The sequence below is a fragment of the Vigna angularis genome, chromosome 1 (genome assembly GCF_016808095.1).
Source record: "Vigna angularis cultivar LongXiaoDou No.4 chromosome 1, ASM1680809v1, whole genome shotgun sequence".
Lineage (NCBI taxonomy): Eukaryota > Viridiplantae > Streptophyta > Magnoliopsida > Fabales > Fabaceae > Vigna > Vigna angularis.
The window spans coordinates 10,363,184-10,435,272 of record NC_068970.1 but is presented as its reverse complement, the minus strand read 5'-3'; the positions used below and the strand labels follow the sequence as shown (position 1 = coordinate 10,435,272).

At 29.8% G+C, this 72,089-nt stretch overlaps 4 protein-coding genes across 6 annotated transcripts; 2 read left to right on the top strand and 2 right to left on the bottom strand.

Annotated features, from left to right (window-relative positions):
* Window positions 1–9,368: 9,368 nt before the first annotated feature.
* LOC108336970 (equilibrative nucleotide transporter 8) lies at window positions 9,369–11,741 on the top strand. Its single transcript, XM_017573413.2, has 2 exons — window positions 9,369–10,236; window positions 10,794–11,741. Exons 1-2 carry the CDS (start codon window positions 9,738–9,740, stop codon window positions 11,489–11,491), a joined length of 1,197 nt encoding a protein of 398 aa, XP_017428902.1. The 5' UTR covers window positions 9,369–9,737; the 3' UTR covers window positions 11,492–11,741.
* A 6,094-nt stretch (window positions 11,742–17,835) lies between these two features.
* On the bottom strand, window positions 17,836–19,783 carry LOC108339052 (uncharacterized). Its single transcript, XM_017576233.2, has 3 exons — window positions 19,062–19,783; window positions 18,803–18,975; window positions 17,836–18,177 (listed from the first exon to the last, which is right to left on the bottom strand). The coding sequence occupies exons 1-3, from the start codon at window positions 19,554–19,556 to the stop codon at window positions 18,036–18,038; spliced, it is 810 nt and encodes a 269-aa protein (XP_017431722.1). The 5' UTR covers window positions 19,557–19,783; the 3' UTR covers window positions 17,836–18,035.
* An 11,175-nt stretch (window positions 19,784–30,958) lies between these two features.
* On the top strand, window positions 30,959–40,094 carry LOC108319256 (CBL-interacting serine/threonine-protein kinase 24). 2 transcript variants are annotated; one of them, XM_052867188.1, is made up of 14 exons: window positions 30,962–31,462; window positions 32,175–32,237; window positions 32,321–32,392; window positions 32,571–32,678; window positions 32,803–32,877; window positions 32,989–33,042; window positions 33,747–33,872; window positions 34,728–34,817; window positions 35,350–35,472; window positions 35,645–35,767; window positions 35,983–36,099; window positions 36,535–36,591; window positions 36,699–36,773; window positions 39,580–40,094. In XM_052867188.1, the coding sequence occupies exons 1-14, from the start codon at window positions 31,280–31,282 to the stop codon at window positions 39,673–39,675; spliced, it is 1,362 nt and encodes a 453-aa protein (XP_052723148.1). In that variant the 5' UTR covers window positions 30,962–31,279; the 3' UTR covers window positions 39,676–40,094. The 2 variants fall into 2 exon arrangements, 1 of the variants encoding a protein (XP_052723148.1); XR_008244842.1 differs by lacking the exons at window positions 36,535–36,591; window positions 36,699–36,773; window positions 39,580–40,094 and having other exon boundaries at window positions 30,959–31,462; window positions 35,645–35,888.
* Window positions 40,095–54,102: 14,008 nt separating this feature from the next.
* LOC108319784 (EIN3-binding F-box protein 1) lies at window positions 54,103–58,730 on the bottom strand. Of its 2 annotated transcripts, XM_052871937.1 has the most exons (3): window positions 58,649–58,730; window positions 56,836–56,893; window positions 54,103–56,355 (listed from the first exon to the last, which is right to left on the bottom strand). In XM_052871937.1, the coding sequence occupies exons 2-3, from the start codon at window positions 56,858–56,860 to the stop codon at window positions 54,461–54,463; spliced, it is 1,920 nt and encodes a 639-aa protein (XP_052727897.1). In that variant the 5' UTR covers window positions 56,861–56,893; window positions 58,649–58,730; the 3' UTR covers window positions 54,103–54,460. The 2 variants fall into 2 exon arrangements, with proteins under 2 accessions (XP_052727897.1, XP_017406526.1); XM_017551037.2 differs by lacking the exon at window positions 58,649–58,730 and having other exon boundaries at window positions 56,836–57,303.
* Window positions 58,731–72,089: the final 13,359 nt, after the last annotated feature.

Below are 72,089 nucleotides of genomic sequence, written 5' to 3'. Positions count from 1 at the left end.
ACTCATAATGAATTAGGTTGAAAGATTAATGGATTTCAACCCATTTTGACTCCAATAATAAAAAAAATAATAAAAAAATATAGTTACTAACGGAGAAAATTAGGTTAACGAAAATATGGCTGAGATGTAGTATAACATGAAAAAGAAGGAGGAAAGGATGGGTATGATAGACATATTGGTTTCCAGCACATGCATGATGCTTTAGGAGGAAAAGGATGGTGTTTGGTTTGATGAAGAGAAAAGGAATGGAAATTGAAGGATTTTGGGTGGGGTCGAAGGAATGGGGGAGTTGTGAAGAAGTAAACGAGTTGAGTTGTGATTTGTGTGGCAGTGACACGTGATTCCTTAGCTTTGGGGGTATGGCATCCCGTTCCTATCGCAGGATTGCTTCCTACCTTTAATCCAAATTCTCCATTTCCAACCTCTTTATCTGTTAGGACCACACTCATATGCTTCTCATCTGCATCACCCCAACATGGAAACCGGAATCTGCCTCCTCCACATCATTATTCTTTTCATTCTCATACTATTCTTCTATTTCCTCCCTATATCTCTCCAACACACTTCTAATAACACATTCTCTATATAATATTTCTATGCAACACACCAAATTAACAATATATTAGAATGACTGATTCTGACAATGACAATCAATCATGTCACTCCAAATAAGAGTTTTCTAATAGGAGTTCCTTGCAAGAGCCTCGTAAACCATTTATTTGTGATCCTTGCAGAACTTTTTCTGGTCTCCAATGTTATGTCACTTTTAAGAAATTCAGTCTCAACCTTCATGTAATGGTTAAAATTTTCAAGAAATCTTAAGAAATCCAATTTTGTTACTTTTACTAAATTGCATTTCAAATAAATTTTATTTAAGAATTTCTTTAATTTTTCGAGCTGGAAATTTGTGTTTTATTTTGGAGGAATTATTTTTTATTTAATTTTCTTATATTGAAAAAACTAGCTGTTTTAAATATGAGCTCTTTATTATATATATATATATATATATATATATATATATATATATATATATATATATATATATATATATATATATATATATATATATATATATATATACATATTTCAAAACTCATTAAAAAATACACCAATAGACATGTTATTAATAGTTCTGAATACTAGAGAATTCTAGAAGACTTTCTTTATCAAGTATATGAGATATTTATGGTCCTTGGAATCTTATTTAGCCAACCAATAAATTTTTTCAAATGTATGATATAAAATACTTACATGTCAATATTCGAAGAAAAGAAAAGAGATAGGTGATTAAAAAAGCTATGTAGTATTTAAAGAAATAAATAGGGATCGTGTTTTATCCCAGTTGAATGTTGGATTTCTAATAAACGAAATTGAAAAGATAACTCAGCAGTCCTCACAGAATGTACTAATTCTGTCTTCTCTGTTCGGCATTGGCCTCAAGCCAATAACGAAGCTTGAAAACCTGCGACTTCATCACGCCCACAACGCACTAACGTTAGTGCCAAATGTGATTGATTGATACCAATTGCACGTGAGTTCATGTTTCAATGGAGGGAAAAATTCATAACATTCCACTTCATGTGATAAATAAATCTAAACTTTAAACAAGTCTAAATCATCAATAAATCACCCATTAAAATTCACTTTACCATATTGCCAATGCAATAACTTTTTGCTCTCAAAATGCAAAATTTTGCTGTTTACTGTTGCAAATATTCATAAATCATAATAGATGAATAAAAGCCCAGTATGAAATTGGACCATCATAAAGTATAATGACACCTAGAGCAAAGTTTTATTGGAGCATTCGTTCACAAAGTAATTTACCATGTCTTTCTTCCTGCACCTTCCTGTTTTTCTTTCTGCAACCCCCATACAAGTTGAATTCCCCAAAGTTTCAATGCCCATCTTTGTTAGACCTCTAAAAGTGCTGAACTTCCCGTATGCTCCATTCTGTTTCAACGTTGGCTTTTTTTTTCTTCCTACATTCCAGTATCTTTGTTCATTGGATATTTTTGGAAGCCCATGTGCAACTCCATACCATTTGTGAATTATGATATTTCCCAACAGCATACCTTTAAACATTAGGAAAGTTTCCATTGAATTTAGTTTAATAACTCTGCTAATCGAATAAATTTTCGTACGTACGAAAGGGAATGCAAAGTTTAGGCATGATCACATCTGTTATCTACAAAGTAAATGCTTTTCTTCAAGACTAACATAATTAATAAAAGCATGTTGCACTTGAACCTATTTCTACACCCAAGTTAGGAGAAAACGAAAAAAGAAAGAATAACAATGAACTAGTCAATTCAACAGAAAAAGCATTCAGCACAATTCTTAAGAGAAAATTGGGACAAAAAAGGGGTTGGTCTAAAGTGAATTTTGGCTTAAAACTTACAGGCTCGCTTCCGTAAACTCCAGTCATTTCGTGATATAAAAAATTATGTTCCCTTAGTATAAAAAAATGTGTTTTTTCTCATATTGCTCTCCTTTTTCACCCTACTTGTGAGGAACATCAGAACTGCTTCAGGGTTATAGGATATCACTGATCTCCCAAACATTACACTAAAAAGGATGGAAGAAATAAAATATTACTTCTTAGCAAGACAATATGACCTTCGTAGTAGGAAAGAATTATATACAATATCCAACACCAAGCACTTGAGATAATTTTTACAAAAATCGAAAATCAAACAGAGCTCATATCAATAAATATGAGCCTCAAGACGAAGAAAAATAAAGAAAAGAAATGCAAAACAGAGTGCACCAACATAATGGGCTTTAAGATGAAGAATATTATACAAGAAATTACTGTAGAGAGAAATGGTATACATCCGTGAGATATGGTCTCATTACCCTTTTTTAGTGCAGCTGATAAACGTACATACATGATATCATACATTTCTGAGATAATCTTATTGTTTTTTTTTGTCATACAATATATATATTATCATACAAGTCAATACATAGGGATGAACACAAGCCTATGTACAAAATATTCTATAAAACAATTAAAACTCTTTAAAGCACATAAATCACATGCATCAACTTTGTTACATAGATAATAAATCTTTGGGCATTGTAACGATTTAATGAAGATATTCGTTAACTAATAATTGAAACTAACAGAACCAATGGTAATGTCTCCAAATAAAATTTATCTTTTGGGGCAAGAAGTAACAATCTATATCAATATAATTGGTTCTCTCGAGAAATATTGGATTTAAGATGATATGAAGAGTTTCCCAAATCACATTTCTTTAAACAACTGTTTGAGTTAGATAAGTTAACAAAATGCAGAAGTCCTCACTCTATACTCTCTTTTGCACTAGATTTGGCCACCACACTCTAGTTCTTACTTTTCCAAAAGATCAAGGTTTAACCAATGAAGACATAAGACACAATATTCGAAAATGGATCTCCTGTCAATAGGTGAGTCTGGAAAGCTATGGTCAGTGTTGGTGGTAGTGGTCATGTAAGTTTGTTGCTTACCTTTTATGATGAGAAATAGGTTGCATTGGTATTGAGATCTTGATATTCATTTGTTACTTTTGTTTTATGTTTTTTAAATTTACCAAAAGTAGATGCTCTAGTTTTGTAATAATCTAATGTAAGTTTATTTTGTAGTATTTTGCTATGAGAAATAGTTTGGATTTGTGCTTTGTTCTTTATGTGCATGTCTTAATTCTCTTTTTAGCTATGTTTTTAAGTGTCCAATTTCGTTGGTATGTGTTGTTTACTTATGTCCTTGCATGACCTTCTGAATTCTTCTACTGTTTTTTCCTTCGCAAGGATTTTATGGTTTGTGGATTTTTTTTTCTATTATCATGTGTTTGTTGATGTCTTTATGTGCATGTCTGAATTTTTTGTATGATTTTAACTGTTACCTAAAGTATATGTTTACCTTTGTAATTCTTAAAAGTTTTTTCATTATGTTGGTGTTAGTGGTCATATAAGTTTCCTGCTTAGCTTTTTGTATGAGAAATAGTATGCATTGGTGTTAAGGTCTTTATGTGCATGTGTTACTTCTATGTTTTTTAGATTTATCTTAAGTAGATGTTCTCATCTGTACTCTTCTAATATAAGTTCATTTTGTAGTGTTTTGCTATGGAAAATAGTTTGGATTGGTGCTTCGTTTTTTATGTGCATGTCTTAGTTCTGTTTTATTGTTGTTTAAGCCAACTAAATTAGTTGCTATCAATTTATCATATCTAAAGTTTTGCTATAACTTTTGGTAATTCTTACTTTTTTTTTAGTTGTTTGGTATGGAAATACTTTGTATTTGTGTTGAACTCTTTATCAGCATATTACTTGTGCTTTTTGGTTTTTAAAGCATGTTTTCATTTTGGGATTTTTAAAAGTTTTGGTAAGGCCTTTTTGTAGTTATTGGTGTTATGTTTTGGTCTTCTTAGTTATTGTCTGTTTAGTTTTTGTCTTTTTAGTTTGTGTGTACAATATTTTCAGATTTTGTTTGCACATTATGCTTTCTTTGAGTATTTATGTTTTACTATGGGCAGTTAATTTATTGTGCAAGCTATGCTATATATATTCAAGATTATGGTTTATGGTTGTTGTCAAATTCAGTCTATCTACTGTTTAGGTTAGCTTGGTATTAATATCCATTAATATGCATATCTTAATTGTTGTATTCATTTTCACATACAAATCATTAATTGTATATATTATTATGTATGTTAATTGAGTAATTATGTCCATGTGTACTATGGTTGCATTTCATTGAATTTTTTCCTATTACAGAAATCGAAAGTTAATCGAGATTTCAAAGATTATTACAATTTAATTTTGGTATTTATTTAGTTGTTATATATTGTATAGCATGACCAAAAACTTTGATATCATAAAAGACATTTGTATCGGAGGATCCACCGGCGGTATCTTTGTCTGGTACGCGCCAATAATGACGCCGGATGGCCATAAAATGGTAAGTGAGAGATTAAGGTAAAACGGTGATTATGAGTGATTGTGCTGCGATTGGGCATTAATTAAGGTCTTGCTAATCCATAGCCCATAACCGAAACTATAAATACAAGACAAAGGTAAAAGGTATGGAGATTCTTAATTACATATTTATTATAGCACTTAACTTGCCGGTCGGACTATCACTGACTTTGACATCTGAGAACCTTTAACAGGTACACCTCCCATCGGTGCATAGGAGATTGGACGAAGCTTGATTGAACGGAAAACGAAAAGAGCGTATACTAGATAACGTTTGGAGAAAATTGTGTAGAATTTATGACTCGATCGGAACAACGTTGATAGTAAGATATAGATGTTTTAACTTGGCATTAGAATCAACAATTTGTGGTTTGTTGAGAATACGAATTGCACTGAGGATATTGAATTGTTTGTGCTTAATTCAAATCTACTCATTATTATACATGTATTATATGACTGCTATTGTTAACCAGGAAATAGAAAATAAATGGGCTACTCTGAATTCTTATTCTTTATTTTTATGTAATTCATAATTTAATGTATAATTTATTAACTTGATCTGATAAAAGATTAAAATTCATGCAGTAACTTTCTTTAGTAACTTGATCTCTTAAAGAAAAATAGTTTCATATATGCAGTATAATTTAGTAGGTTGGGGCCAATTTGTATGAATAGTTTGTCATGAATCATGATTTATGCATAGAAAAGTATTAATTAAAATCATAAAATTTTGACTGAACTTTCATATTTCAAAAATTAATCATTAGCTCTCAATGGAAAATGCTTGAGCAGTGGTGAAAGATATTATGATAAGCCAAAGTTTTGGAGTGGGTTCTAAGGTTTGTTTTTTCTTAAGTAAGGAGAGCCGCGTTTAATTCTAAAAGAGCATAATGCTTATGCTGAGTCAGAGCCACGAGAAAAGGGAGGAATAACATGAAAGTGAAAGAAAGGGAGAAAGCAATTTTCAGAATTTTTTTAAGCCAAAACGCTATCTTAATCTATCAGATCATGACACGTATAATCTTTGAAATTTGATTGAATATATTTACAAAGAGGATAAACATGACGTATATAATATATTGTGTTTATCTTTTTTTAAAAGTTAAAATTTTAGAAAATAATATTATTTAAAAAAAATTAAGCATCAAAGCTGGTTCACATATGCTAATAAGAAGATTAATATATCAATTCACATATGGTAATAAGAATTACTTTTAAGACATGTAAAAATAATTTCATTGCACTGTTCATACTACATCACATGAAATGAACATATGAAATATTTTTTAATCAACTTAAATAATTGTAATAATTCCATTATTATTACTTTAAAGCAACATCAATTAATATTTACTGTACATTAACTAACATAACCTGAATATAGTTATCTAAAGAAATGAATTTTGCAAAAATTAAGATATGAACTGAGTGGTGATTACGGAGGTGGTGTTTGTTCCAACGGAACAAGAAGTAGAAAAGAATGCTCTTGTAGTACGTGTCGAATTTCATCCACCCAAAATGCACAGGGAACAAACCGGGTTTATATAAAAACCAGAATGAGTAACCAAGGAAACAAAGAAAGATTCTGTGTATTGCTGAAACATTCTGCGTTGACAGAGAACGTCAATTATTTGTTGGTGGAAGCTAGCTTTAGTAGCAATTAATTTGACTAAGGAAGAAGGTGCTGAATTTGGTACCCCAAAACTTTCCTATACACAAATAGAACTTGGCATTTTGGTAGATGTGCAAGCATTATACTGTAGAAATTATGCAGAAGTGAACATTTTAGCACTGAGACAAAATGACACCCTTTTTTCAGATGAAGTAGTGGGTATCCACAAAGTTAAACCACAAATTCAATTGATTCGTAAGAAGTGGTTGGTTACTCTCTTTCTCCAGTACACGCAGATTTCTTTTGAACTTAAAGGACTTCACTCAAAACATGGGACATCATTCTAAGTTTGGCTCAACCAATAATGTTTTTGTACAAAAGAATATTCTAATTCACCGGCCAATCAAGTGTTGGCAGATGCGTGAGAAACTATGAGATAAGAATAATTGGGATTTAAAAGGACAAGGAGAACTTCCTTTTCACAACATGGCTCAAAGTTACTTTCCCTTCTGCACTCATTCCTCCTTGCAAAATGGTTCTTAAAAATAATCACCAACATGTTTACCCTTTCATTATGTATCTCTACCTTCAAAATTTACTGATGACTTCATTTACTTTTGAGCAAATTTGCTGACATTTCTAATACTTCACCAAAAGGCTTAGAAGAAAACAACCATTATTGCTAAATGTTAACAACGTCAATCCAATCAAAGTCAGAGTCACAGACTCACATCGGACATCCTAAAATCACGCCACTAAAAATCTTCATGGTAAAGCTCATTTCAACTTGACTGTTTTAAATGGTTCATCGCATGAGACAAAGGGCTAAAAAGCTTTCCCCTCCAAAGATAATCCCATCCGGGAAAATTACTTTTATTATCTGTTTCTTAGGCCCCATTCTCCTTTTCAACCATATTTAGTACTAAACTGATACAAAATACATGAATGGTTACTTTTGTCATTTTCTCTCCCAAACCACCCACCTATAGTTCCAATCCAATAATACAATCTATTGTTGCAATCAACATAAATTTGGCAGTTAGCACTTCAAAAATGTTGGGTTTGGGTCTCTTCCAATCCAATAATGGTAAAGCTTCAAGACATTATTTATAAGCTCCGTCTTTGTGGACTCGTTAATGTTTTCTACTTTACCTTTTTGTTACTTTATTAATTAATCAGTTATATGTGAAAGACATTACCCATCAGAATTTGATACTAAGAGACAAGAGGTTGGTGTCTGGAAACGCCCTAGAATCACGTGATTCTCACGCATGGTTGTGTTCCCCAACATAAGGAGATGGTATATATCTTCCATTCTCTCTTGTCTTCACATCATTTTCTACAACTACTATAAACTTGTGCCTCGTTTGTTTATAATCCATTATTCTGTATTGATAAGTCACTTTCAGATGGATATCTAGTCACAGTTCTGACTTGGTAGGCTATAGTTCCCCTGCAGGTGTGTCTATATGTTTCCGGTAGTAGTACTAATGGTGGAGTCAGAGGGAAGTGTTGTTTTCTGTATTCAGTTTTCAGATGTAATTTAGACACTAAACACAAATACCTTTCATAATACTGAGAATTCGTTTTCTTACAAACACTTTAGTTGAAATCATATTTGAACCCAAAGAAAAGAGTCACAGTGAGTGGGGGATTGACTATCCAAACTTTTTGGTATAAGAAATGTTGTGGAAAGTTTTTATATTAGGCTAAGCACATAATTTGAAAGCAGAAAGAGTCATAAGATTTTTAGGTTGATGACGCAATTATGACAGAAATTTCAGCATCTAACATGAAATCAAGTTATGACCCAAATTGGGTGAATAATGGATCACTGGACCTGATGATTCTGGCTACAGGAGCAAGACACACATCATTGTCTAAGCCACATTATTTTTAAGGAATATGACCACGTAATGATTGCTCTTTCATTTTTAATTGATATATTGGAAAAAACTAAAGTCAAACAAGGAAACTGAAAAAAATGGTTAAACTTGACTCATGTTAGATAATGCAATATGGAGGGCACATTGCTACTGCTTTTATGGTTGATAAATTGTGTCCATCCAGTTTGTATTTGCACATCGTTAGGTTTAAGTCTCTTGGCAATCACTATCATCGCGTACTGGTTTGTCTCCTCCACTGACTAGATGAAATAAAGAAAAGCTCCACATACTATGACTCATACAATTAACCAAAAAATTTGATGGCTGTTACTGTTTGATGATTTAGGTAACATAGCACTTCATGTTAAACTCCCTTTTCTTTTGCAGTGTTATCTTGAGGAAGTGCTTTATTTGAGGGTGATTGTGAGCAGCATGGACCTCAACAAACCAGCACCATGTGAAAAAAGGATAAAAGCCTGGAATAACGGCTAAGTGACATACGTCAAGCTGGGGGTGATTAACCTGAACTGAACTGTATAAATTCTCTGAAACAGTATCAAATTCTGCTGAGGTAAACTAGCAATTAACCGAGTGACACGATTCAAGGGACCCTTTTCTTTTGTGAAATGTCACCCTTGACAAGCCCCTTGTCAGTTTTATCTCCATGACTTCATTGACTACTCTCAGTATGAGTGAACACAACCGTTGGTTGGTGGCATATTATCATCGACTTATTACACTGCTTTTAACTGAACATCTTTTGCAACTTGTGGATGGATAACTCGGGTGCATGAAAGACAAGGCTTTTACTAAAAGGATCATTATCATGAATATCAAGCATCCAATTTATGTTAATTGAGGGTCAAGTACCAGAGATTGCAACGACAGCTTACCCATGTGTGACCGTATGACCAAAAGGTATATCTAATATCACCCATTCGTTGCTGTCCCCACAGAGCACAAATTTTCTTATTCATACATTAAGCATATCGATTCCATGTCCAACTCCATCAATCAAATGCGTGCGTCTCTTTGTGCCTGTGCCTGCCTCTCTGCGTATATATACGTATGAAGCCTAGCAAAGCTGTCAACTAGACCCTCCCAAACTAGCTCTGGCATAAGTAGAACTACCTCACTGCCTATATCAACCACCACTTCCTCATATAGTTCTCATCCTCTCACTCTATTCAAATAAACATCATAGTTTAGCACTTGAGTTGGTATAGTATCAGGTATCAACCACGAATGTCCACAAGGTAAGAAAAAGCCAGCAAAAGATGGAAGTTGTTAAGTTGGTGTCTAGTGATCCAAGTGAGAGACCAGATACCTATCGAGTTGCTTACATAATTCATTTCTTGCTTGGTGCTGGTAACTTGCTTCCCTGGAATGCCCTGATCACTGCAGTGGATTACTTTTCCTACCTCTATCCCACCAAACACATAGAAAGGGTTTTCTCTGTGGCTTACATGATTTCATCTGTGATGGTGCTCCTTGCGATGATCAGTTGGGGAGGTTGGAGCAAAACAACGTTGAGGTTGAGAATGAACTTGGGCTTCTCCATGTTTGTTATGTCTCTTATGGTAGCCCCAGTCATAGACTGGACATCAAGCAGCACCAAGCTCAACGAGAGACCGAGTGGCGCCTATGGTTTGACGGTTGCAGCAGTGGTGATATGTGGTTTAGCAGATGGCTTGGTAGGTGGAAGCTTGATAGGGTCAGCTGGGAAGCTCCCAAAACAGTATATGCAAGCAGTTTTTGCTGGAACTGCTTCTTCAGGTAGGTACCAAGGCAATTCATTTTTTGCCCCCCCAAGTTCAATTCACTTTCATTCCCCATTGGCAGATTATGATTTTCTATTTTTGACAAATTCTTAGGAACATAAGAAGCAGTTTATTAGAAGTATAGAAGTTTTAAACAATACCATGATATGTACTTTTATTCTCGTAAGGATATACATGCTTTTAAAGGGTGGGAGAAAAACTAATGTAGATTCCTGGGTCTCGTTCTTAGTTTTTAACTGAGCAGTGTATCTGCGTGACAAGATCTTTTTTTTCGCATTTAGCATATTCTTTTATCTATAATCGATAAAGTAATCCTATCCATCTGGTAATAGAGCCATACTATTACTCACAGCAAGTGTCTCTTAAATATTAAATACTTCAGAGTTTTGAAACTGTAACTGACCTTGCTGCTATTCTTGCTTAAATATGTTGTACTTGGTCGGCCTCTAGTTTTCAAATGATGTTTGAAGTAAAATTCAGTACTTAGTTGAAATCCAGTTGCTGTTAAAGTTTGGACTTACCAAAAAAATAATTTTTTTTCCGGGATGACAGGTATTCTAATTTCAATCTTGAGGATAATAACCAAGGCATCACTCCCACAAACTCCGAAGGGTCTCAAAATAAGTGCTCACTTGTACTTCATGGTTGCCACCATTTTTCTCCTATTTTGTATTGTGTTCAGCAACTTGCAGCACAAGTTACCAGTGATGCAGCAGTACCGTCAGAGCGTTCATCAGGAGAGCACCTTATGCACAGGAACAAAATTTTGGGCAGTGGCAGGAAAAATCAAGGGAGCAGCTTTCGGAATTTTCATCATCTACACAGTGACCCTATCTATTTTCCCAGGATTTATTGCTGAAGATCTTGAATCCAAGCTTCTAAGGGATTGGTATCCTATTTTACTGATAGCAGTTTACAATTTAGCTGATCTAATGGGGAAGTCATTAACTGCCTTCTATGTTATTCAATCCATGACAAGGGCTATATGGGCTGCCACATCTAGGCTACTATTCTATCCACTCTTTGTAATTTGTCTTCATGGACCAAAGTGGCTGAAAACAGAAGTACCTATGGTGGTTCTGACTTTTCTGCTAGGATTTAGCAATGGATACCTCACCAGTGTCCTCATGATTCTAACACCCAAGTCCGTGCCCTTGTCAGAAGCAGAGTTTTCTGCTATTGTGATGACAGGGTTCCTCGGGTTTGGCTTAGTTTGTGGTTCGGTTCTTGGCTGGTTCTGGATCTTATGAAGGCCACCTTGTGATGTAATAAAATGAGTAAAAGGTAGTGGCAATAGTTGTAAATCGTGAGGCAAGAAAGCCATAGTTAGCTTACCACTACTAGGCTGTTTCTTTATTTGTTCTCTAATGTTGTGAGTGTCATATCTTATCATCCCAGAACATGAGAAACCTTGAGATTATTAAGAAAATAGTAGATTAGAAATGTATTGAAAGAATCCATAAACTGAATGGAAGCTAAGATCTGCAATTGAACATTTCAGTTGATTCAATTTTGATTCTAGTATAGCTTAAATTTTAAAATTAACCGTAACCAAACAACTCCATAACAAGTACTAAGTAGCATACTAAACCTAAGAACAACTAGTAAGACAAACTATCAAGTTAATTTAGTATCTAAATTAGACCTAATTTTCTCACTAAATACTTAAACCAACAATAGTCAGAAATCGAAACTTTGCTGCTGTCTTGCTAACCATCTTGGATCTATCACAACAATTTGACAAAATGAAACACATGTTCCATTAACAAATAAAAACAAATGCACATGATTGCACACACCTGGGAACTTTGATTTGTCCCTACGTGACATTGTGCCAGCTGTCTAAAAATCAAAATCTGTCATGCCACCTATCCGCACGAGTGAATAATATAATTCCAAAACTGTACAACCAGAGTTGTTATTGTTGGACATAATAGAAGCATGCCAGATGAGAAAGATTTGACCATCAAAGAGAAAAGGGAAAAAAATGACCATCATTGGTAAGATTTGTGAACTGTCTCAAAACCTTCTAAAGGCTGAATAGCAAGGGGTCTGTAGCAGTAATTCCACAAAACATAAAACCACCAATGCTACATTAATTAATGGAGTGTTTCATCTACACTTCCAAGATCTCATCCTACACTTCTAAAAATTCCATTTTTAACCTTCTGACATTTCATCATTATCCTACACCTTTAACTTTGTAAAAAAAATTATTTTTAATTTTAATAAATATATTTTTATTTTCTTTTCCTTTTCTTGTTAAAAAAACTATACACCACCTTAATAATAATTAAATCTAAAATTCTAATATTATTTAATATAATTTTATATTTTAATAATTATTAAAATATAATTTATATTATAATAATAGTTATATTAAAAATATAAAAATAAAATAATTAAAATAAAAATAATAACAAAAAAGTAAAATTATATTAAATAAAATATTTAATATATTCAAATACATTAAATTATATTAATATTTTAAATTAAATTAAATAATTATTAAAATTTAAATAATAAACAAAATTTTAAAACAATTATTTATAAATAAAAAATAAAATTATATTAAATAAACTAAATTATATTAAAATATTAAATTAAATTAAATAATTATTAAAATTTATATATAAAATAAAATTTTAAAAATCATTCTTTAGGATATCGATATCGATTCATAACTTATCGGATATTATATCCGATTAACAAATTTTTCAAAATTTTGTTTTTTTTTAAATTTTAATAATTATTAAATTTAATTTAATATTTTAATATAATTTAATATATTTAAATATATTAAATATAATTTTAAGTATTATTTTTATTCTTATTTTAGTTATTATTTTTCAATTTTCTTAATAAAACTATTTTAAAAATATAAATTATATTTTATTAATTATTAAAATATAAAAACATAATAAGTAATATTATAATTTTTATTTAAGTTTAATATTTATTAAATTTTAAATAAAAAGCAAAAGTATTAACATATTTTATAGATTTTAATATATAAATAAGTTTTTTAAAATTTTCATTTTTATTTAAAATTTAATAATTATTTAATTTGTTTCAATATTTTATTATAATTTAATATATTTGAATATATTAAATCAAATTTATTATTATTATTATTATTTATTATTGTTATTATTATTATTATTTTATTTTATTTTTATGTTTTTAATATAACTATTATTATAATATAAATTATATTTTAATAATTATTAAAATACAAAATTATTTTAAATAATATTTAAATTTTAAATTAAATTAAATTAAATTATTATTAAGATAGTGAAGATTTTTTTTAATAAGAAAGAAAAGAAAATAGAGAAATATTTATTAAAGTTAAAAATAAAGTTTTAAAAAATTTGGAGGTGCAAGATGAGATGCCAGAAGGTTAAAAATAAAATTTTTAGAGATGCAAGATGAGATCTTGGGGGTGTAGAATGAAACACTCTAATTAATGTTATTGGTAAGTACAAAATTTCACCTATTACAACTCCCCATTTTGTTTTGCATACCAATAGATTGGGTTTTGAGATGTTTAAATTTAAAGGGAGTTGCTCCCTCCACCACCACCAACCGCTCCTTGCACCTCCCCATACTTTATTTGCCCTTTTATAAAACGGATGTCAACATCCGTTTCACCTTCAACGGATGTTGACATCCGTAACATCCATTTACATATTTTATATTTTAGTTTATTATTTTTATTTTAAAAAAAAACTTCAACGGATGTGGCCAGGATGTGCCACATCCGTTTAATAGATTTTTAAAAAGTTTTTTATTTATTATTTAAATAATAATATATAAATTAAAATAATTATTATTATTTTATTAAATAAAATAAAATTAATTTATAAATAATTAAATAATAATTTTTAAAAAATTAAATAATATTTATATATTAATTTAAAATATAAAAAATTAAAAAACTAAAAACAAAAAACAAAAGAAGGCAACGGATGTCGCCACATCCGTTAACGGATGTGGCACATCCGTTTTCATATATTTATAAAAAAAAATAATTATTATTTAAATAATAATACATAAATTAAAATTAATAATAATTATTTTATTAAATAAAATAAAATTAATTTATAAATAATTAAGTAATAATTTTAAAATAATTAAATTATATTTATATATTAATTTAAAACAAAAAAGATAAAAAAGCTAAACTAAAAAACAAAAATGCAACGGATGTCGCCACATCGGATGTGCACATCCGTTTTAATATATTTATAATAAATTTTTTAATTATTATTTAAATAATAATACATAAATTAAAATTAATAATTATTATTTTATTAAATAAAATAAAATTAATTTATAAATAATTAAGTAATAATTTTAAAATAATTAAATAATATTTATATATTAATTTAAAACAAAAAAAATAAAAAAACTAAAAGCTAAAAAGCAAAAAAGGCAACGGATGTCGCCACATCCGTTAACGGATGTGGCACGTCCGTGGAAGAATTTTTTCTTCAACGGATGTTGACATCCGTTGAAGAAAAGAGGTGGGGTGTAAAATATTTTAAAATATAAAAGATAATTTTGGAATTTTAAAAAAATGTGGTGCTGGAGGAAACAAAGTGGGGTGGTGTAGGGAGTAACCCTCAAATTTAAATTTTAACCTATGGATATTCAGTCATTCTAGTTTATTGAGATTTTTTAATTTTTCTTTTAGCAATTCAAGTCATGTAAATCATATTTCACTTGAGACATTTTTTTTATGTACTAGACTTGGTGGATTTTAAATGTTTATCTTTTCATTATTATCGTAATATTTCATGTAAATTATTTTGAGGTGAATGTATACCATATATTAAATCATAATTATCATTAGCATAATAATAATTTTTTAATTTAAAAAATAGTTTATATTTCAAAATATGATGACAAAATAAAATAAAAAATAGCAAAAAATCAAAATAAATTGAAGAAAAAAAACTTATTTTGGAGTTAACATTGATAAATTATAGTATGATATAAATTAAAAAACTACTACATATAAAATATAAATTTAAATTGTTTCTGAGTCATAATTACATATTTTTTTCTTCTTTAACACATATTTATTTTTAAATTATCTATATAACATATTGTGGACTTATTTACACATATAGTACACTTTTGATTTTAGTTTAGAATATTCTCATCTTTATTTATTGTAATTGTAGTCAAAATACCAGTAAGGATTTGGTTCTGTAAGAGAATTTTGAACTGATTTTTTTTATCTTTATTTTGAGAATATATGCATTTATATGTTTGAAATTTGTTAAATTATACTTTTGAAATAAATTTTTTATTTTTATTTATTAAAAAATAAGAGACACAAATAAATATTTTCATTTATTTTATAATTACAAACCATATATTGAATTATTCGTTCAAACCATAAAACATAGATATATGTCAACCAACACCTCACATAAATAATGAGAATATGAAACTTTGAAATTATATTGATTCAAATGATGATATAAGATTCAGACCACTCATATTGTAATTTTTTTTTTGTTTACTTCTATTTTCTTTGTATTCAACTTTGTTATTTGCAATGGGTTGAATTGAATAAACAAATTCTGTATTAAGTTATACATTTTCAATTTTGTTATTAGAATAGTTCAAATTAATTTTTTTATATAAAAATATGAACAAACTTAAAACAACTTTTATATTTCATCTTATAAACATATCATTTCACAAAATCATATTATAAGTAATTCAAAAAAAAATATTACAAAATTAATAAAAACAAATTATTAAACATATCATTTCCTAATATTTATTTCTATCTCCTATTTTTTAATAAATGAAAATAAAAAAAATTATTTCAAAAGTATAATTTAACAAATTTCAAACATACAAATACATATCTTCTTATTAAAAACTTATAATTTCTTTAATTTTCTTTTTCTTTTTCTTTTTATTTTAATAAAATTCAAAATTAAGATAAAATTAAAAATTAGTTCAGAATTTAATTCTCTAGAAATTGAATTTTGACTGATACTGTGGGGACAGTTACAAAAAACAAATGTTATGGTACACAGAATGAGGTAATTTTAAAATAAATATATTAAAGTGGAAAAAAAAATCTAATTACATATCCAAACTCAAAACCCAAATGAATTGTTGCTAGGGCTGGCATAAGAAATTAAACTATACTAAACTATACTGATTGAGTTCCCTTTTAACATCAATTCAACCAACTCCACCACCAAATTTGAGATGTAATGGCACAAATGAGTTTTAAACACTCAATAGCAGTCAGTCTCAACAAATTAAACTTGAGGAAAACAATGGAACTTCATTTAAAGATGTCTAGCAAATTCCTCGACCGCAATTTCCACAACCCTTCCTTCTTCTCCTCCACCATTCCCAGATCCTTCACGGCCTTAATCCTAGCAAGTCCAAAATCCCCAATCTTTACTCCAAAATCCTCATCCAGCAACACATTATTCGGCTTTATATCCCATGAATCACCGAAGGCTAACACGCTTGGTGCAAATACTCCAACCCCTTCTCACCAAAACGGGCAATGTCAAACCTCTTCCACCAACACATCAGCTTCGGACACCGCAGGTCTAGCAACGCATCCTGCAAACTCCGATTCGGCATCAGCTTGTAAACTAGAACCAGCTTCTAACTGTGCCGGTCCAAAGAAAAACCAAGCAACTAAATAACAAATGGCGACTTCATATTCGAATACAGCGTCAACTCGTTGGAGAACTCTCTCTCCTGGATTTATCTGAGCGAGTCCATAACCTTCAACGTCATGGTCTGGCCGAAAGGCAGAGTTGCTTTGTGAATCGAACCGAACCCGCCCGCCATACTTGAGCTTCTTTGACGGTGAGAATGAGTTTGCCCACAACGTAAAACCGAGTAAGACGTTGCTAATTGTGCTCAAACAGCGCTGATAGTAAGAAAGTTTCCCCAATTTGGCACAGATTGAAGAAGCAAACCACAAATCCTTACTTTTAATCAGATTTTTCTAATTAAAACGTAGTGTTTTTTTAAATTAAAGTTTTTTTAAAATGACCAAACCATGAAACATAATTTTTAATTTCGTTCATCCAACAGTAAGATCCAAATTCATTTAATTTTCAAAAAAAAAAAGTCTATGAGAACATTCAAATTACGATGAACTATTTAAAAAGATTTTATACAAATAAGAATATCTGAAATGATTAAACTTAAAAAAAATAAAAATCACCCCTGCCTTTCCTTTTGCCCACACCGAATCCAAACTTACTTTCTTCACTTTTCTTTCTACAAAGAATCCTCAACTTGATCCAAAAACAGCAGGGAACAAAAATAAAATGACAAAGTCATGAAATCATAGACGACCTCTATCAGATCAAAAGTTAAAGTAGTGTTCAATATCGCAACTTCCCAAAACAACACAACTTTAATTGAAAATAATAATACTAAACTCGTGTATCAAACTCTACTTAACTAAAAAGGAAATTATTTTGAGAAAGACCATTTAACACTTGAATGTCGCGCTTTGCAGACTCAAACTCATTTATCTCCGGAATATTATAATTTTTTTCCTAGAATTTTTTAAGTAAAGGCAAGATTTGACAAATCAAGGAGAATAATGTCCCCCATCTTTTATTCTACAGTATGGCTACATCAATCTACATTAATGACAAGGTGGATAATAACCATTTATCATTATCACTGTTCTCATCGGCCAAAAATATTACAAGGTTAAGGTCGTATAAACAAAGGTTAGAAAGTTATATTATATGAAAGCCAGCCACCAGTGGAACCAGCTTAAGAAGCAGCAGCTAAAGGAGGAGCGGGTGAAGCAACTCCATGTAAGAAACTGCCAGATTTCTCACAGGAATCTTCTTCAACTTCATCTTCTTCTTCCTCAGCATCCCAAAGAAAATGAGCATAGGATGCCAGAACATAACTACAAAACAAAGCAAGCGTTTTATAAATTCACAGAACGAGTTAACTATATTTCCACAAAAACATATTCTTAATTTCTGATCTAGGGGTCATCCCTCTCCAAATTATTGAACCAAAAATTGCTGTCTTTTACGCTTCATTCAACCAGCCATTTTGAAACATGAATTTTGATAAGAAATTTGCGTCAGCCAGAGATTATATTATCCTCACAAAATTCATGAAAGTAATACTTATTTGTAATATTCAATCCAAACAATCATCTTTTTCTAAAGTAGTTTCTTCAATTATGCACTAAGCACTATTTACAGTAGATCAATAATCAATTAGAAACTACATATATGTAAAAGTTGAAAAATTTGTAATATTTTAGTAACTGGATTATAAATATAATTAACTATAAATTATAATAAAAATTAGTACTTAGCCTTAATATGCAAACACTACGTTAAACAACTGAAATTTGTCCTTAATTACTACAAAAAAGTTCCATACATGTCCATCTACTTAGACACGAAACTATGAAGTCCCAAATATACCACACACACACACATACATATTATTAACGAATCGTGTCAGTGAATCAAGCTTAAATAGAACAAAGAAAGAGAAGACTTGATGATTGTTACCAGTCATCAGGAGCAGCTTTAACTGCTTGATCAAAATAAGTCTCCGCTCGCGAAGCATCCTTGTGGCTCTCCCAAATCAAATCTGCATACATGGACAGCACTTTCCCATCATTTGGATTCGCCAATATCGCTCTCCCACAGTACTCCTCTGCTTTCACATAGTCCCCTCGAACCTGCCATCAAATAAACAATTACACATATTCTCATCCATCGCTTTACACAGTCGACAAGTCACTCAAATATTCGCCAACTCACGTACCTCTTTCAAGTACCTCGCGTAGTTTCCAAGAAACAGAGGGTTCCCTGGATTAGCTTCGATCATCGTTCGGTAATACAAGTCCGTGCCATCGTTCCCGTTATTCGAATCCCAACACCCCGATCCCCCGCCGTCACCGTTGTCCCATCCGCCGCCACCGCCACTTCCGCCGCCTTCAGTGGACGCACTCTCGCCTTCGTCAGACTCGGAGAACGAAAACAGAGCGGAGCCGAACGAGGTCGTTTTGGCGCGCGCGGAGAGATCCGTCTCCGACAGCGCCCGCGTCATTCTGCTCGGGGAAGCGTCAACTGGCGACAGCGAACTCGACGACGCCGACAGCGTGAGTGAGGGCGTCCGCGGGATCCGGTGAAGGATTTCGTGTTCGTGGAGCGAATCATTGAGGGTTGGGTTCGGGTTCGGGTTTGGGTTTGGGTTGGGGATGCAGGATTTGAGAATCGGAGTGGACGAGCTTCGAAGAAGCATTGTGGCTGTTGTCATGGATGTATGGAATGTCGTCGTCGTCCTCTCTGAAACGGTGAAATGAAAAGCAAGAGAGCCTGGTTGATGATGGAGAAGAGAAGAAGGAGGAACACTCGCTGACTAACGCGTCAGAGAGGTGAGGATGGTGGAGAATGGCGACGTAGCTTTATTGAAGGAAGTGATAAATGATCTTGGCCGTTGATTTTTTTATGGAGTGGGGTCCTTAAATGTGGCCCCACGAGCGGGAGTTTCACGTGAAGTAGGACCTTGTGATAGGATTTGGAGGCGTTGGATCTGGTTTGGACGGTGGGGATGGTGCGAAGGGACGAGGTGTGGTGTGGGGTGTGTGCAGTGGTGGAGATTTTTTAAGGGTGACTGGTGAGGTTGGGAAACGTTGGGGTCGCCTTCCTCGGGGCCTCTGCTTTGGATGTATGCTACGAGTCTTGGTTCAGCCGCGCCGCGAGAGATTGTTGTGGGTCCCGCTCTTCAAACTATTTGATGCCTGGGCTTTCTTGTCATTTCATGCTTCTTTGTTGCGTTGTGAGGTTTTCCTATTGTTAGATATTTTATATTCTTTCTTCTCTTTTAATATTTTATAATTCCTTTCTTCCTGTTTTAATAACTTAATCTGATATTTCTCCTATTAAAACTCACTAACTCCGTCACATTTCTCATTTTCTAAAATAAAAATATTCTTTTTAAACTATACAGGAATTATCTTCCTTTGTATGACCCACTTGCATCGTGACGGACTACTTGGTCAGGACATACTTTATCTTAAAAAAAATATCTCCGTTCTCAACAAATTAAACATAAGTCAAATAACATAATCAATTGCCTTCGGCAAAACACTCCTACGTTACAATAATACAAGCTGCAAACAATATATTTTATCAATTAAAGTAATTAAATTATCAGATAAAACACTACTAGTTTAATTAAGTATTCTATATAATACTCAAAGCGGACAAAATTATCACTCAGAATATTATATAACTTTTATCCACAAGCATAAACAATATATATAATTACTTTGTTATTATCATTTCAAAAGATAATGTTGTAACCAAAATAAATTCATATCTAATAATAATTATAAAATGGTACAACTATGGAGTTTTAAAAAAAATAACAGGTAAAGAAATTCAAATTCAAAGTATAAACAACTATATCATCATCACCATCTTTTATTAGACCAAAATTTAATTTTTCATTTCCTTACACTAAATAATGAATAAGAAAAAACACACAAAAACAAAAAAGAGAAAATTAGTTTATAAAAAAAATAAACATAAGCTTAATTCAAACATTCATATAACAATCAAATATATAATCAAATATATAATTAGAGATTCTCTAGATTTAATTATCTAGATATGCGCATCAATATTTGATTTACACATATATTTTTGGGTCTCTACTACTATGTAAAGTTATTATTTTTTTCAATGAAGGACACTCTTGGTACTTAGTGTGAAAACTATTGCTGCTTATTAGATAGACTCTAACTAGACTCTAATACCATGTTGGACATTAAGCCTAACACAACCTCACAAAGTCGACTTGTAAAGTAAGGTTTACACTAACTTATATACTATAAATTGACATTTTCTCTAGTCGAGGTAAGACTTCTAACATTATGATATTCAATTTGAAGAAGAATATTGAATCACACTCAAAATATATAAGATTTAAATTTGGGTTTTTATAATTCATAACTAAAAAAAAAATCACAAAGACAAAACTCAATTTTCTATCACAATTTTTATATCTCATTATATTTGAGAGTACATCATTTTATAGGATGAATTATGCATAACATTATTAATTCCACATTAATTTTTAGTAAGTATTTTTTAATATCCATGAAAATTCAAAAGACCCATCAAGATGATATCCTTCCTCGTTATTCAACCTTATTATTCAAGAACATTCTCAATCATCATCAAATGTCATGAGTATATTTCCTCCAAAAGAAACATAATACTTGGATCAAAGATATGTTTTTTTATTGATTTTTCATTTTAAAACTACAATCCTTACAAAGGTAGTTGATTTTTATTATCACTATTTTCTTCCTCTCTTTTTTTTCATTTATTTCTTCTTTTCTCTTCTCTATATCTTTTTCTTTTTGAATTTCTATTTTTCTCAACTTCTCCTTTTATTTTCTTTTTCACTTAATTCTTCCTCTTTTATTTCTTTTTCTATCAACTCCTTTTTTTATTTTTTTTTCTTTACTAATTTTCTTTTCCTCCACCTCTCTTTTTTTTCATCACTTGAACATGTTTTTCTGAATGTTCAACAAACATTTTCTCTTTATTATACCTTGTTCTTTATTTTTTTTTTCTTTCAATTTCCTTTCCATTTGTGAGCAAACCCATCAACAAACATGTCTCATAGGTAAAGTTGAGGAACACTTTTACCACCAGTACCTACCAAAAATATGAAAATACAAACAAAATTTGAAAGTATATATAAAAAAAAATAATTGAATATTAAGAAACAAAGCTTTGATACCAACTTATAAGTAATTTAAATATTTAGTTTAGAAAAAACTATTGATGCTACACTAAAAAGAGATAAAAATGTGATTGATAAGTCATGAAGTTGATCGCTACATATATTCTTAAAAAGATTTATTATATGTAATTTATATTACATGAATCATTATTTTTCCTATATTTAATTAAAATAAAAATTACAAACAAAAAGAAAAAAAACTCTTCCCGATCTCTTAGAAGATTATATTAACAAACAATAAACTTTGGTAAGATAAGTTCTAACTCATGGTTTTGATATCATGTTAAACTGATGTTTGCATTTAATTATATATTATAAATTGATTTTATTTATAGTCGATATGAAACTTTTAACATGAGTGTTATGTGTTTTAAGGATAAAAGAAATGAAAACTATTATATATACAGGTATGTTTCACGATGAAAAAGTGAAAAAAAAAACTGTCTTAAAAGATAAATGAATTGAAAAGATAATTGTCGTCAGCATGATTGTGGGATTTGTTGGATTTCCTTGTGGTTGAAGTTGCATACTTGAAGGGAGGAAGGAACAAAAACCTAATGTGCTTGAGATAGAGAAGAAGAAGAAAAAAGTGTCGAGAAGAGGAAGGAATAGAACCATGAAGAGAAGAAGAGTAAGGAACATCACTTTTTTTATTAAAGTGTTTTTCCCCAAATCGTTGACAAAGGAGGGAACAACAAAAACCTAGCCCTAACCAGTGTTGCATGTGCAAGAAAGGAAACTGCCATGCATGTGTAGAGCAGTGCAGAGAAAAGAATGGAGTGTGTGTCACGTGCAGTGAGAGCATTTAAAAATTCAAAGTCAAGTGTTTACATGAATTTAAACCCGTTACATTCAACTCCAAAGAAAACTAATAACTCATTTTTTTTAAAGCACATTTTTTTATTGATAAAAAATTATATATGATAAATGATTATAGAGATATTATTTAATCATTACTTTAAAAATTTTAAATCAATTGGATCCATACAAAAAATATATAATATCTTCCCATACAAATTTATTTATAAGAGTTCTATAATAAAATCAAATAAAATATACATATGATTTTTTTATCTATCAAATTTTATTTCGGGACACAATTTATCGTGCTTTATTTCACATTTATAGCAAGCACTATATATGTTTTTTTATTAATAATAATAAAATAAAAGATACACATTTAGAAAAATGTCAATTTTGCTGGCTGATAATATCTTGGCATTTAAATAAAAGATTTAAAGAAGACAACAACCACAAAGCCCCAATCTACTTAAAGCTATATTTAATGAAGTGTCCACTGAAGAGAAAACAAAATCTCTTGACTGTGTGGTATAAAGATGTTTTGTTATTGGCTATCAATCAAATTCAAACACTAGAAGCACTAGCTCGTGTCCTCGACGTGGACAACTAATACAAATTTCTAAAATGGAGTACTGAGAAGGAATACGTCAAATATCTTATTCAAACGTGATTAAAGTATTTACTATTTTTTTAATAAATAATTCATCAAAGAACTCAATTAAGTAATACGTACATTTTGTTTATTGGAAAAGAAGAGGATTTGAGATATTACGTAATGAATCTGAACCACTCAAATAAATAACATATTCATAATATCATTAGTGTGTCTTGGCGTTTTCAATATAAAAGCTAGAAGAATCGTTGCTAAAATATCTACCACCTTAGATAAATAATTTTACTTCTTAAATTCCTGAAAATTGAAAATAAAAAACAGCAGGCCAGTTAGTCAAGTTATGCGAACTATTATTATTATTATTACTAAAGAAGATAATTTAAATAATTTATTTAATTATAATTTTTTAATTACAATATTTAATAATAACTTCAATTATTTTTATAATTTTCAAAAAGCCAATTTTAATTTTTTATAGCCTTTTATTAATGAATTAAATTATTTTTTAAAAAAATTCAAAAGTGCGAACACAAGCGTGATATATTTTCAATATATAAAACAACTCAGTTATAAATTTTATATTAAACAGTACTGCTTATAATATTTTATAATAATGATAATAGAATATGCTTTATTTTGTAACTGTGCAACACCTTTCGGTCATGTCTTCTCCTTTTCTAATTCCTTCTTTCTTTTATTAATTTTTTCTTCAGAGACACAGTTTCTTCAACTATATTTTCTCTTACTTTCGTATGCATATTTGAAATAATTATGTAGGTGCAGAAGGAAAAAAAAGCATAAAGTGGTTAATTCAAAGTTTTCATATAATTACTAATGATGTGTTCGCTTTTATTGTTGACAGATATTACATTAGATGGATTTGAGAATGAGTATGGTATTTGTATTTAAGGATTTGCGAGTGATGGAGACGTGCATACGTAGGATTTGCAGGATATTCCATCTCGATGAGTACGTAGGGAGGATTTTGGAAAGGGGAATGTATTTTTACAGGATTATTCTCCTTTTATTTCCTGTATTTTCTTTATGAGGGTCATCTGCCTTTGCGAAACTGCGAAGGAGGGAATCCGGACCGAGATAATGGAACCGATTATGTGAGTATTGAGTGGGAGGATAATCGGTTATGTTATACATGAAACCGATTCCAGCAAGCTTCACCCTTCTACTACTATATTCCATACTAAAGTTTTATAAAAATATATGAGCTAAAACTCACTAAATCTACATTTACAAATTCATTTAATAAACAAATTTTAATATCAGCAATAAGACACATCAACATACATCAATTTTCAATTCAATATACCATCTTTCTCAAACACTCAATACATCAGATTTCACAATTTAATTAAAGTTCACAAATCAATCTTCACATCATCATACAAACATCAAATATTACATGCATACCAAATTCAAACTAAATAAACTAGTTTTCCTTACCTGGTTGATGCTTCGACGGTGCTAAAAACTCTAAAATTCCTCCTACGACTCCAAGATCTCTACTTGCTCCTACATTTCATGACAATTTGATTAGAGTATACCCACAATATCATTGATCAACAAAGAGTCTTAGAAAAAACTCAGACCCCAAAAGAGTGAAGAAAACCCCTACATGCAAAGACACCAAAATTTAAAGAAAATGGTAGAAATCGACTTACTTTATAGCTAAAATCAATAAACTAGAAATGAAGATTCCACCTCAAAAAATTCTCAGGCAATCTCTATTCTTATGATAGATGAATAGGAAGTTATGATGTCTAGAAAGAAAGCAAATGAAATTTAAAGAAAATAGTTTTAGAGAGATAAAGTTCTTTATACAATGAAACTTCATATTAGTAAATTTTCTTTATATGGTTGATTTTTTTGAAATAAAATAACAGAGTTCATTATTTAAAACATTCTACCATATCTAATGTCTGTTTTTTTAGAGTCTTACACTCTTCCTTTCTTTCCTTATTTTTATTTTGAATCTTCTCTTCTTTTGTCATTGTTTCTTTATTATAATAAAGAAAATCATATTGATTCTAAAAATATATAAAATTAATTAAGACTACAACTATACCGTTTTGCAAACAATATATTTTATTCAAATATAACAATCAGGAAAATAATGAGGGTGTTGCTCCCTCCACCACCACCCTATACTTCCTCCACCTCCCCACATTATTTTAAATACAATTATATCCTTAAGTTAAAAAGATTTTTACTTTTACCCTATTTTAAATAATTTGAAACCCTAATTTTACTTTCCCAGCACCCACCCACGGAACTCTCTTTTCCTTTCTCCATTTTCGTTTCACCTCCCCACCTCCCGCACTTCCATTCCTTTTTCTTCCCAGTTTTTTTTTTTGGTTTGAAAGCTTCCATTGCCGCCGTGGTGTGAAGGAGCGTCGCCGCCGTGGTGTGGAGGAACATCGAGGAACGTCCAGAGCATCAACCAACGTGATCCTTCAATGGATGTCAACATCCGTTTAAGGTAAAACGGATGTCGACATCCGTTTTTCCTTAAACGGATGTTGACATCCGTTGAAGGATGTTGACATCCATTGAAGGATGTCACCTCCGTTTAAAGGTTACATTTTTTATTTTAGGGTTTTATTTCAAGGTTTATTCGAATACGAGGAAGCACGCACTGCACCACTCCACGCACTGCACCACGAGAGAAAGACGGCTTGATAATTCTTTCCACCACCACCAACCTTTGCAACTTGTAGTATCTCACAACGACGAAAGAAAGAGAGGAAGAAATATAATGTTAAAATGAAAGAAAAGTATTTTACTCATGTACGGGACTAGAATATGTTATTAATGAAATAGGTTGTGAATGGGTAAAATTAAAAAATAATAACCCTAAATATAAAATTTTAGTGAGGGACAAAATAGTAAAGGGGAGGTGGAGGGAGAAAGGTGTGGTGGTGGAGGGAGCAACACCCAAATAATGATATTATTATTTATTTTAGAGTTGTCAAAACGGGTAACTCGGCTCAACCTGGTCCAGCCCACCACGAGTTTGTCACTTAGTGAGCCAACCCAACCCAACTCACTTATTAGCGAGCTGAAAAAAATTCCAACCCAGCTCGACCCACCACGGGTTGGCTCACTAGCTCATTTAATTATTTTTAAATAAAAAAATTAATTTTTTTTTAGTTCAAATATAAATAAACGTCATTCTAAAATGATGTTAAACTCCAAAGACAATTCAAAATAAATAAAAAAATATCATATAATAATAAGTTTTTAATATTGATAACTTTTGTATCACTTGTCCATTTATAATATTAGAGTCTTGAATAGATAATTCTATAATAATTTTCTCTCTTAAAACATCTTCTTCTTTATCACATCTATAATATAATAATAAAAAATGTTAACTAATAATATTGAAACACAAAATAATAAATAATTAAATTAAATTAGGTGTGTTGGTGTCAGCTCACCACGGGTTCAACTCGGTGAGCCAGGTTTTAAGTGAGCCGAGTTGAAAACTAACCCGCATAAAAGAATTAAATTTTTTTTCAAACCCAACCCGATTCAAACTCGTGATGAGCCAAGTTAGCTCGCGAATTACAACGCATTTTGACAACACTAATTTATTTATTGAATTAAACAAATTTATTAGGACCAATACACTAGCATCTAAATGCATTTGCAAGTCAGTTGTAATTTTAGAAGACATTTTATTCTATCACGCTATATATACTTGCGTGTGTGTATATATATATATATATATATATATATATATATAAGTTTTAATATTTAAATATAAATAAACATGTTATGATAGAATATAAGTCTTACAAACTCTAATGAAAATATAAAAGAGAATGGTGTGGAATAAGATAAAATAAAATTTTATAATATAATTTTTTAGTTATACAAGGTGTAACAGGTCACCTACTTTTGTTGAAGGGAGACATATTAATATGAACAACTAATACTTTAACTAAAGTCATTCAGTGTCCAGTAATGTAATTGATGGATACATGATTCCATATATGATTGAAGGAGAAGACCAAACTTTGCAATAACTAAAAAATTGGCATCGTGCAAAAGTGGCAATTTGTTTTTCTCACTTCAAACACTTCCTATAGTTTTCTATTAAAATAAACTCTATAATAAATAATTGATATTTATAAATATTTATTATTTACATATAGCAAAGTCATCTAAATTAAATCAAAATAGTTTGATAATCATGACACTGACAATTCGACCGCCCTTCATACCACACCATTACCGCATGAATCTAGACTAAATTAGATTAGTCCAACAGTCATTTAGATCGACTAATTAATCCAACAATCATCCAAACTAAATAAACTAATAAAAAAAAATTAATAATGTTCGATTTGATAACAGAAAAAAGAAATCAAAACTAAAAGACCTGCCAACCCGACAGTTGTGGGTTGTAATACAACCCAATTTCAATTGCTTATAAGAAACAAAACTATATTGGTTTTAAAAATATCATGTTAACAATTTTTTTTTAATAATTTTTTTAATAACTTTTTGACAATTATTACTATTTTATTAGTATGTATATTTAAAACGGACTGAACTACCACATAAGTGATTGTAAAAAAATTGTTAAAAAAATTGTTAAAAAAATATTTTTTTTTAAAATGAATCATGATCAAAATTTTAATTAAAAAAAATAAAAAAAATATAGATGAGATAATTAAGCAAATCTATATTACTTTTATAGTGTTTTCATACCATTTTATAAAATATTTATTACATCGTTAATTTCATTTTATAGTTGCTTACTCCTATTAATTATAAATAAACTACAAAAATATTATCCAAATAAATAGATTTTATAGATACAACTTTTTTCTAAATAATTAAGAAAGTAAGTTCAATTTTTTATGGGTTAAAATCAACTTATTTATTTTTGTTTTGTTAGACGTTAAAATAAATATATAAACTAGTTTAAACTTACAAAATAAAATAATTTTAATTTATTTAGTTTTTATATGAATAATCATATATATATATATATATATATATATATATCTATATATATATATATATATATATATATATATATATATATATATATATTATGATTGGATTAATATGGTTTTTAAAGAAAAGTGATAAAAGTGAATTCTACGAAGAGTGATTTTCGTGGATTCTACCATTTGAGAAATCCTACTTTGCTATGATCCAGAGATGAATTTTAGTGCGTTTTTCAAAAGTTTAAAGGAAACTTGTAATAATCTGACTTTTCAATGAATTAGAAGAAACAAATTTATTACTCTCCATTTCTCTACAAATAAACACATTAAAATCTTTATTTTTCTCTTAACATAAAGTTTGCTAAATACTAAAGTATGTTGAAGATGTTATACAAAAAATCTATATGTAATTTTCTAGGAGATAATAAGTCGTGTTCCCTTAATACCCCTTTCGATAAACTTTTAGATATTTGCGTTATTATTCATCTATGTACTCGATAAATGTACTGAATATAGTTATATAATATTCTTACGGATACAAAAATGATAAGCTACCATGGATGATATGATATTTTTTTTATTTATTTTGAATTGTCTTTGGAGTTTAAGATTCTTTTAGTGTGACGTTTATTTAGATTTGAATTAAAAAAGAATTGTAATTTTTTATTCAAAAAAAACTTATAATTAAATGAACAAGTGAGCCAACCCGTTTAACCCACCAACCCATGGTGGGACGGGCCGGGTTCAAATTTTTTTAGTTCGCTAATAAGTCGGATTGGGTTGGTTCATTAAGTGACCAACCCGTGGTGAGCCAGACTGGGTTAAGCTGGGTTACCCATTTTGACAACTATACTTTTTAGTAAGTATATTCTATTAGATATTATACTTAATTATAGTCCGAGATTTGTTTTATAAATAAGTAATGTAATCAATGATAAAGATAAATATTATGTGTTCTAATAATATCAATATAATTTTTTCTTTTGGTTCTTCATCACATAATGTGTTAATTTACAATATTTATAACAAAGGTCACATGTTAAGTGTCAAAATATTCGTGTAGGATGGATATTACATTGATATTTTTTCTACATTTTGTATTTTACTTGATATTGATCACTCATATTCTTCAAGTCTTTCTCATCTCTTGATTAGTTCATTTGGTAGATCATCTTTCTCAACATTGCCTGATTGTATGTTTTAGATGAAACACTCAATATAAATTTTTATCACATTTCAAAAAAGTCAAAATTATGCCTTAACCGGATACTGACTTGAATATCAAAGTGTTTAAAAGAAAGAAGACTTTAAAAGTACAAGTGATTGACATCGAGTGAAATACAAATAATAGAAAAAGTATCAGTGTAATCTTTATCCAATAAAAACATATATTATATATTATCAGTGAAACAATAACTTTTTATTAATGTACTTAATAATATAAAGTGTTAGACATAAGAGTGAGTGTAAATTCTAAGTCAATTTTGTAAGGTTATATCACAGTGAAATTAAAGTACTTTACACAATGCAGTTGAACCACCTTGTTCTTAGGTGTCAACATTAATAGAGTGATAGTCCCATTATATACATAATTCGCCTATTAGCATGTAATATTATTTAAAGCTTTAACTCAAGGAGGTAATGGTTAATTCATTTCAAGTTGTTCTCGACACACTTTGTATACTTGCCTCCTAGACTTTAGGAGTTCAAGGAGCGATGTAGAGAGTCTTTGAATGAAAGAAAAAAAAATTATTTGGTTGAGGTGTTATCGACAAATGGCATACATTGGTCCTTAGACTCGAGGAACTAAAAGAGTTAAATGGAGTCTTTAAACGAAAGGAAAAATTATTTCTTTGGATGAGGTGTTCTTTGCACCTCTTGTGACGTGACCCTAAGTTTGAGGAGTGATACATAATCTATAACCTTGGGATACATATCTTAGCAGGGGATGCAATTGATAAAGTTCATGGACCATTTTTTTCACTTTTCTTTTAAATAAGAGTGAGACAGAGTTCATGAACCATTTTTTCCTGTCATCAACTTAATTATGTGAGAATTTATTTTATACGCTTGTTTATCTTTCTTAGGTAGTTTTCGGTGTTTAGCTAGGCTTTAATGATTCAATTGGGACACGAAGTATCTCAAAAAGTATTTCAAGTTGGGATCAATAAGAGTTTAAGAGTAAGAACCTTCACTAGAGTAAAGCTCTTAACTTTATGATCATAGGTTCGAATTGGGAAATTGATTTTTTAATTAGTAAAAAATAAACTTTTTTTCTTTTTCTTATTTTTTTTTCATTCATCCAAACAAAACAGTAGATACATTATTTCACTTCTATTGATTTAAACAACATATCTGTATTTATCCTATGTAATTTTTATTTTATTTATTTTCTACTTTTCTCGCATTATTCATATTTAACTATGTGTAAAAGGTTTACGCTACAAAGGTCTATTTTCTTTTATATACGCGTGCTAAAACTGAGGCTTAAGACGATGGAGACATTGGCCACTTGCCACGCCTTTTTTTTTTCTCTTTCTCGTTTCTCATTTCTCACGTGTCTCCTTTTTGAGCTAACTCCATTCTTATATGAACTGCTACTTCCTTCGCTTCTTTATTTCTTTCCAATTCCAGAATATTCCAACTCTCTGCGATCTTTTCTTTTCTCCTCGAACGTCCTATGCTACGCGAGGATCAGGTTCCAGAATAATACTGGTGGTCTCCAACAACTGAATAGCGTTCTGTTCTCTGAAATTCATTGGGAGCCAATTCCGTCTCTAGGTCATCTTCTCTGAATCGGAATTCGCCACGAGGAGCTGAAATTGTGAATGAATGAACGTCGAAAAAACATGAATGTCAGGAGAAAGATCGGGAAGTATGAGGTGGGGCGAACTATTGGTGAAGGCACGTTCGCCAAGGTCAAGTTCGCCAGAAATTCTGAAACAGGGGAGAGCGTGGCCATTAAAACTATGGCTAAGACCACCATTCTCCAGCACAGAATGGTTGAGCAGGTTGACCTTGTTACTTTCAACTTCTCCATAGGGAACTTATGTGTTCAATTTCCATTATATTGATTTATAACCTTTATGTTTTGGGTTTTAACTTTTGAGTCTTGTTTGGTTTGCCGTTCCTTCGAATTCATGTTGTTAATAACGAGAGTGAGGTCAAGCCTTTCTTTACATTCTTCAATTGGTATCCAAAAAACGAAATAACAAAATTAAAATAAACTAGAGGTGAAAATATTATGGGCTAGATTGTATTTGGTTCGTGAGAAGGAGAATCAGAGGGAATGTCAATTGCTGGAGACGGAAATGGTCAGGTTGCTTGCGGGAGAGGCTGATTTTGAGGCATATGACATTGTCTATCCCTCGGGCCTTGATCAAACCTATTTCCAAAATTAGTCAAGTGAAGATTTTATTAGAAAAACCTGTTTGGTAAAAAAGTTAAAGCTCTGCACCGTTCAAAATGACTTTTAGACCCCGAATATTGACTTGTTTAAATAAATACAAGTAATATAATGATAATAATATCATTGTTATCATTAGTCTGATATTATTTTTACATTCATATTTTAAATTTGCAGTCAAAGTTGTGCATCTAAATCTATATGCTTGCCTGTGCATTTATGCCAGAATATTGATGCAGTTCGTTGTACTGAATGCTTGTTGTAATTCTTTTCATCCTTTGGTACTAGCTCTTCTAACTTGAAACATGTTATCATAGATTAAAAGAGAGATATCGATTATGAAGATTGTCAGGCATCCTAATATAGTTAGATTGCACGAGGTATGTCTAGAGATATCTTAATACATCAGGATTTACACCATCTTTCTCCCTCTTGTATTTCTCACATTGTTCTCAAATTTTAGGTTTTGGCTAGCCAGACCAAGATTTACATAATCCTTGAATTTGTGATGGGAGGGGAACTATATGACAAAATTGTAAGTTTTTATGTTTATATATTATGATTCTTCTAAACTTTGACAATTCTCAAGTCTGACCTTAAAATTTGTAATCACTGTTGAGATGCTAACAGATTAATGTTAATGATTTGATTAGGCTTTTTATTAGATTTTGTTTGTTATATATGTTACAATTACACTGCTTTTGGATCTGTAGGTTCAGCAGGGAAGGCTTTCTGAAAATGAATCTAGACGCTATTTTCAACAACTTATAGACGCTATTGATCATTGTCATAAAAAGGGTGTGTACCATAGAGACCTGAAGGTGAAAGGCAGTATATAGTATATGTATATGTGTGTGTGTCCGTGTTTATGTTCTTGCTGAGGTAAATGTTTTAACCTTCTTTTGTTTTTGTCTTGATCAATTTATTTCTCTTCTCTTTTGATAGCCTGAAAACCTCCTTCTCGATGCTTTTGGAAATTTGAAAGTTTCTGACTTTGGATTGAGTGCATTGACTGAAAAGGTAATAAACTGGCATCTTATTTTTCCTAGTCTCAGAATAAAGATTTTTGGAAATAGCAGAAGCTGCAGAACTAATGGCTCCATCCCATCCTTTTCTGTGTCTTTCTTGTAGGGTGTTGGCCTTCTTCACACCACTTGTGGGACCCCAAATTATGTTGCCCCTGAGGTAAAATTAATTATACACAACTCCAATGTCATTCCTAATTATTGCCTTTATCTTTTAATCCTTTTCCTATGGGCTCAGATTGATGTTTTGATATAATTCTCTTTATCAAGTTTATTTACGGTCTTATGGACAAATCACCAGTGATGAAAATAGTAGCCAGTTGAGGTGTTCTCTTCTCTGCATTACGACCTTTTTATTTTTCTCTAAATTCAGCATAAATATTAATATATATAGATTATAAGAGATATTCAAGACTGATATGAGGATAATATATATATATATATATATATATATATATATATATATATATATATATATATATATATTAAAAAAGAGGAATTAAGGATGACATGAGAAATAAGAAATTAGTCCACTTGAAAGTTAAAGAAGTCTGATTCAATACATAGGGTAAATATTAGACCTTACTCTCAAACCCTTATCTTGGAACAAGAGGTGTCTTCACAGTTAATTATTTATACATTTAATGATTGGATTTGTAACTATTGCATTTTTTTTCATCTCATGACATTGATATATTCAATTTATATGTCTAAGGTGAGATAGTTAATTTAGGTTGCAATTTGACTGTTTCTTCTAAGTGATTTAATTATGAGTTCGTATAAATTTGATTATTTTCCCCTTATTGCAATAAATTTCATTTATCATTATGTGCTTTGGTTTCTCACTTAAATGATCTTTTGTAGGTGATCGGAAATCGAGGATATAATGGTGCTGCAGCTGACGTTTGGTCATGTGGGGTCATCCTATATGTTCTACTAGCCGGATATCTTCCTTTTGAGGAGCCTGACCTTCCAACTTTGTACAGAAGGGTATTCTACCTTTCCATTATAACCTGGAAGTATACTTGAAAGAGCTAGAGAGAAGAGTGAAAAATATTGGTTGTGAATGTAATAGAAAAGATCAGTGGAGCATCACTTTTAACTACTTTGGAACTTTATTTATATTTTAAATCCTGAACTATTCTCACTGAAGAGAAAATAGTCTTTTAAAATAATAAGAAACAATTATATAACATTCTTGTAATTGAAGTGTTAATAACAAGATCCTAATCAAACAACCTTAATAATTGATATGGACAAAAATAAAATAAGCTACTAAATTCACGCAGAGTTTTAGAGGTGACAGTAAAATTGCCAAGGTTGAAAATATTTCTGCTGCCAGCATTTATCTTTAATGGGTTATTCAAGCTTTAGTAGTTGTTTACATGCTCTATTATGTAATGTGAAAAGGTGAGATGCATTGTTCTTATGGTCATGCTTATTATGTAGTAGAGCTTCATTTGTTGAAAACTTGTTTTGAACCTGATTATTAAGAAGGTAAATGTGAGAAAGTAATTAGGTGGACAGATTGGTGTTAATAAGGGAGACATTGATATGCTTAGGCAACAGTAGTGTGTGTAGATTTTTGGAGGGAATGGGTGGGTGCGGGAAGGGATTCTATTTTGTATGGTTGAGGATTAAGCTGAGTCTTGGCTGAAGAATAGTAATCCCTCTGGCTTTTACCATTTACTTTTATGAAAAATTGACTGTCTTGTCTTTCTTATTAGATACCATGAAGAATCTTTTGTGAGTGTGTTTAATGTTCATTTTAGGACTATTGGCAGATGTAAATTGTTAACCAGCTGTTAACTTGTTATTGAATTTTCTTTTTATTTGAACTTGTAGATCAATGCTGCAGAGTATGTCTGCCCATTCTGGTTTTCTGCTGAGACAAAGTCATTCATACATAAAATTCTAGATCCTAATCCAGAAACAGTGAGTACAGTTTTTCATTTCTTCAAGATGTAATTTGTTATAGCTCCTAATACAGGCATACACGCATTATGCTTTGTTATGAAGTGTGTGCGCTTCTAACTGATTATCCTGATACATTTTCATAGTTACATTACAAGTGTGTTTATTCCTACGACAATGCAACTATGTAGTGAGTTCTGTGAAACAAGTATAATACTTTTTTCTTTTAATTTTTTGGTTTTTCTTTTTTCCTTATTTCAGAAACATAAAAATTGAAAATAGTAAAAATTGAGACAATAAATGATTTTCTTCTCATTAAAGGATGTTACTATCAGTTATGGTCCACTTTTCAGTTTTGTGGCATTTTTATGCTTCTGTAAGGTTTCATAATTTTTGCTGACACTAAAATAAATATATTTTTGTATGTATAGACATTTTTTACTACTTGTATAAGGATTACCCTATCTGGGAAATTTTACTCCTGATTATTGCAAATTAGTTGTGAATTAAATAGATTATTCTTATTAATTCCAATTCAATTATGGAAGTGCAGAGGGTGAAAATTGAAGAAATAAGGAAAGTTCCATGGTTCCAGAAAAACTATTTTCCTGTCAAACTCAAGGAATGTGAGCAAGTAAATTTGGATGATGTTCGGGCTGTTTTTGATGATATTGAGGTTTGCTGTTTTTTTTGTTCTATTCAATTTATACAAACAAAATTTATTTTTGCAACGGTATGTCCATAGCTGCAAATACATTGTAAGTCTACAATATGTTTTGCTAGTTATCCAACAGCTTAAGTGCTTTGATTCACTGATCTGGGTAGTTGGCACTTTTACATTTTTATAGGACCAATATGTTGCTGAAAAGTCAGAAATTACCGAGGGAGGAGGTCCTTTCATAATGAATGCATTTGAGATGATTTCCTTATCACAAGGATTGAATCTTTCACCATTGTTTGATAGGCACCAGGTATTGTTTTAGTTTCATCTTCCTGCCCTACAATCTCCTGGTTCCTCTATGTCTCTGGCTGCCATGTAACATTTTATACTTCCACCCGCCTAGGTGGGCATTAGAGGGCATCTGATTTCAGGTTTGAATCAAAGGGGGGCAAGTTGGCTGAGAGTAATTTTTTCAAGGTTGTCTGATGCATTGCCCCAATTGATATGCTTTTGCTGTTCTAACAGGATTATGTAAAGCGACAAACACGTTTTGTCTCCCGTAAACCAGCAAAAGTTATAATTTCTTCTGTTGAAGCTGTTGCAGAGTCAATGGGTCTTAAGGTCCATTCTCGCAATTACAAGGTATAACTTCAGTTCTCTACTTTGTGCTATAATGTTGAGTGGATAATCCATTGGCTCAAGATGCCTTAAGCTGATAATAAATGGTAGTGTGATGTACCAGACATTTTTTTACAGAATTATGAACAGACGCACTTTCATTTAATCCTATTGTCATCATATATCAATGCAATCTTTGTTGTTTGTCGCTTTTTCTGCTCTAATTAACTATTGTTAAATTAGTCTGCAATGTCTATCGTGTCATATTAGCCAATTTACAGTATTGTTTCAATCACATTACATATCCCTAAGTAGGGATTGCTAATTCAAAACAGGTGATTATTTGGTTCTCTAATTTTAAGACCAGCTAGGGATTTTTGTACTTTATTCTGAAAATAAATGTGTCTCTCGCTTTTATTTTCTTTTCCTATCATTTCCCTAAATGTAATTTTCTTGTAGGTGAGGCTAGAAGGTGTTTCTGTAAACAAGGTTGGGCAACTTGCGGTGGTCTTGGAGGTTGTTTGTTTTTTCTTTTTGTCTCTGTCGTGTTTGTTATTTTTTATGTGAAAATTTTTATTTCTGCTTGATCATATGGTTAAATCATGTTTGTTTTTTCTTGAAAGGTTTTTGAAGTCGCTCCATCCCTTTTCATGGTTGATATTCGGAAGGCAGCTGGGGACACTTTTGACTACCACAAGGTTAGCTTCAATATCTACACTTATCTACATTTTTTATTTCTCAAATGCTTTCAAGCTATGCCATGGGAATCACCAAAATAAAATATGGCTAATGCTAAAAGGGGGAATTACCAGCACAGTTGTTCATACAAGCACGTAGAGTGACATCCTTTTTGCTTATCAATATTCGTGTTCCAACTTAGTTAAAAAGAGAGGGAAGAAACTCATTAAGAATTATCATTTGTTTCGTACTCAAATTTAATAGCTCCATATGGCTGCATTATTTGTTTTTCCCCATCTTAGGAACTCATCATCCCATGTTTTAATTTTTAATTCTTAAGTTAATCTAATTACTGGTAGTTAGTTACTGACTTTTGTCAGTCATCAATTACAAAAAGAAAATACTTTGGTACAGCTACATGGTGAACACAACTATTTTAGGCATAGTGCAGAATAAGGAATTTGGTTGTGCGTTAATCAACACTATCATAGATGGAGTCAATTTCTGAAGTCCAATGTTGGGTTTGATGTCGATGTCCAACGGTACTGGAATTGAGATGAGCAAGCCCATATGCTAATTATTAGTTTTCTGGCTTTGTGAAATTTTACTGTTATCCGATATTATGTCTTATCCTTTCCTTATCAGTGTTATTTATGATTGACTTGATTTTGTTACGTAAGATTAGAGAAATTCTGGGTTATATTATGCGACCATGGGTTTTACTCACTGCATCATGGTATGCTACATTTTGATAATTATTCCCCGTTTGATAGTCATATGTCCATCAAAACTTCCAACCACCCTATGTAAGAAATAAAATGAAATTCATGCTTTGAAGTTGAGAGAGGGCTGAATTTTTTAAGTAGTTATTTTACTTATAAACTTAAATCTCAATGTATGTGTGCACCATTAACACTCTATCAACAACAACTAAATCATTTTTTACGACCTTGCTCGAGAAACTAGTTAATACACGAACTTAAAAGCTGGCTATTAAAGTAAAAGTGAAGCTTATACAATTACTTTTTCAATTAAAAGTGTTGGATAAAACTAGTTAATGACATATCTAATAAATATAAAATAACAAAAAAATTGTAAACTTTTAGTTGATTTTTAATTTTTATTAACTTTTTAAAGATAATTTTTTTATTAAAATTTAAATTAGTTACAGAAGGTAACATAAAAATGATCAGGAAGTGTATAAAATTATTAAGAATAAAAAAGGAAAAAAAAAAGAACCTACAAACTTGTAAGCTATATATACCATCCTGTGTGACTACACCTTGGAATCGGTTAAACATGAATGACTCCAGACTCATGGATTCATGTTGAAAGTGTTTCGGAATTTGAGAATACTTGTGGGTATTGGAAGCTTAAAAATAGAAACATATGATAGCAAGAAATCTAGATCACAAGTTAGAATCTCATCCTTGACTTAAGTCATGAATTGAATCTATGAGAGACTTGAATCAATGATTACATCACAAGAACAATGTATATGAATTGAGAACAAGACAAGAAGATACGAGTCGAACTAAGGACATAAAAACACAATCTGGAACGAATTACGAATTGGATTAGGCATGAGGTATAAGAAAGTAAGACAAAAACATAAGAACAACGATTCGAGAACAAGCAATAGAAGAATTCAAATAAAAAAGGTGGAGAGGCCTTATGAGATAGCAAAATTGCACGTCACATGAAGTTGAATCTTCATCTTCAAGATAAATGTCATGAAGAATCGGAATCGTCACTTGAATAGTAAGATATCAAGATAAGACCTAAAGAAGGAAAATCACTCTTACCAAAGAGATTATGCTCTCCTAAACTCAACAAATTAAGAATTAGATTGAACGGGAGTTATAAGAAAGTAAGACAAGAACATAAAAAAACAATACAAGAACAAGTAATGGAATTCAAATAGAAAAGGTTGAGAAGACTTACGAAATGGAAGAATTACACTCTATCCGAAGTTGAATCTTCATCTTCACGATAAGTATCATGGAGAATTGTTACTTGAATTCCGAGATATCAAGATAAGACTTAAAGAAGGAAAATCACTCTCACCAAAGAGACAATGTTTTAGGGTAACTCTTAAATTTCATATATCTCAAAGTTCATTAGGAAAAAGAGCTGACTGTGTATAGCCTTCTTGGGAGAAAATGCAATGGCTAACTGAGAGAGAAATTCAAGTTAAATAAATCCTAGATCTAGATTTGTCTCATGTTTTCCCTGTTTGTATTAGATCTTATATGTTTGGGTCACACTTGTCATGCTTTCTCCTCTCTTCTCTCCGGCCAAAAGTTTGGTACTCCAATTGGGCTTGAATAAGTCTTTAATTGGAGCCCAATTTTAGGTCTAATACAAATACAACTAAAGTCCAAAATGGCAATAAATCATCCAACTATTTTAGCTTTGTTACTCTTGAAATTATCTTTGCATATTTTTGCTCATTTTCTTCTTCTCCATTCATGCCTTTATCTTAAGTGGGGTTTAAATGAAAAAACAAACATGCTAGATAATTCACAATTTTTTAAAGTTATAAGCTCGTTAAATAAATTTTGTTATCAAACATTTTAATTTGATCTAAGTTACTTAAATAAGATAGTCTAAAGCTTGTTACTTACCAAACCCACTTGCTTTATTTATTAATTCGATTGTGCTACCCAACGTTTAATCCTATTTCCAGAAGGAGTGTATTTTTCTTTTCGCTTCTCAGGTTTGTATACCTACTTTAAACATTTGTAAATGCAGCCTAATATGCACATATATTTATATTTGCATGCAGATAAACTGACAGTAACTTATATCTGTACTTTTTTGCAGTTTTACAAGAGTTTTTGTTCCAAACTCGGAAACATTATTTGGAGACCGGCAGGGACCATTCCAAATTCTAACACGCTTAAGCAAATGACTGTATAATCCAATCCTTGAAGTTATGAACGATGCAAATCTGCTTAGAAGTGCACCGAGAGCTTCAGCTGGTCTCCGAGTATCCTAAAAAGCTGACAAGCTTTGTTGCTATCATAATGCAACGTGCAATGCATGAATAGTATTGTGAACGGGTGTCGTTGTCAACTTACCACATGGCTTGGCTTGGCTTAATAAATCTACCCCACGATGGTTTACAAAATCCATCCATCATTGGGTTCTGGGAGAAATGTATAAAGAATAAAAACAAAATACGTGTTTGATTAAGTATGAAGTTAAATCTACTCAGATTTGAGTATGTAAATGTTAACGTAATTATATTTTTAACCATAGTACTACCATGATTTTGTGGGGTCCAAATGTACTGAACCCAAAATTACGCGTTTTATTTGAGATTTGTCGGAGCACTAGTGTACGTTCCCACTTTTCCACTTGTATGGTCACTGTCTAGACTGCATGATCTCTGCTTACACAAACAGCAATTGTGACATGCGATAATAAGTTAATAACTGATCACATCTACAAACGACATTGTTGAATTTATTGAGAATTTGATTTGAAAACACATTGGAATCATATTGTAAGTAGAGCTACGTGGCCTTTTGTGAAAGGACATTATTGCATGGAAAGTCGTTCATATTTAATTACTTTACATATCATTATTAAATTCATAACATTTTAAAAAATTATGATGATGACAAAGCTTAATAATGTATCATTTTGAATCACACTGCTGAATTAATATTCATAGTTACATATATTTGAAAAAAATTAAAACAATCAGTACATGTGTGTATACTATTTAGTTATTCATTTGAAAAAATTATAATTTCCTTTATACTTTTTGTCTTTTCTTTAATTTTTAGAACTATTTTTTACCCTTTATCCAAATAGATTTCCATTCTTTTCTTCTGTTACACCAATCTTACTATATCATACTTTATTTTTAGGTTATTTTCTCCTTCACTTTAAACTTATCTTGCCTTTTCCTCTTGGTTTTACATGTGAATATTAAAGGGTTTCACATGTTTAATGAATGGAAAATGTTTTCTTTCGATTGATCTATCTCATAATCAATGTTTTGGTTGGTTAGGTAGTATAACTTAGAGTTATGAAGACTTTTTTTTGGAAAAGGGGGTTCTAGCTCTTTCTACCAATTTGGAATTATTATTGCTTGATAAATAAACAACTGTCTAACTCAATCCCACAAAACCGGCTTGTAGGATGAGGTTTTCACTCACTTATAAACTATAAACCATGAATTGACCTTATCTTTGATCGATAATGGGTGGTCCAATAGCGGTCCGATAACGGGTGAAACAACATGTCTAACAAACAACAAATATCGTTAGGATAGACTCTAACCATGACTTTGATATTGTAAGATGAGGTTTGTACCCACTTATAAACTATAAATTGATCTTATCTGTAGTCGATGTGAGACTTCTAACATATGGAATGAATAATTTCTAGTATGACGTATGATTTCAAATTAACGAGTGTTTTAGTTTGGATAGATTGGAGTGTTGAAAATACCTATAAGCAACAAAAAATATAATTGTGGTTTTAATTCTTTGTATAGTTGTCGTTAATATTAAATATGGGTTAAAATGAATAAGAGAGACTGAAAATTAGTTTTGCCAAATCTGCATAATTATTTTGTTCGAAATATATGCCACTTCAGCGACACTCAAAAAGTAGTATTTATTTTATGTACATGGGTCCTCTGAAATTTTCATCACTCAAACAATGGTTAGTTGCTCAAACGAGATGGGTTTGTAAGGAGATTTTGTAACTTTGGATGCTTGAGTGATGAAACAATGCTTAAGTGATGGATAATCTGTTGAAATTTGGAAATAGAAGAGATATATTAAGATTTTGTAGTTTATTTTATTCATATACTCTATTAATAAACTAAAAGTGGCCTAATATTAAATATAAGTAATATCTCAATCTTAACTCTCTAAATATAAATGTAAACAAATATACTTTTATGAGACTGACATCATAATGAACTCATATCAGAATAAAAGTAATGAAATAATGCTTAAGTATCATATAATTGTTAAAATTTATAATTGTTAAAATTTGCAAATAGAAGATATATGCTATACAATTTATTTTATTCATATACTCTATTAATAAAATAAAAAGGTAACCGTAATATTAAATATTAACATTATCTCAATATTAACTTTTTAAATATAAATAATAAACAAATATATTTTTATCTTTATGTAAAAGATATTTTAAAACAAATTAAAAATTTCCTAAAATTTAATTTACATTCCTAAAATTTGAAGAGATAGAACATCAATAATGAGTTTATTCCAGATAAGAAATTGACATCATCTTTAACTTAAAGTTTTAACACAATAAATTTATATAGGTCATTTTTCTAAGTCCGACTTAACACTAATGTTTTGGGAGAACGAGTTGTTGGGTCTATGAAGGAGAATGTTTATCATGTTGGGTCTATCAAGGAAGAAGTTCACCAGAAAGACATAAACACTGAGTTCAACTATATAAGGGATTGACATCACTCTCTATCCAAAATCATAAGACAATGAGTTAATGGATCTTTCATCTTTATATAATGTTCTACTTTCTCATTTCTATCCGATATGAAACTTAGACTCACATGGATTTCAAATATTTCAAATATGCAAATATGAGTTACCATGTATTAAAAAAATGTGGCATTTACCAAGTCTGGTGTGTGACTAAATACATTGTGAATGACATTGTGAATGACCGGTGTTAGCTCATCTTTTGGTTTTCGTTTGTTTTATTATGGGAACATATAAATTTGTAATTCTAAAGCTATCCTTTAGTTATTTCTACGTGTTTATATTCAAGATATGTAATATATAGGTTTAAACCTTCACTTGTTCCTCAATCTTAAGTGGGTCATTGTTTTTTTTTCTCTCAATTGGACCCATAAACTTGTAAAATTGAGCCAATTAAACCCTCTCTATTCAATTTTCACTGCTGTATGCAGATGCTGACGTGGCTCAATGAAAACTTAGGAACGTTGAGTGATAATAGTCCACAAATTTTATAAAGAGAGAACAGACATTTTTTGTTTTATTGTTCCTAGCTTTTTCCCATAAACACAGAAAGGATGATTTTGACTCATCCATGGCCACAAAAATCTTCCACTTCTCTGTCGGAATTTCGTAAGCCTTCACTGCCTAGGCTCAAATTGTCAGACCCACACCTACCTACCACTAAACACCATAAATTGTTTTGGACAATTCTTTCACAGAAGAATTGAGGATATAGAAACCTAAAGCAACACACCTTCATGAAACAAGAAATGTAATCTGACAAAAAATTTTCATATTGATACCAGCATAAGAAACATATATTTCCAAAGAAACTCTCTTTTGGCAACTACACAAAAAATCTGGCGGTTTAAAATGTTTTCAGAGACGAATGGTTTGTGTATGGTATTGTGCAATAATAATATATGTAATTGTGTAAGATATCTGGACCAACATAATTTTGTTTACATTCTTTATACGATGTACCCTTTCTTTCGTAAGGTGTCCTTCTACTTCTTTCTCACTCATCTTTGATTCATTTTGACCCAGTTGTTAATGCTGGCTTAGTTCTGCAGAGGGGCCAACCTTGTTTTGTTGCTCAGCCTCACACCAAGTGGGTCTCCTTAGTACATCCTTTAGCATGTCAGGGTTTCCCTTGTTCTCTTGTGGTTAAAAAAACTAACAACTATCTATCCATCAAAGTATAATGTCAACCACATCAACCAAAGTTTGAACAAAGAATCAAGTACATATTATAGTCAAGTTAATATGGGATTGATTGAAGGTTGATAATGTTAATTAGTTCATACTACACAGCACACACACCAACTACACTGAAAATTGCTCAAGCATAAACTATAGGCAAGCCGCTATAGTGTGTACCTAAAAGCTTTTTTATGATCAACTTAATTTCAGGGCTGAAAGAACTTGTTACCACATTTGCATTTCCAAGAGAGAAGATAGTAGCCCTCGTCTCTTTGGGCTGTTGTTGCCTTGTGAATGTGACTGACCCTGTGGTGAGGAGAGATTACTAGAGCAGCCATGCAAGGTTTGCAACTCAAGCACTTGTTCAAACACCTTGGAGGCCTTGACCCCAACACTAACTTCTTTTGCTTCAGACCCTTCCCATCTTTCGTTGAACCTGACCCTACTGTTCAAAGTCAAGTCAAGAACATAATAATCATGTTAATCACACCGAGTAATGAAATGACACACACAAGTTATTCATTCCATCATGTTGACACAGAAATATTTGGACACTCATGATGGTGTGTATGTTTTACCTGAATTGGAAGGAAATAAGGTGAGGGAAATTATGAGAATCAGAGTCACAAAAGTTTTTAGTCCACTGAGATATACGTTTGGAGAATCCATCAGTCTTAAAAAAAATAAGAAAGTAACGATCAATCAGAGAAGTTAGAAGATGGGGTTGTGGGAGAAAGAAATGGGAGGAATGGGTTGTGCAATAATAGGGTTGAAAAGGGGGATGGTATTGAATGTGGTATCATTGATATTGATATGTATGAAAAATTGAAGGGTCCCAAAAAGATGAGTTTGGTGTTTGAAGTGTTTTAAGAGCAACAGGTGCTCTGACTCGAGGTTTTCAGTGTGAATGACCGAAGTCACAGTTTCTTTTCATCTTTTGCTGGTTGAATTGACTACCCTATGCTAACTTTTGAAATTATTGAAGTACTACACCATCTTTCCCTTGTCATCATCTAAGGAGTGGCCATGAGCTTTTGGTCATTTGCACTTGGCTCTGCTCCTCAATAATACTATTACTAATACTACTATTATATGTTACAGCTACACAGTGTACACACTGTTTGCCTCTATACAACAAACAAATGGTGGGCAAAAACTCAATTCAAATTCCACTCCATTCCATCACTATTATTTTCTTTCCACAAGGGACCACTTCATTCAATAGAAGCCTCATCCCCATACTAGTTACTGTTTCTATTCTCTTTCAAGCTGCTCAAACATTCACACTTTCTCTTCAACCCACTGTTCTAAATCACTTTAACCCAGGAATCAGAATCAGAATCAGAATCAGAAATACGAACATAATATAATCGCCCAAGAATGTAAGGTGAGTGAGAGAGTAACACAATCTTTCGGTTCTCTTAAAATAGATTTTCCTTTTTTCTAAGAAATTTCTTTAACAAACCTACATATCACAGCATTTGTATGATTTACGCATTTTATTTTGGGCAAGGCTTCCACTAACCTCCATTAGTTTATCTTTGATTCTTAATTAGAAGGGTAGCGATAAAACAGTCCAGTAGGTACAAGAAAGAGTGTGACTAAAACAAATATAGATATACACAAAGCTGCATGTAGGCTTACAAGGTAGGTATATATACATATATACATACATACATACATACACAAAGCTGCATGTAGGCTTACAAGGTACCCTTTGGCTTTTGCAGAGAGATGTAATGAATGAAGTACTACAGCTATAGCTATTGCTATGTCTTAGATATGCATGGGATGAGATGAGAGATTCCACTGACTTGAAGGAGTGCAGTGGTGTCGTTTCAATGTTCTTTTGTGTGCCACTCGTCTCAGTATTACCACAATATCTGCTAATTTTTTTCGTTAACGAAAGGATAACTCTGCTTTCAACCTCGAACAAGCATGCATCTCTTTTCTTTCTCATTATTTTACTCTTTTTGTTTGAGAACACAGTTACTGTTTTCCCAGAGATAATCTATTTAAATCAAATAGAATGATCACCAACAATAAATAAATAAATTATTCTTTAAAAGATTCATATCCCATGATCGTGTTCAGAGGTTCTTTAGCATTATTTTACATTATCTTGTTCAAAATGGTTAAAGATGTGGTTTCATTGATAGAAAAACAGGACATTGTTAAAAATATTATTTGATTCATAAGAAAGTAGAAAAATTATATTAAGTAAGAATATATTTCAATAAACATTTCTTATTATTAATTATTAATCTTATTTATAATCATTATATTTCTTATTTATTATAGATGAAAACATCTGTCTGTATATACGGTGAATAATTGCAAATATTTTTTTTATGTAAATAAAATTCATTAAAAAAACGCTTGTTATTGTACATCTGTACAAAATTAGATACCAATTTCTTAAATACTTTTGTAATACATTGCTATAATTAGTTTCAGCTGTACCGTTATTGTCATTATCCCTTAATATTTTTATACAAATAGTAGAATTCAAGTTAGGTAAATTCCAATCACCAAACTTATAATATTAGTTTTCTTCTGTGTACTTTCTTCCTACCCTTTCCTTCTTAGAAAGTAACTTAATGTATGCTTTGTAAGATTCAATTGTAGGAATATGATAAAGGTTTGCATGTGTTAGGTTATTAAGTTATGATCGTATTAGTTTTTAAGTACGTGAAAAATCATTTTATGCTAAATGAGTATTGTATGGATTTTGAAGTACCTAATGTAAAATGTTTTTAATCTTTAGAAGTGGTAGAATGAGTTGGTTGGTTTTGAAAATGTTTATTTTTTTCTTCATAATGTATATATTGGTTTTATTAAGCAAGATATTTTCCCTAAACAAAAATAATATTACTTTGATATACATTATATCTCAACTCAAGAGGAGATGAAGTGGTTTGAAAATAATTTTTAATGATTTTTAAAAAAATTTAGGTGTTTGGTATTGTTTTCAAAAGATCTTTAACTTCCAAAGCAATAAACAAGAATAAAGCAAGAAAACACCACAAGATTTATATGGGTTCGACTCTAAACAAGTCTACATCTAGTTATCTTCCAACAACCTTAGTTGAAAGGAATTCACTAACTTTGATAGTCAAGAATCATACAATATATACAAGATACACTCAATATATTTTCATTACTCTCAAATACAACAAAAACGCCAACCTAAAAAAAAATTACATACACTTTTTAGAAGTATTGTCTGCTCAGCTAAGACTAATATAAAGAATACACAAAGAAACTAGAAACATGGTGAACCAAAAGTGCAGATTTTACAAAGAAAGATAATGCATATCTTTGGTTGATCTTTCTTTCACCCTTGGACTCTAAGAGACCTTGAATTTCTTCAAATAATGGTTGATGCATCCAAGATTGCTCGTAGACAACTCAAAACTATGTTCTTGTTTCAATTTGATCACTTTTCATAATATTTTTTGTGACTATAGAAGAATTAGAACATATATATATATATATATATATATATATATATATATATATATATATATATATATATATATATATATATATATATAAAACGTAGACACAAAACTGTATATTTAATCGATTATATTATTTTCATAATCGATTAAGGTTTACACTATTTTAATATATTAGGTCATTCTCTTAATCGATTAAAATAAAGAGCAAATTGTCTGCTTTCAAACCATTTTAATCAATTATGTTATTTTTTTAATTGATTAAAATTTCTACACAGTTTTAATTGATTAGTTAGCTTGCTTAATCGATTAAAACAATGAAAAAAACCCATATTCATATAGTTTTGGCCCTTAACTCAGATCAACCACCCTAATAATAAAGACCCTATTTTACATGAAACCTAACCTAATCTAACAACCTATTCATCCAAAAAATAACATTAACTATCATTGTTAAGAAATAATATCTATTTTCATCCTAAAAACACACACACTTTACTTGCTTTAAGAGGTTGAAAGACTCCCCTTTCAACAAATAAGACAAATGTTTGATTTTTTTTTATCAAATTAATATAATTTTACTCAAACAAAAATTAGGCAAAAACATTTAGTCTTTTTTATCTTTATGTATTTTTGTTCAACCAAGAGTTGAAATTAATATGTTTTAAAATTTCAAAACATTATGAAGACGTATATGTAAGGAGATGGTTTTTTATGAAGATGACATTAATTAATTATGCATACTATTTGCACATATATTCAAACATATATACATTTAAAAGAATATATTTGATTATCAAATTAATGTATAGTATCTTAGAATTTGATTGGTTAAGTCACGTAGTACCTATAGAAAGCATATTATAAGTGTCAAGTATAAAGTAACTTACAATCAAGTTTTGCTTGTTTTACAGATAATCTAAATTACGAAAATTAAGATAGTGATAAAAACAAAAGTGTAAAATAAAGTTCTTATATACCCAAAACATTTGTAGATATATAAATATCAATTACAATCAACTTATCCTAATATTTGATTCTATGATCTTCTTATAAGTCTTGGATTAATAAGTGTTTGTTTCTTGTAGTACAGTTTATTAAAAAAGACATTTGTTTGATGTTTCTTTTACCTTGTATCCATTTGTAATTGATCCATATAGAGCTATTTGACGATACGCTTATATTATATTTTAATAAAAGTATTATATCATATTTTGTTTAACGACCTTGTAATTTTACTACACAGAAACACAAACTCTAGAAGAAACCATTAGTATTTTAGAAAGTTTATATATATATATATATATATATATATATATATATATATATATATATATAATATAATATAAATAAAATTTAGTAAAAATTTATAAGATATAAATAAAAAAATATAAATATTTTTATAAAACTATATATATTATGCGAAGATTCTTCTTCACATTTTTCAATCACTCTATATCAAAAGAAGATATGTGTCTAAAGACATTTTATATATTGAAGTAATCTGTGTGTCAAATAGTATAATAATGCTGTTATAATAAAACATAATTAATTTATCCGTACATTATATTAATATTATATTTATGAGTTTTTATTTAGATAAGCCTAAATCATATGACTTAACTACCTTAATCAAATTTGTTTAATATCTTACTCACAAACATTTGTTGTTTTGTTGTTACCTAAATTAAACATTATTTATTACTATATTATTATGTCTTTGACTAAGATGACATCATGTTTATTGATTGAAATGATCTCGATCTCAAATATACATAAAAAAATAAATAAAATATTACTAACAAGACCAATATTAACACGTTATCTTTTTTTTAATCAATAAAAGATCATGAGGTTTAATTAAGTATCTTTTGAAATTATTACTTTCTTAAAGGGGTAATGAATAAACACGAAGACAACAAAATTTATATATTTAATAATTAGTGATTTTGTTTGTTTATATATTTTCTATATCATTAGTTTAATAAATTAGTATTTTTAAATAAAATAATATTATTATTGATTTTAAGAAGAAATGGATCTAAGACGCATTATATAGTTGATCCAAACCTTAATAACATTTTATGTCATTGTATTATAATATGGTACCATGGCAATGACCAGGTTAACGTAACTAGTACTAAGGGAAAAAGATAAGATTATTATTACCAGCATGGTTTGAATCCGAAGATGACGAAGGTTAGGTCAGGAATATTAGGTTATTTTATTCTCCAAGACCAATTAATATGTACAGGTTTCCTACCTAATTCTTAACTTACCCACCCTGCAATTTACTACGTTCATTATGATACTCAACATGGTGGTGGAAACAAATTTTGACATGTTATCATGTAGAATCTAAATTATTTGTTTGAATATGACCATTTAGTAGTTAAATTTTTATATATGACACAGTATACAAATTTAATTATATATTTGACTTTTCAGTTTTGTTAAATTAAGATATTTTTATTCAATGTTAATATGTTGTCTAGGTGTAAGTAAGGACTTGCAAATCTATATAACTTAATAAATTTATACTTTTTATTGAAAAATCGTTTTTAATCACTGTACTAAATTAGAATTGCATTGGAAATGAATTCATATATTTTAAAATAGGATCAATCTAACCTAATACGATTGCATAGTAAATATAGAATATAAAGATATTTATTTAATTATATTTAGTAGTATAATTATATATATATATATATATATATATATATATATATATATATATATATATAATTTAGTGAAAACATGTACGATTGTGTGCTTATTTTTTATGATAATAAAACATAATAAAATTATTATTGTTATTCTTATAATTAAAAAAATTAAATATAAATAATTTTTATTTATTTTGTATGTAGTTTTATTATTAAAAATATTTAAATTTTAAAAAATGTTCAAATTTTAAAAAGTGGTTAAATTTTAAAAATATAAAATTGATAAAATAATTATTTTAGTTTAAAAAAAATGTGGTCAAACAAAATGATAAATCTCCTTTATACATAGGTATAGATACTAGTAGAAACAAATGTGTATATGTATCACTTTATTTTAAAAAATATTATGAAACCATCAAAAAATAATTTAAATAATCTTTTATTATTAATTTTTTTATTATAAATAATTATTTAAAGATAAAAAATAGTTATTAAAAGATTAAATGATAAAATAATTTTTTAATGTATAAAATATTTAAATTTAAATTAACAATCGTCGTTAAAGGAGTAAAAGTAGAAATATAATTATTTTAGTTTAAAATAAAGAGTAATATAAAAAAAATATTGTGCACATCAGAAAATAAAATATATATATATATATATATATATATATATATATATATAATATTGTAATTGTTAAAATATTTATTTTGAAATATTTTTATGAATGACTTATTGTTATTTAAAATTACTCAATCAAACGGAAGAAGTCAATTCTGACTTGATTCTGAAATATACAATGAACCACTTCAGAAATATCTAATTGAGTTATACACATGAATTTGAACTTTAGACAAAAATTGTGTCTAATAGATAAGACTCAATGATTCAGTGAATCAATCTAATTTGACGCACTGGACTGTGTTGGTTCATTTAATTATATATATTTTTAATTTTAAAAAAAATAACATTTTTTTAGTTAAAATTTAAATAAATTTTGATCCAAAATAATTATAAATTATCTCAAATTATTATGAACATATTGATAATATGTCGTTTCATAATTCATTTTGTTCTGTAATAAATAATTGCACAATGTAATATCATTAATCATTGGAAGCAGCACGGTTTACTTGTGGAGCATGGACTCCTTGCGAAGCATTGTCTGCTTTGCCAAGAAACACAATATAGACTGCTAGGAGCACGATATGCTTGTGGAGCTTGGTTGCACTGCTTGCAGAGCACGAAGCACGTCTACATTGCTTGTGTAACATGGAGCACTATCAACACTATTGGGGAGGGGAACACAATTTGCATTGTCGGTATACACTACTTCAAATCAATTCTTAAAAAATGAAAACATTTTAGGTTTAAGATTTTTATTTTTGTAATATAATTTAAAATTAAGTGGGTTGATGAGCTAACTTGACTTATCATGGATTAAATCCGAATAAACTGAATTCTTAGTAAGTCAGACTCAAAATTAGTTTGTATCAAAATTTTAATTTATTTTAAATTCAACTTAGTTTAAACTCGTGATGGGCTGAGTTGACTTCCAAATTCAAATAAAAAACACTAATATTTGAGATTCAAATCTTATTGATCATAGTTTGCATTATAAATCATCAAAAAGAAGTTTACGATAAAGTTCATATAATTAATTGATCTTGATGTATAAGCTATAATATTAAAGTTAGGGGTTTTGTCATATAATCAAGTTAGGGTTTTTTTCACAAACTAAAATCATAAATAATCTATTAGTAACAATTTCATGTGTGTCCAATTCAAGTTCATGTTAGAATCCATATTGGATGATATTCTAATGTATTTTTTAGTTCATGTTAGAATCCATATTGGATGATATTCTAATGTATTTTTTAGTATATATTGGAAATAGAGTGGTTAACATATTCGAATTTCACGTTTTTAAGTAACAAAGTATCATTAATCATGTGTTTGGTCAAATGCACATGAAATGTATCTAGATAATGGTAAGGTGAAAGGAAGACCAAAAGTTATAGACTTCAAAATTTTCGGTTTAAAAGTACTCAACTTTCTTTATTGGGTAAAACAAATATAAATTATTAATCTCCATATCCGTATTAATTCTTCTAGTTTTGCACATTCTTTTAAACTCTACACTTACTTTTTTGTTGCTTGAAAAATTGTAATCAAGCAGTTAAGAATTTGTTCTTTTAATACTCGTTGCTTTATCGATTAGGTGACCTGCGTGTTTGCGAAAGTCGCATATCATCATTATTGCATGACACAATACTCTCATCCTACTTTGTAGTTTCTAATGTATTGTTAAATCTAAGAATCACTCACGAAAATCTAAAGTTATTTTTTTATAATAACTCATATAAAATTTACTTAATTAAGAAAGCGCATTATCAAGAAAACGTAAAAAGGTATATTCTTTTCTACTATAGCACACCAGCAATACACACTTCTCTTCTGCATGCAGCAGCTATAATATGCAATAACTTATAATCTCCTCTGGCTAAATAGTACGCACATTTCTTCATATTACAATGACTTGTTTATTATTCATTCTCAGAGAGTATGTCTTTGAAGTATAGAAACTTGGTTAAAAAACTGGTTTTATTTTGACAGGTTTTTTCACATAAAGGTACTTAAATCGCATATATTCATGATGCATAGCTATTTTTTATGAGAATGGAGAGAAGTTAAAACTTGATGGCAGCATTGAGCCAGATGGCAAAGGGCAAAGTGATTGAAATAGTAACCCTGGTAATGGGAAGGCACAGAGACAGAGAGAGTGAAGGTAAATTGTGATCTGAAAAGTGGTGCAGCAGGTCCTTGTCTTTTTCTTGTTCTTGCCTTTTTGAGTAGGACAAAGTGAGGAAAAGACTATGAGCAGTTTGTAGCAGATCACATAACAGTTCTTCTGCAAACTATCCTTTTCTCCAACACACATTTTCTCACACACCAATCCCTTCCATGTCTTCTCACTATACACACCTCGCACCAAACAAAGCTTATGATGCATGTATCTTGTTAATTATACAATGATTTTCCCTTTCTCTATCACTCTCATAATATTTACCTTTCATGTTTTGCCCCTTTTAACCATGTCATTCCATCAACGTATGGGCTATCCTCACCATTTCAAGTCCCAACATCACCTTACCCTCCCATACCATAACCATGCATGGGCACCAATGCTTTTCTCGTCATAGAAAAAGTGACATTGTGGTCACCTTTAAAGGGTTTTAGTCATCCTCAACCAATGTTATTGCTCCTAATTCTAGAGGGTCGTCAGAATTTATTTCAACAATGGAAACCAAACATCACAATCATTGTTTTCATCATTGCCTATCATAGCTTTCCATTGCACTATATAACTTCTAAACCAGATTTTCATTTGCTACCCTCAAGAAATAACTAATGCGGAATGTGACAATTGACATCCACAAAAGACCCATTACCTGACCAATATCTTCCATTGATTTCATTTTGGTAGTACAAAAGCTTTATTAACGGCGTATTAAACAGATTCAACTCAGTAGTTATTTGCTTTGAAGTTTGTGTTTGTTTCACTCAACTTTACTTTTCAATACACTTCTGAATGCTAGTTCAAGTCTCTATAGGGTGTGTTTGATTTTCTACTTAGAAGCTTGAAAATGTTCATTTCAAGGATACTGCACTTATGAATTGAATCGAATTTGATTTGGAATGTGTGAACTTCATGATACAATACTCATAGATGGGCTCAGATGTGCATCCGAACGTGTTTACATTTTTTGTTCTTTCCATTGAACTTAATTTCTCCCTGACGCTAGTACTCCCATTTCGACAGTAGTTGCCGTTTTAAGTGAAGTGAATGTAAATTAAAACACATGCTATATCATTATATATAAACATTAATGAAATAAAAAAGATTATTAATTACATAATTATAAAAAAAAAGTTAAATACATAAAATAACTGAATTAAACTATCGGAAGAATAACTTATGTCCATACCCGAAACTGTAGAACGTGTTATTTAAATTGTAAAGGTGAAATATGTCAAAAGTAATTAACTTTAGATCAAAGCAGGTTACGAGTTTTGAACAACCCCAACTACCATCTTTTCTGCCATCCAAATTCACTTCACCAGTACAAGATTCCATTATTCAACACAAAAAAAGAAACAACGTCGACAACATAGGTGCAAGTGAAAATTGCACTTTTATTATTGACGATAAGCAAAGTGGTCTGCTAGTACAATTTAAAAGCCAGAGAAGCCTACAAAAACAAGGACTCGATTTAGGAGGGAAGAAAAATAAAACGATAAAATAAAATAACCCAATCGATGGGGTTGTTGTGGCAGACCGAAGCCCTTGAATATGAGGCACCTGGCCTTGTAATCGCACAACATAACCACACTGACAAGACCAAAGGAAACCAAGTTAAACCTCTCATCCACATTTAAGGCATGGTTAAGAAGCTTCATTGGTATAAACTAAAGGACAGACTATTTCAAAGGACATGAACTAAAGCTAAAGTCTAAGCAACAACATAGCAAATGTGCGACAGAAGCTAAAACATGTTTTTTTTATTATTATTATCAACATCCAGCGGTACAAAATATGATTTAGCATAAGCATGCACTATCTAGCAGTGGAAACCATCAGCCAGGACTTAGTAACTGTAATCTCAGGGGACCCAAGCCATGAAAGAAGTAGCCTAAGGCCAAAAGGGTTGTTGTAGGTAGGAACAAGCATTTAACGCTTGTAAAAAAATGGGTCATGAAGGAACAGGCCAAAGTTCCCCGGAAAACAACTAAGTCAACAAACTGCCACCAATCCACTTCGATAGGCAGCATATCAGCCAGAATCTGTGCTGAGTGCTGAATGTGACCTGTACAGTTCTATCTCCTTCCCTGATTAAATCAGAATATCACATCTCCACAACTTCTCCACTAGCATCTCCATTGTGCTGCTGCTAATTGAGTTGCAGTTTTGAATATTTAATCCTATCAAGCTCTGACCCAATATGGTCAGGAAAGGGAGACACTTGTTTGATAAATCTGGGCAACCAGACAAGGAAAGTACTTGCAAGCTAAGCAGACTGGCTCTAGAGAGAACAGCAATACCGGCATCAGTGATGGCGCACTTCGACACGTCTAGATCATTAAGCACCAGACAGTTGTTTGCGATTGTAACCAAGCTTGCATCAGTAATTTTCATGCATCCATCCAAATTTAGCACTTCTAGTGTTCCACCATGTAGCCTGGCCAAGGCTGAAACTATGTTATCTGTCAAGTTCCAGCAACCGGAAAGGTTTACATTGACAAGTCCAGCCTCACAATTCTCCAGAAGGGGGAGAAGGCCAGCATCAGTTATGCCATAGAGTCCAGTAAGATTAAGATGCCGAAGTTGGGGGCATAATTTTCCAATCATGGCCAGGCTAGAACTACCAAAACCAGGGCACTTTTGAATGGCTAAAGATCGAAGCGACTCACAAGGAGAAAGCATAGATAATTCCATATCGATATCCTTAACTCCAGAGCACTTCACAAGGGTAAGAGATCTCAACTTCGTTTTGATGTTTGAAAGAGCAACAATAATCCCAGACCGAGTAAACCTATTGCACTCCTCCAACTGCAAGCTCTCGAGAGATACTGCAGCTTTGGCAAATGCTATCAATCCACTATCAGTAACAAAGCAACACCTGCGAAGGTACATCTGCTTCAGGTTGATGCAACCCTTACCTATGGCTTCTATGCTTTTATCAGTTACCCCCCTACAGGAAGTAACAGTAAGTGACACCAGTTTCTGCAGACCTTGAGCAGCCCCCATGACCCAGAACCCCCTTTCTGTGACATTTTTTAGACCAGAGAGGACCAGATTTGTTATTGCCCTTCCATAATGACAGATAACAGCCAGAGAGAAATCGGTAATATTCAAGGCCTGAAGCTTAACCCTTGACAAGTTGGAGGCCAAGGACAACAGATTAGATACTCCATGATCCCCAACAAGAGGGCAATCCTTGATAGAAATTGACTGCAGCTTGGGACATAACTTTGCAAGAGCTTGCAGGCCCTCATTTCCAATATTTGGGCATGATTCCATATTTAAGGTGGTCAAGTTGGGGCAACCTTCAGCTATTGCGATCAAACCCTTGTTGGTGATTGAGGAACAATGACTCAAATCAAGCTTCTCCAACATATGACATCCTTTTGCTATCTGAGACAGACCCTCATCCCCAATGGAAGATACATCCCACAAAGACAGCGATCTGAGAGATGGGCAACCATGAGCAACTGCAGAAAGGCCGAGGTTTGTGACACCACGAACAGAATTGCTTCCTCTGATAGATAGCTTCCCTAGTCCCCCACGGGAACTAGTCCCAACTGCAATTGCAGCAAGCCTCACATCAGTGGCTTTCTTCCCATCCAGACACCTTGTAAGGTAACCATCACATTCAATATCTTGATTCTCATCTGGAAAAACCGTTTCAGCAAAAGAAGTAGTCCTCTCAATTTCATCTTTGCAAATAGAGCTCATAAGCATAAGCCACCGTTTAGATACACAGGCACATAAGCTCCTCTCTTTGCCACCGGGTAGCCGTCTGAATATCTCAAAGAGGCATTCATCCGGAAGAACCTCAATACCAGGCTCTTGATAATGTTGCTCACCCTCAATAGCTTCAAGGATGGAGCGAGGTCGCTTGTTAGGAGGGTAGTACAAATCCAAATTGGAGCCAATAGTAGAGTACAAGCGACCCAACTCCATTGGACTTGAGCAGAAAGAACCCCCTGGGTACAGTTCATCATCACCTGATAAACCCATCCACAAAACCAAAGATCAGCCCAACAAAACAACAGACTTCTACATTAAACAGAATAGGATGTCCACAATCAAAACTCAACATTCACCAAAAATCATACGAGAAAGATTGAAGCTTTCAACAGAATAACTTCCTCATGCATGCTCATTCCCCCAAAGAGAAAGAAAAGGAAAAAAATTTCTTTAGAGAAAATAAAGAAGTGTTCTCGGTAAACACCTTCTTGATCAGTAGTAGATCAAAGCAAGCTCTAATAAAACAGTTTGTAAGCATCCATCACAACCAACACCCATGAAAATAAAAAGAAAAACGTTTTTTCTCATCATGGTATTTTCCTCTTCATCCAACTCACAAACCTCATAACCTATGCATAAATTCAATCACCACATGCAAACCAATAGAGCAATCAAATATTAAAATCGAAGAACAGGATATCAGTAACACATTAAAAATAAAAAAAGATAAAACTTACCGCTGTAGTTGACAAGGGTAGGCATGAGCACAGAGGATGAGTCCACAACCAAGAAAATCTGGGAGGCAGCAGTTGAAAGCCCTTAAGATCAGATAGAGGAAGAAGAAGGAAAAAGCAGATTATAGAGAAAAGGGTGCAGAGCATTTGAGATTGTAAACCCCACGGAGCAGGGCAAAAAATAGAAGAGGAAGAAGGAGCTTTGAAATGGATGAAGTGGGTTTGGGGTCTGGGGGAATGTATTATATATATATATATATATATATATCGTGAAGAAACAAAGTCTTATATTGGAAAAGGAAGAAAAAGATATTGGTGTCGTCCACAGACACCACCACGCCACAGGTGCTTTGCTACTGCATATTCAGTATGCAATGAATCCTTCCCCAAAACCGGCTATTCCCCACATACAACACATCTCTCTCTCTCTCTCTCTCTCTCTCTCTCTCTCTTAGTCCAACCAAACCAACCACCTCAGCATTTTGTAATACATTCTAGTATCCTAATACCATTTCCTAGAAACTAATACCACCTACACTTTCTCTCTCTTCTCTTTCCAATTTTATTTTATTTAATCAAAATATATTAACATCACTCCAACTTGTGTAGTATTCGAAACCAGCTGATGCGTGAACGTTGAGGAAGATACTATGGACATACACTAATATGACTCTGTCTTTCTCTTCTTAGGTTGCCCCTACAACCACAAATCAATACCTTCTATGTCTGTTAGACCTAATAATACTTTCTTAAAAATAATATTTCATCTTTGACACAATTAATTGAATTATGTCTCTCAAAAATTAAATAAAGCGCGTCCATGTGTTTTTGGTCATCTAAGGGTTTGTTTCAAATGTATAAAATTAATAATTAATATTAATATACTAATAAACAAGATTTATGATATGTTAAAAAAATATGCCTATTTGGTATTTGAAATTAACAAAATTTATACAATGCACTAAGAAATTTGTTTACGAAAAAAAAATGTCAACTTGGTAATATAAGCCGCGTGCAGATGTCAGCTTTATATTTATTAGAACACAGACTAAGAATTTTTTTTTTTCAAATTACTTTTACCTTCAAAATTACGAAATTAGCATAACTTAAAATTTACCAAAATAAAGTTAATCATAACTTGTTTTGTTATATGTGATATTTGAGTGTACAAGGAAAAATCACGTCATAGATGAATGACTTTTATTGAAAAATATATTTAATAGCTCACACATCGGAGTAAAACTTAGATTTAAACGGTTTAAACATCCAAGATAAATTTTGTAATAAATTAGTACAAATTTTAAGTATTACACAAAATTAATTAATAGTGTAAAGTTAATTTACATAATGAAATGAAAAACTTCAGTATGGACACTTGTTTTTCTTAGAGGTATTGACAATACATCATGCGTTCTAAAGTTAAAAAAAATTATCTCAAATTAGTTAGATAAAATTATTGTAAGTTACAAATATTTTACTCGACCTATTAAAAAAAAGATAACATGAATAAATAAAAATATCTATATCTGTTAAAAAAAATTATTAAATGTTCACATTCAATGTTTGACAATGTTTCAAACATGTCTCTTCGAGAAAATGAAGACTTATTAAAAAATATATAAAAATTGAATAAGAATGAAGGAAAATAATCGGCGTATAAATCAACAAAAGGTGCTACGACTTAAGACAATTTTTTTGAAAAAGAAAATAAAGGACTAATTGAAAAGTTTACTTTTAAATAAATAAATAAATAATGAACTTTAAACAATAATAGAAGGGAAAAAATGAAACAGAATGCAAAAAAATAAAAACTCACCTCTGCACCAAGCCTTTTGCACTTGACAATCAAATACTGAGGAGTTCCAGAGTTCTTCCTTAAAATTTCAACCAATGTGATTCAAGGAGAGCAACCCATTATATAGGAGAGATAACAATATTAAAAATGTATGAATCTGATAATGTGGGACCTGTGACAAAAGAGGTTAGGAAAATATTAAATATATACATCTTGTTTTCCATCTCATTTTCATCAAATTTTATCATCTTCATTTTCACTTTAATTCATCTCATTTGCTAAAAAGAAACACCTTATATTTATTACTTATTTAATTAGGTTCAGATCAAATTATATAACAATTATAGGTTGAAGAACCTGAATTTATATATATAATAATGTCATAAAGGATGTTTTATTTAATTTGATCACAATTTTTGTTTATCTTGATTTCTTATACCAATCATTGATAAATGAATTTGAATATATAATGGACTTATTGAAAAACATAACTATGAATAAAAGGCAGAGAAAATTAAAACTTAAATTCTTGATTAATATGAAGAGGTTTATATTTGGTAGGGTTTGAATTTGAGATTTGATGAAAATGTTGAGTTTGTAAGATGAGAATAGACAGCTAGAAAACTTGAAAGGGGGGAGAGAATAAAAGGACATGCGAAAGTGCAAGTGCATCAATTTGAATGTGTGATTAAATGTATTCAGCCGTTTAACCAAAAAAGTGAATTGAAACCATTACCTGTTAGTTGCACTCAGACTATGTATTTATTTTAAGACATTATTTAATTCACAAATTCATCCCCCCACTTCTCCCATTGCAAAAACATTTGCAACTTGTTACATGCAGACCTATTTTCTAATTAAATTTATCTTTTTTTATTTAATTATGAAAGTAATGTTTCATTACTTTTTGTTACAAAATTTTAGGTAAATTTATATTAAATTTCATTTAAAATTATGAAAGGACAAGAATACAGTTAGATGTCTAGTGTCTCATCTTTCCATATGATAAAATGTCACTCCCAGAACAAATATATATCCTTCCATATTTCTATTATACAAAGCATTCATACAAAATATAGGTGGTGGATGGATCATTAACATTCATTCAATAATTCAATATTTGACACTTTAACAACTTTTCTATATTGTCCAAACTTACACAGGTTTAATTTTATTGATTATTTGTTTTCATCAATATATAATTAATAAATATTCGTTGAAATGTTCTCTCTTATTTATTATGAACTTAGGTCCATGTGTATTTCTCTCTTCCACACAAAATAATAATTCATTACTTTCGCTATTTTAAGTAAATTTTAAAATAAATAATAGAAAGATAATTTATCTTTTCCGAACTCGTGATTAATATTTATCTAAAAAAGTAAAGACAAATTATAAAACACGTATATAATAATTAATTAAATTATTTTATAAAGAAGTTTGGATTTGAAGATGGATTTAGAGAAAAACGAAGTAAAGGTAAGATTGTTTGGATTAGAAGAAAGATGGTATGATTTGAGTGAATTTTATATGAATGAAAAATTATGTATGATGTGATGTGTATGATAGATTAAAAATGTTTTCATGTATAAAATGAGATTATTATCATTTTATCTTTGAAAATAAATGTGATATAAATTTAAATGTAAATATGAAAATGTTAAAATAAAATTAAAAAATTTAATTTATTATTATTAAAAAAATTTACTATTATTATTAAACATATAAAACAATATTATGAGTCAGGAAAAGGAGAATTGATTCTCTCCCATTTATATTTTTAAGTTCTTCGTATGAAACTACTTAACCAACACACAAACTAGCACATCAAAGACAAAGCCACCATCACTCGCAAACATCTCTAAATATAACATCTACCACTAACGAGAACCTTACCCGTAAACCATCAACAAAGACAACTGCATGACCTTGTAAGGAAAGAAAATCGATTCTTTCTAGTATTAAAGCCAAGTGGAATCGATTCTACAAAACAAATTCATGTGAATAAAAGTGAAGTAATTAAATTGAAAAAAAAGGTGTAATTTGATAACAATGAGTTGTCATTTTTTTTTAATCTCTTCACTCCTGCAATTTCCTACTTTCAAATCCACTACAATCAACAGAAACATGGTATATTCGATTTTTCTTCTTCGTGAATAGTACTCACGTAAAAACAAACAGAGACTTAGTATGGGTAAATGACTAAAACGTAAGGATTTCAACCCACACTACAATACAGGTTATAAGTTCAAATTTTTTTAACTATGTAAGAAATAATTGTAATTTGATTGTAGCAAAGGTAATATAAATCGAGTTCATCCATTTAATTTAGTCTTGACTTTAATAAAGTAACTTGAGCTTAATCTTTAAAAAAGTTTTCTTTTTTAATCAAGTTTATATATTTTAACATGGTTTAGTGAAAATAATTTCAACTCAATCTTTATTAAGATATTATAAAATAGTTTTTAATTATAAAATTCTTTATTTGACCCACCTGATCAAAATTAAAGTTTATAAGTTGCTAAGTTTAATAACTCTTTTTTATAATATTTTTACATATTTTTTATTTTATTTAAAATTTACATCTTATTTGTGAATCATGACATTTTGACGAGATTAACGTCTGAAAGTTGAGTATGCATAAAAAAATACAACAAAAAAAAGAAAGAGAGAGACTAAACTAAACTCATGCTAAAATACATAACAAAACTTTTACAAATGAAAAGTTATAAAAAAAATTAATAGTAGGGAGTTGATACTTCTTACAAAAGAAGTGTAAACTAATAAAAGTAGGAAGAATGGTAAACCAAATAAAGTACAATTTATTATCAATTTCAGTGTTAGAAAGCCTATCTCTACATAAGGATTATCTTCACGAAAAATGTAAGACACATGAAAATGCAAAGCTTTACAAAATTTACATGCATTTTGTCCATCTAGAAAACATATATGTAACATTATTTGTAACCTAGATAACAAACATAAGTTCCGCTATTAATATCAAAATGAGTAAAGAAACTTCTCATGTTTTCTTATAATTTCCTCTAAAAATAACACCACAAGTAGTATCTCTAATATATCCTTAAATAACATCATTCAGTGATGATCTATGTTATAGAAAAAAATTGTAATATTTACATAATGACAAAATTAATATTGTATTAAAAAAATATTTCATTAAATACCAATAAATATTTAAGTATTCATCACTTGGATTATCTTAAAAATATTTTCTACTACGGTTCGAATATTCTCTTACAAAATAATTGTTATTTAATTATTTCAAACCTTAGTTGTAATTTTGTAAAAAGAATTTAATTTGATGTAAAATATTCATTTTTTAAAATATAAAGTGAAATTGAAATAATTTAAAATTAAAATAAAAAAGTCATTATAAAATCTTTGTAGCGTGGTGGCCATAAGAAATGATTGTGCAAAAGCAAAGGAAGAGATAATCCTGGCACATGATGAGCCTGACCAACTAGTTGAGCACGTGGTGTAGCTGGGAGGGCAAATCTGTAACATCAAATTCTTAATGTTTTTTTATCTCTAGTCTCACAGTTCGCCATAATTCAATAAAGCTTGGTAGGTCTCCAGTTTTCTCAACATTTTTTTTTCATATATATTCAAACCTCAACATATATAGAGCTTGAAGGAAGCATCATTTTATGAACTTACTTCCTAAAATAGTTAGAAATTTATCATTGTATGTAGAATGAAAAAATTACATATGGTAAATTGTAATAAACTAAAGGGATATGTTTCAAAGAATTTTCATAATTAGTTAAAGTTAACTGAGAAATCTAGCATATTTAATAAGGGTATGTTTGCATGTGTTATAGAGATAGTTAATTTTAAAAATAATCAACGAAATTATAAATATTAATATAATGTTGTTATGTAAGTTAGAATGAATATTTTCTTTTTCATTTTTTTTCTTTTCTTATGGCTTGAATATTTCTATGTAGTTAAGGTCTTTTTGTATTGTGTATTGTTTCAATAAAGAAATTATTTTACTTTTATTTTCTTCTCCAAACATTTACATGGTACGAATATAATCTTTTTTTTCTTTCCTTCTTTTGTTTCTTCATGATTACTCCTTAATCGAATCATTTCACCAATATTTTTTTAAAATATTTTTTTAATAATTGATTATTTCATATCCGAACCTTTCTACAAATATTTTTCTATAATAATCGATTATTTAGCAAATCTTTGCTATTTTTAAATTTAATTAAGATAATCAATTATCCAAAATAATAATAGATTATTTGAGTGCATTTATGAAATAATGCTTTTCTTTTATGATAGACCCATAAAAATAATTACCTTCATAATAACTTTTTTTATTATTATTAATAATAAATTTTTATAGACAGAAACTAATGAATGAGCTCAAATAAAAGAAAATATAATATTTTAATTATTTATTAAATATTTTGTACATTTTTATTTTTATACATAGTATTTTACATGATTCATATATACACACTTGCATTTATATACATACTAACATATATTTTTACGAAGGTTGTTACTTTTCTTTTTTTATCTTTTTAAGATAGATTGGTCTAGTATCATGATGTACAACAAATTCTTGTGGGTAGATGTGGTAGGTGAAAGCAAGAGTGATGGATCCTCAAAGATATTGTGACTGAACCACGAGAAAGTATTGGGAATGTTGATCCTTTTAAAATAAGTTACGATATTATTTTGAGCATTCAAATTTCATTACATATTTAGCTAATTACAATTTTAATTACTAATTTAAAGATAATATATAATAATTTAATACAATAAAGTTAGAGACACTTCATAAAATAAAATAGCATGAAATAAAATATTAAAATGATATATAAATGATAAATATCCATTCTCACAAAGTAAAATATCGGTTGTAACGACAACATTTCAACAAATTTAAAATAAAAATAATTATATATTTATAATTTCAGTAAATATAAAAAATATATTATGATTTGTGACGGCATGTTTCTTGAAAATAAAAAAATGTGCTTTGTGTGACTATTGGTTGGAACATTTATACTATTTTGGTCGATGTAAGTGAATTAAATGCATTAAAAGGAGGTGTGCATGAATATTAGACATTGTGGTAGGAAGGGGTGAGACAATTTGAATGGAAAAAAGATTAAGATATAATATTATATGGATATAGGTATGAATTTGACAAGTGTATATATAGCAATTGAACTTTTATGGTATGTTTGTTGAGATGTACAATGAATTTGATTTACATCCTTACCTATAGTAAATGGTGTGGGGTCCATTACAGAGGGACAACCAGCGTACACATATTTAAAATTATTCAAAACTCTGTATAACATTCCAAGATGATAACAACACGCAGTCGGTTAAAATCAATGCATCTATTTTATCTCCACTTTTTAATTTTCCTGGATTTTTAGCCTAATTCCAAGCATCACTTCAAAATTCTCGAATATTCAGGATTAATCTGTTGCACGTGTTTAAATTTTTTTTTTCTTATTAAAGGTATAAAACTTCTCCATTAATTTTTAATTGACTTTAGAGACATGATAAACAAAAGAGTGAACAATAAAAATAATTATTATACATCATTTGAGTATCATTTAAGTAGTAAGTCTATGCTTGAGCAATATCCAACTTGAGAATAATGATCATTAGTTCAAAGAAAAAAATATATATTTCATGCTTCCAAATCATTCAAAACACCATTTAAACTATTATATATTATACCTTAAAACAATAATAATTATACATAAAATTAGCACGTCTTCCTATTTTCTAAATGCAAATATGTATCCATTAACACATGATTTCACGCATTTTCAACGATTTCAAAAACATTAATTAAATATAAAAACATTAACCATTTTTTCCTAAATTGAAACGTTGTTGCCTATTAGTAACCATTTTCCCTTAACCCTTTTAGAATTCTGACAATTTGGATAAGCTTCCAAAAATAAATTTAAAACTCAATTGCAATTTATTCATACTACAAGTTATAATATGAGAAAATAACAACAGTAAAAATATTTTCTAAACCTACAAAAAATTCATAAAAATGTTTTAAAATGATAAAATTTTGAATGAAATAAAAAACAAACATATTTCATCTTCTATTTATAGTTTTTCACATATTTATTTATTCAAAATTTATATTAAAAAAATTATGTCATTGTTAATATTTTCCTTTATGCTTCATTATTTATAAAAATAAAATATCAATATATGATTTGTCATATTAATAATTTTTTATGATTTATATTCAATTTCTCATTTCGTTAAAAATATAAACAAACATATAACATCTTAAAAAATTGAAAATGATACCAAGTCCTATTTAAGTTGTCAAGCAACTATAATCAAGCTTTGAAAAAAGTATTAGCATAATTATTATATAAACATTAACATTTGAGAACACATTTCATCATCTTGACTCTTCCAATCCATTGTATTTGCTATATTCTCAATCACCATCAATATGCAATAAGTTTTTTTAAAAACAGTCTATTGTATATGATATTAAGATTAGTAACTCTGATGTAATTACTCTAACTGAAATAATTTTGTTGCTGACGAAATTTGTGGTGCATGAACAACAATATTCGTTGAACTACCATAAACAAACACAAGATACCAAATCATAGATTTCTTTTTCAAAATGACATCGATGGAATATACATTAATGGACGTGATCCAAATGTATTGACACTATTAATGAAATACAATCCAAAATAATGCATATTTTAGGTTATTTTAGGTTTACAATGTTAATTGGATTCATATAAATTCTGTTGAATTCTTGACAAGACTCAATAACTTTCATAATTAGTAATATTACCTAATTTTGGTGTCTCAAAAAATGAACTTTATTTTAGAAAGAAAGTTAAATGACTAATATTGTAGGGTTTAAAATTTAAATGTTTTCGGTTTTAAATGACTATATATATTGTAAAAAAGTACACTTAAAAATTAAATTTTAAATTATAAAAATCAATTATCAGTAATTCTCTTGAAATAATTTTGGATTTTTTTTGTGACTCATCAAATATGATTTTTTTAATATATATATATATATATATATATATATATATATATATATATATATATATATATATATATATATATAATAACTCGTTTGATATATTCATTCAAAGAGCTTAACAATAATTCACGTACACCATGGAAGTAGTATTAAATGAGTTAATGAACATAAGGATATTTTTAGGAAAGTTTGCAATGTATGAGAAACTCATACTTATTAAAGGGGCTCTAAAAATTTGAAGTGGAGAGACAAAAGTGTTACATTAAGTAAAAATTAATTAGATAGAAAGACTCTACCTAATATTTTAAAATTTTGGATAAAAAATAATTTCATGAATTTTGTATAGATTGAGAAATCTAAATATTTTCGATTTCATACGGATTTTTTTCAATATATTCATTAAAAATATAATCAATATAAGAACATTTTAATATAGAATTAAATATATTTTTAATATTTAAAGTTATACATAAAATTAAAATTTGTGTATATTCTAAACTTTAAAAATAAATACATATAATTATTTTAATTTAATGTTATTAAATTTTTATTATACGTTGAATGTTTCATATTAATATTTAAATAAAAACGTGTGAAATGAAATATTAATCCAAAATATTATTTAACAAGTAAAAAATTCAGCTTAAACAAAATAATAAGGTTATATCTATTTATTTCTAAATTAAAAAAGTATTAAAATTTAGAAAAATAAAGTTTAACTGGAATTCGAATTTCCCTTTAAAGTAGGCGATGATTGTGATTAATTGACCCATACCCTGGGAGTTTGGGTTGGTGATTGAGCATGGGTGAATATGTGAAATGATAGATAAGAGATTATTTTGAATTAAGAAAAAGTAGAATGATTTGGGATGGGACCATATGAATAGGTACAGCCTAGAAACATTGGACCTCTCTTATTTAATTAAACATCTTCCCACCTTCCCCACTTCCCACAACCTCTATTCTCTCTTCATTTTCTTTTTTTCTTTTTTTTTTCCCAAAAACAAATAAAGGCATTTTTTGCAATAAAATTGTAAAGATGGCATGTCTTCTTTTGGAATGGTCCACATTTATATAATATTGTCTCTTCTTTTGGCAACGTTTTTCCCAATTTGATGTGGAATTTCAACCTTTGTTTTAATTTCTATATTCAGATTACCTCTTTTTGCATCTTTCATTGCGATCCATTTCAGAATTTTCAATGTGTCTATGCCTCTGCCTTTTTCAGACACCTACGCCAACTTCGCGGCTCCTTGCATCGCATTTGCACCATGCAAACCTCTAAATAATAAATAAATTATATATTTTAAATTTGCTTCACTTTAGTGTACACGTGCTCCCTTTCAATATGTTAAAATCTTAATCACTTTATAAAAAATAACATGAAAAAAGAAAAAAAAAAGTAAGAGAATTAAAACCCACAAATAATCATGGGTAACTTCTTATCATACTAGTAAAAATAATCAGTCATAGAACAAGGTACGTACAGTCATAAAAATAGAATTAAAAAATTTGTTATAATACTTCAAAAAAGTATATTTATTATTTGTTATAAGGTATTATCTTTTGCAAGAATTACTTTTAAAATGGATGTTAATTAATTCGTAACATAGAAATATCTATGTAAAAAATTGTTTAATGTTACGGCAAACAAAAAAATATTAAAAATAAATAGTTTTTTGTATTACCATCATATATCGTTTATTTTGAAAAGTTATAAAAAATTATAAAATAAATATAAAAATTAGATTTCGAATATGAGAGTTAATTATGTGTAAGAAAAGTATCAGGTATTCATCTAATTAAGATGTTATCTTTAATTAAATATGTAAAAAAAAATGACTTTTCAAAATACTTCATTTTTTCTATTAATAAGAAAATATGGTAGAAAAGAAAACAATTTCTTTTCTGAAAAAGAAAATGTCCAACAAGGATTAGATTTCGCTTTTACCCATTTCCATCCACAATGAAAATGATAATTTATGTAGTTCTAAGGAAAAACAAATATTCAGAAAACTATTTGGAAAGTTTTTAATTTTTTTAAAGTGAATTCAACAAGGAATTTTTAACTTATTTTTATTCATGATGGAAAATCAGATATAATATAGTTTTTAAAAATTATTTTAAAAAATGTTACTTTTTTTTAAAACTTTAAGTTTTTTGTATTTTTTAATTATTTGAAATGGTTCCGTAGATGAAAAAGTTTAAGATAAATTAAAAATAAATAATAGTTAATGACCATTCAAATAATAAGGTGATAAAAATTAAATGTGTTATATATATTTCTAATCACCATATTACTAATAGTTAATGACCATTCATCTCTAGTTTTTTAGTTAGGCATTTTTATAATATATTTAGGGTTTATTTTTTTATTATAGATATTTATTTATATTAAAAAGGAAAAAATATATATTTGTGAACTCCAACTCTTAAACAAATATTAATAAATGAACTTTTTCTTAAGAATGGAAACACTTTTACCTAAAGAGTGAAAATGAGAATACGAAGACTTAAAAATTCATATACACTATCTATCTACATATATATATAAATAATGAAAAATTTACACAATTTATATTTTAACTAATATTTATTCAGAATAAAATTAAATAGGTATTTTTTCTGAGAGTATCTTGAAAAATCTTTTCACACACATAAAAGAATGTTAGAGGAAGGAAAGACTGATTGAGAGAAGAAAATGATATAAGTTAAAAAATGATGAGAAGACGAGTCTACTAAGAGGAGTCAAAAGACCGGATGCATTGTAATCTTTTGTATTGTATTATATTATGTCATCAGTTTTCTGTCAAAGCCTCACCTTTTATAAGAATTTTTGTAATCTTTTCTTACTTGAATACTTGCGTCAAACCAAAATATTTCGAAATCTCTGCATTCGTTAATTCTGGAAGCAACACTGTATTGGATAAAAAACAAACAAACATGCATGCATTATTTTTTTACAGTTTTGAACCCGAGTTGTACATTTGTGTGGGCGTATATTATTGACTAATCACACCAAAATCCAAACAGAAAATTATTCTATTACATTGCATTCATTCACAATTTTACGAGTCAAATAACTTGGCTAGCTATGCATTTCAATCCCATTTTGGATTCATATAAAAATTGTGATTAATTCAGAGAAATTTATTCCAGATGATTCATAAACAAAACTGCCCTACGCCAGGTATATTTCAGAGTAATTATGATGGATGGTATGAAAATTTCTACAATAATATTTTTTTCATCTAATATGTGCAAATTATAAAATAATGTCATTTACCATCAACATTACATTTATATATTCAGGATATCAAGCATAAAAAAATTGAAAGAGGATTGATAATATGAGATATAATAGGTTCAAATTTTAACTAAAAATAGATTTCGAATGACTTTATATCATATTAAAAGAGTGAATTTAAATTTAATGGATTCAGTAAAGTGAGTTTACTCCATTTATATATCTTTAGTTTACGTAAGTTCTGTAATATTTTTTCTCGCACGAGTACCTCAAACGGAAAAATCAAGGAAGATGACACTAGACAAAGTTTTTCAAACGATAAGTGCACATAATAGTGTCAGTAGATTTCTGTATCCATATCAGCATATCAAGTTATAACACTTTGTATTTGAAGAATGTGAGAGCTTTAAATTTGCTCGACAACGAATGGTTGAATTATATATTTTATTTTTATCATTGAATAACAGTTTATATTTATACGGTAGAAAGTATTGTCATGTAATGGCGTACAGTGTATTATACACAGGAAAGTTTCACAATATGGTGTTATATCTTCTTGTATGTCAGTTTTTCTTGAAGATGATTAGGTTTTACGTACGCAAGATTCATCGCACTTAGTGACCCTACTGTTGCGCATGATTACTTACACGAGAATCACAAATTGAATCAAAACGTAGTTGCGTGATGAAGGAAGTGATTATTTTTGGTTTTTGTAAAGATAAGATGATAGTTTAGTTTCTCATTTGGTGTTATATCATTTTCAGACAACTTTTATTACATACGATCATTAGCTTTTATGCGAGATTCATGGTACCTATTGACCAATTTGTCAACCGATAGATGCAATGTTAAGAGAACGATATGCAACATTATTATTTGTACAGCATCAGGAGTATCTCAGAATGAATCAAAACTGGAATTGTGCAAGCATTGAAAAAAATTATTTTGGGTTCTGTCAAGATTCATTGGGTGAGGCTGATTTCTCGAACTGCGTTCAAATCTTCGTCTCTTGGAGGCGCACGCATGAGCGAGAGTATGGTAGAGACACAGAAGCGAATCTGGACTTAGAAAATTGGGAGAATTGAATTGAATATTCAACAAAACAACCGAAATCTCAGACTGTCCCCTTGTTTGATGCAATCAGAGGAGGTTGTGATTGCATTTCAGATTCTTGACTTTGTGTGGCCAACAATGAACGGTCACAAATCTTGTTCTCAACGGACACGCAAGCAATCTGATTTGATCTCTACCAAAACACAAGAACAAAATTCTTCCTTATCCTCAATGATACACCTGTTCAATCAAAATATACGCAAATATATCTAAGTGGGTGTCAAAATTTAACTTTGAAGGTTCAAATAAGAGAGAAACACATGTTTTTTTATCTTTTGGAATCCATCATAGGATGAGGAGTCACCAGATTTTTTGTGGCAATTAAAATGTGAGCATTGTTTGTCTATTGATGAGTTGAGAAAATATAAATATTTGTTACGGCTTCCACACCAAATAATAGATTTGGCAGCGTTAATTAAATTCAGATGTGCACGTCTTTAAATTTTTTAGACCATATGAGTTATGACATTTCATCAAACATTGCGTCAAAAACTCATTGGTATATATGGGTCCTCCTCCACCACCACCACCCGTCCACGTTTTAACAATTTTAAATATATCTCTTCAGTGTATAGGAAATCAATTAATTTACACATTGGCCTGCCTCATTAAAATCTGATATTACTGTTACTGCACGATGCTCTTTAAAAGAGAGAGAGAGAGAGAGAGAGAGAGTCAACCCGCATATTTATAATTTTTTTAATTTAAATTATGCAATCTAAAATATGTAAGTTTTCTATTTTGAAATGTAAAACAAAAAATATAAATATTTTTTAATGTTTTATATTTTAGAATATATAATTCAAAATATAATATTTTATTTTGATTTGAAGTACACAAATATTATGTCGTGTTTTGAGCGAATTCAATTTCAATACATTTTTGTGAAGCCAGTGGAGTGATGTTTTAGCAAAGTTTTAATTTTCTTTTTATTGTAATTAGAATGTGGTTCTTATTTGGTTTTGAATTTTCTTGTTACTCCCTTCTGTTACTTTTCCAGGAGGTTATTAATTGTTTTGCAAATGGGGTTTAGGCCTTTTTCCATTACACAATAAAAAGGACTTTTCCGCAATTTTATTCCATTTATATCAAGCGATAGATTTCTATCATTTTTGCTGCCCTATACTAATTTTTTAGTCAAACGCAAATTAATTATGTTTTGTATTGGCGAATACCATTGTTTTATTTAATCGAACAAACTTTGCTTACAATTAGTTAAGAAAACAAACTTGTAAATAAAAAGAAAAATAGGTCCTTAACTTAAAGGTCAGCTGATTATTTATTTGTAAGGAAAATTGGTTGAGCGAGGAGGTAGTTGCAAACTTCCGGGGACCTGAAGGGAGTGTAAAAAAAGCGATGTCAAGAGATATTTGAATGTGTGTACCTTATGTATTAATTCACATTAATTATTTTAGTCTTATCATATACCAATACCAATACTATATATACGTATCTAATATGTTTTTGAAAATAAAAATATTTGATATATGTATATTAAAATATATAAAAAAAATTAAAAACATGATAAATATATTATTATTATTGTCTGAATCTAAATTAAAACAATATATATTAATATTGTTGAAATAAAAAATATAAATTATTGTTATTACAAAACTTTACTGCTTTATAGAATAAAATGTTTAATATGGATACTTTGTCCAAATTAAAATATCCATTCATTAATAAACACATATCTACTTTTGCTATATATCTTACATCATCACTGTACACTAAAAATAATCCCATATGATTGCAACAATTTAAACTTTTTTTTTTCTTTAAAGAAGTCAAGTATATTGATAAGTATAGACTGGGCCAAGTTAACCATCTTGTTTGGCCCAGCTGTGGTTCGTCTGCAATGGATAGCTAAAATGTATATTCAGAAAAAATAACACCCAATTTAAGACACTTTATTGGATAAATTTCAAAACAGAAAATAGCAATGTACACATAAATAATATCATGTTATACTAAATGTTAACCATTATTAAGTCGAGAAATCTTTATCACTACTAATACAATATTGTTAAAAACATAATATACTTTTTGAA

Coding starts and splice junctions, on each gene's coding strand:
- LOC108336970 (XM_017573413.2), top strand. CDS start 9,738: ATGGAAGTTGTTAAGTTGGTGTCTAGTGATCCAAGTGAGAGACCAGAT. Junction 10,237..10,793: donor TGCTGGAACTGCTTCTTCAG/GTAGGTACCAAG, acceptor CCGGGATGACAG/GTATTCTAATTTCAATCTTG.
- LOC108339052 (XM_017576233.2), bottom strand. CDS start 19,556: ATGACAACAGCCACAATGCTTCTTCGAAGCTCGTCCACTCCGATTCTC. Junction 18,976..19,061: donor ACGCGAGGTACTTGAAAGAG/GTACGTGAGTTG, acceptor ATTTGATGGCAG/GTTCGAGGGGACTATGTGAA. Junction 18,178..18,802: donor AAAGCTGCTCCTGATGACTG/GTAACAATCATC, acceptor TTTGTTTTGTAG/TTATGTTCTGGCATCCTATG.
- LOC108319256 (XM_052867188.1), top strand. CDS start 31,280: ATGAATGAACGTCGAAAAAACATGAATGTCAGGAGAAAGATCGGGAAG. Junction 32,393..32,570: donor GGGAACTATATGACAAAATT/GTAAGTTTTTAT, acceptor TTGGATCTGTAG/GTTCAGCAGGGAAGGCTTTC. Junction 32,878..32,988: donor TGAGTGCATTGACTGAAAAG/GTAATAAACTGG, acceptor TCTTTCTTGTAG/GGTGTTGGCCTTCTTCACAC.
- LOC108319784 (XM_052871937.1), bottom strand. CDS start 56,860: ATGCCTACCCTTGTCAACTACAGCG. Junction 56,356..56,835: donor TACCCTTGTCAACTACAGCG/GTAAGTTTTATC, acceptor TGGGTTTATCAG/GTGATGATGAACTGTACCCA.